This window comes from Moschus berezovskii, chromosome 19 (genome assembly GCF_049115385.1).
Source record: "Moschus berezovskii isolate FMDL1 chromosome 19, NW_MosBer_1.0, whole genome shotgun sequence".
In the NCBI taxonomy this organism is placed as follows: domain Eukaryota; kingdom Metazoa; phylum Chordata; class Mammalia; order Artiodactyla; family Moschidae; genus Moschus; species Moschus berezovskii.
In genome coordinates this window covers 15,437,222-15,509,310 of record NC_142478.1, presented here as the reverse complement: position 1 = coordinate 15,509,310, position 72,089 = coordinate 15,437,222, and the positions used below count along the sequence as shown (strand labels likewise).

The following is a 72,089-nucleotide window of genomic DNA, read 5'->3' as shown; positions in this document are numbered from 1 at the left end:
CCAATAAGTTGAGAGACAAGTTGTTGGGGGCAAGAATAATGACATTATTCAGAAAGCCAGCCGACCAAGAAGATGGTGGGCTAGTGTCCCAAAGCATCGTCTTGCCCAGGTTTGGATGCTAATATTTTTCCTAGAGCAAAGAGAGGGAAGTGAGGAGGTAAAGTAGACAAGGTGAGGTTGTTTAGTCACTAAGTCGTGTCTTAATGTTGTCTAAGCTATAGGCAACATCCCTTTAGGGATTGCATGCATGCTTAGTCACTAAGTCATTCTTTGTGACCCCATGGACCCTAACCCTCCAGGCTCCTTCTGTCCAGGGGATTTCTTAGGCGAGAATACTGGAGTGGGTTGCCATTTCCTTCTCTAGGGCATCTTCCCAACCCAGGGATCAAACCCACATCTCCTGCATTGTCAGGCAGGTTCTTTACTGCTGAGCCACCTGGGAAGCCCCATTTCGTGATTAACTTCTAGAAAAAGCAATAGCATACAAAGGTTAAAGTAAAAGAAAGGGATCCAATATGGAGTCAGATTTGTTCTTCCCCATTACACTCCCAGTGTAGCAGTTTCACAGTTCTTGTCCCTTTCACTTTGCCCTCAACTTCTCCTCCCAGCCTTGTAACCTGAACCTCTGTTTGTACAATACCAAGGCTGAAGCATTCACGCTGTGTTCCTGAACCTCTGTTTGTACAATACCAAGGCTGAAGCATTCACGCTGTGTTCCTGTGATTTGCCCACAGGTTGATTCCACATGTTCCAAGCCAGTAAACAGTGTTGACTGTCATTACTAGGTAAATAGAAGGAAATGGCAACCCACTCCAGTGTTCTTGCCTGGAGAATCCCAGGGACGGGGGAGCCTGGTGGGCTTCCATCTATGGGGTCGCACAGAGTCGGACACGACTGAAGTGACTTAGCAGTAGCAGCAGCAGCAGCAGCAGTATCCATCTAGAGCCAAGTCCTGAGCATTGTCGCAAGATTGCCCAGCCTCCTCAATGGCTCCAACATCACAACCATGCCCCTCAATGGAAAATGTTTCTATGGTTAAGTTCAAATGGAGTCTCCTCCTCTGTGCTCTATCATGTAGCCAAAATAACATTTAATTTTAGTTTGCTTTTTACTTAGACATACTTTTTTTTTGATTATCAAAATTTTGTACTTTTAAAAATTTGTATTGGAGTATAGTTGGTTTACAATGATATGTTAATTTCAGGTGTACAGCAAAGTGAATCAGTTATACATACACATATCTCTCTTCTTTTTCAGATTGTTTTCCCATAGAAGTTAATACAGGAAAATTGAATCTAGTTCCCTGTGCTACACAGTAGTGGACTATGACTTTCTGATGATGGGAATTTTTTTCTTGTAGTTTTTGATTCTTTTTCTTCTCTTTTCTTTTGCCTACGTGGGATGAGGTTTTTGATGTGTCAGCTTATCTAGTCTAGAGTTGATATTCAAACTCTAATCAACGTGTTGCTCTGAAGAGATTTTGTAATTAAAGGCCCCAGTCAGTTGATTCTAAGTAAGGGGGATTAGAGTGGATGGGGTGAAGTTTCTCTCAGAGAAAAGGAAGACATTTCTCTGGACCTGTGGACAACAGCTTCAGCCTGTGCCCATGGTTTCAAGCCTACCATGATGTTTTCTTCCTGACAGCCTGGCCTATGGGCTTGAGACTTGTGTAGCCAACCCCACCATCAAGTAAGTCAATCCCTTTGTAATCTATCCATCCATCCTTTAATCTATCAATCTTCTATCATCTCTAACTGCTTCTGCTTTTCTCTTTGAACCCTGCTGTTCTTTTATCACAATTTCAAGATTTACCAGTGTTTTATCATACTGTTCAGTCCACCAAATCCCCCCATTTTCTGGAGCTGTTCCCCGCACCTCCAATCCACGTACATCATTCTCTAGCCCCAACAGACAGCCACTTTCTCAGGACTTACCTTCACTCCTCTCCCAAGTTGAACTTATGTTTCCTGGATTCATATCATCCTGTCTATTGGTTTACTTCCTCATTGTGTTGGCGTTCAACCAAAAGTTCTTTCCTTTATATAAAAAAAAAGAAGGTATATTTTGAGAAAATGTTTCACATTTTTCTCTCCCTGTTGCTGGACAGTTTGGTACAGAATTCCAGGTTGAAAATGACTCCCCCCACAAAACCTTTGAAAGCACTGATAAGAGTTTTTCTTTGCTCTCTAGGATTGCTGGTGAGAAACCCGTACCAGCAGATTATCAATCTGTTTTTAGATGACCTGTTATCTTTCACCACTGGAAGCTTTTAGCTTTGTCATGCTAAATTCAAATGATAGTTCTCATTGTTATTAAAATTATTCCACCAATTTTGCTAAGCATCAGTTCAGTTCAGTCGCTCAGTCGTGTCCGACTCTTTGCGACCCCATGAATCACAGCACGCCAGGCCTCCCTGTCCTAAGCATACCCTGTTCACTAGAACCTGTGAATATGTTATCTTACAAGACAAAAGGGACTTGGCAGATGTGACTAAGTTAAATATCTTGAAATGGAGAGATTATTTGATGGTCCCAATGTAATCACAAAAGTTCTTATGAGGGAAAGAGGGAGGCTAGGGAGTCAGAATTAGAGAAGGAGATGAGACAGTGGAAGCAGAGGTGGGCACCATCCGTCTTGTTGAGGGCCTGAATATGTTAAAAAGGCAGAGCAAGGTTTGAGCTGAGAAATCCACCAGCGCCTGCTTTTGGATACTGGCACTCCTGGTTCTCAGATCTTCAGATTGGGACCAATTATACTACCAACTTTCCTGGTTCTCCATCTTGCAGATAACAGATCAAGGGATTTCTTGAACCTCATAATGCATGAGCCCACTTCTATTATATATAATAAGAATACGTATATGCATATATATATATAGAAAGAGAGAAATACGGATATATAATTACATGTATATATGTTAACTCAGCATTAATTTTTTCCATCATTAGCAGAAATGTTCACCACTCATTCAATAAATAATTAAGCATCAATTTTGTGCAGTATAATATAATAAGATCTATTTTGGACTGGATGCTTGGGATATAAAGTTGAGCAAAAGTAGATATATTTTCTGTTCTCATAGAGTTTACAGTCTTGAGATCACACAAGCAAATGTAATAAGATCTATTTTGGACTGGAGGCTTGGGATATAAAGGTGAGCAAAAGTAGATATATTTTCTGCTCTCATAGAGTTTACAGTCTTGAGATCACACAAGCAAATGTAAAATGACATCTGTGGTGAGTGCTTCACAGGAGTGGCACAATAATCTATGACCAAATGCAGGCTTGCTGACCAAGTCTGAGAGGTAAGTGAAGATTTCTGTAAGGAAATGACTCGTGAGTAGCATAATTTTCAGTAAATGCCATTTTATATTTTATAAACATATATATATATGTTATTATTGCATATATAGATTTCACCAAACATATAGCATGAAAGATGATAGAGTAGAAGTGTAAAGTGTTTAGCATAGGGTGTGGGGAGACCCGGGAGGCCTGAAGTCTCTGTGTCAGCTTTGCCAGCAGATGGCTGTATAGCCTAGGGCAGTTCAACTTAGCTTCCCTGGACAGGAGTTTTCAGCTATACAGTGAAAGAGTTGGATAAAATGATCTGTTAGGTCATTTCCAGATCTAAAAGTCTGTCAAAATTTGTATATTTTCATTAAAAGTCTTGTATCTCTTAAGTGTTTTGATTTAAGAAATAATTCTACTCAGGTCATATAGAATTTCCTAAGGAAAGATCATTTGTTCAAGAAATATTTTGGGGGTACTTGTCTAATTGTGTGTGCATGAATATGTGTGTGGTGTGTATGTGTGTGTGTAGAGAGAGGGGAAAATGTGTAAGATCAGTCATTTTAAGTGAAAATATAAATATATTTCTATGTTGACAAATACATATTTTTTGTTTGTTTCTGGGAGATGCATTGACTGAAGAACAGGATTTCAATCAACAATTACTTTTTGGAGCATTAATTAAGTATTCCTTTGGGACTTTTTATATGAATCCTGACTTTGTTTTCTATTGTAAAATTTCTTAAATGTTAGCATGCAACAATGTTAACACCTGCTCTGAAAATATTATTGGAAACTGGTTGAACAGTGCATGTATGCATGTGTGTGTGTGTGTGTGTGTGTGTGTAGTTCATTTATTGGTAACAAAAGCCCTCTTGGGGGGAAACACAAGATCTGTTTTCTAATTTCATATAAATATACTTAGAAATGGCTGCATGATTTGGAAAATTCAAAGGGAAAGTTATATGTAATAAAAAAAAAACTAAAATAGATTTTAGAATTAGACTAGCTCTGTTTCTTGAAGTGAGTGATCTTTAATATTTTTTTATCAGTTTGTACTTATTCTGGTATGTGATTAGAGATGTTTCTGCTTTAGAAACAGTAATATAATCCAAGTGAATCAATTGCCCATATTTTTTAAAAATAAAGACATACACTTCCATTTTTTATTTAATTTAATGTCAAAATATCCTGTTCATAATTTTAATTTCTACTTTGGGCTTCAAATTGCAGGGAACTTGTTCTTTCACCACTGAAGCAGTCCTTCTCACCAAGGACAGCGTGGGAACCCAGCTGAGCACAGGAAGCGTGAGTCTGCCATGATTTCTTTGGGTACTGTTGAGTCAGTGAGGAAAAAGGAAACATACCTGACAAGGGGAGGAGCCCCACTGGGGTCCCTGAAAACAGTCAAGAGAGAAGTGGCTCATTGCACCGACACATTCTTTCCTTCCTGAGAAACCGAGGCTCGCCGGCGGAATGCCGCCCTCAACCCCTTTTGATCTCGGAGGGCCTTTGAAACGCGCACATGATTACACGTAGGCTTGGGGGCCGGTGCAAACGCTTAGGTCGCATCACCTTTGGGGAAGGGCTGGTGTCCTTTTTCCACAGACCTCAATTCAAGAGCCGAATTCCTTTCCTGGAAAAAGTTTTGTATTTTTCCCATTTTCCATAATGAAGTCTGTGTTTCAGTCTCTAACTACCATTTATAGTCTGGCCTGCACAATGAGATGACTATTGATGCATAAATAAATACATGGGAACCACTAACAGGTGTCTCTAGAAACTAAGGTCCCTTTCCACGATTCATCTGAGAACTAGAGTATAGGCAAAAATAGTAACACACATAACCTTGATCAGCTGTGGGTGTAGCCAAAGAGCCAAAATGCAGCTGTGGGGGGATTAGGCCACATGGGCTAAATCCTTTCTTTATAGTTGCATTGAAGTGCAAGACAGAAGAGATCAAATAAATGAAGGCATTTACATATTTCCTAAAACTACAAAGTCTGTGCCAATAGTTCAGAAATGCATTTTATGTCTATGCATATAGATTTGTAAATACGGAATTTTTCAAGGTTAAAAATTATACCAGTCACTCCTAAAGGAAATGTATCCTGATTATTCATTGGAAGAACTGATGCTGAAGCTGAAGCTCCAATACTTTGGCCATCTGATGAGAAGAGCCGACTCATTGGAAAAGACCCTGATGCTGGGAAAGATTGAGGGCAAGAGAAGGGGTGTCAGAGGATGAGATGGTTGGATGGCATCACTGACTCAATGGATATGAGTCTGAGCAAACTCCAGGAGATAGTGAAGGACAGGGAAGCCTGGCATGCTACAGTTCACGGGGTCTCAAAGAGTCAGACATGAACAACAAAAATTATACTCTGGATGCATATTTGTTGCAATGGGAAGAAGTTTGTGGTAGACTGTTAATTTAAAAATCAGATTTTTTTAAATGTGTACTGAATGGTCTTTTTGTAGTGTATATATTTGTAATAAAAAGAGAGCTGAATTGATAGCTAGTAGTTGATAACAATGATTGCCCCTCAGTTCAGGTGCTCAGTCATGTCCGACTCTTTGCCACCCCATGGACTACAGCACTCCAGGCTTCTCTGTCCATCACCAACTCTCGGAGCTTACTCAGACTCATGTCCATCGAGTTGGTGATGCCATCCAACCATCTTATCCTCTGTCGTCCCCTTCTCCTCCTGCCCTCAATCTTTCCCAGCATCAGGCTCTTTTCAAATGAATCAGCTCTTCTTATCAGGTGGCCAAAGTATTGGAGTTTCAGCATCAGTCCTTCCAATGAATATTCAGGACTGATTTCCTTTAGGACTGACTAGTTTGATCTCCCTGCAGTCCAAGGGACTCTCAAGAGTCTTCTCCAACACCACTGTTCAAAAGCATCAATTCTTCGATGCTCAGCTTTCTCTATGGTCCAACTCTCACAACCATACACAACAACTGGAAAAACCATAACCTTGACTAGACGGACCTTTGCTGGCAAAGTAATGTCTCTGCTTTTTAATATGCTGTCTAGGTTGGTCATAGCTTTTCTTCCAAGAAGCAAGCATCTTTTAATTTCATGACTACAGTCACCATCTGCAGTGATTCTTGAGCCCAAGAAAATAAAGTCTGATTACCCCTAGATAGGTGTTTTATTTAGTCTTTTTTGCTGATCTGTGTTTTGCAATTTTTCTTCAATAAGATTGCATTGCTTTTTCTAATAAGAAAAAACAATGAATATTACTTTAAGCATATTATATCACAAAAAGCATAAAGATCATTTGAGAGCAACTGAGCCACTGATAGATAACCTGCAGTGATCATATAAGACATGAGTGAGAAGCAAAGAAATAGCAGTATAAATGATTTTCTTAATTCTGAGACTAATTCCAGCGTGTGGGTTTTGCCCTCATCACCAAGAATTTCTCTGACACCAGCTGGGTGTACTGCAATTTAACTCATTTCTGACACTTACCTACCAAGAACCCCACAGGTTAAGGGCTCAGTTCCTCAAGACTGACTCTCACCCCAACATACACACACACACACACGCAAACACATCACAGACACACACATACCACACACAACTGCAAGTCTGTTTGTGCCCTGTGCTTCTTATTGACCAGCTATGTGGAGAATCCGGTGACCCCCTCTTTGGATTCAATTAATTTGCTAAAGTAAGTCACAGCACTCAGAGAAACATATTACTTACCACATTACCAGTTTATTATAAACAGGTGTAACTCAGGAACTGCCAGAAGGAGGAGATGCCCAGGACAAGATACAGGGAAAGGACACAGCTTCTATGCCCTCTGAGAGCGCCACTGTCCCCAAATCTCTGCATATTCACCAAGGAAGCTCTGAACATCATCATTCTGAGGCCTCTTTACATAGGCATGTGTGCGTGCTTAATCGCTCAGTCGTGTCTGACTCTTTTCAACCCCATGGACTGTATCCTGCCAGACTTCTTTGTCCATGGGATTCTCCAGCAAGAATACTGGAATGGGTTGCCATTTCCTTCTCCAGGGGATCTTCCTGACCCAGGGATCTAACCTGGGTCTCCCACATTGCAAGCAGATTTTTTACCATCTGAACCACCAGGGAAGCCCCATCACATAGGCATGGTTGATTAAATCATTGGTTTTTGACAACTGATTCAATTTCCAGTCCCTTTCCCCTCCCCAGAAGTCAAGGGATGGGCCTGAAAGAATGATATACTGCCATTTGAAGCAACATGGATGGACCCAGAGAATATTATGCTTAGTGAACTGAACTGAAAAGGTACAAACTACTATATACAAAATAGATAAATATATACTGTATAGCACAGGGAATTATACCCATTATCTTATAACCTATAATGGAATATAATTTGCAAAAATATTGAATCATTATGCTATCCACCCAAAACTAACATAATATTGTCAATCAACTATATTTTAGTTTTAAAAAAGATGCCTTTATCATTCTTATCAGTTAGAAAATATGAAGAGTTTTAAGAGTTCTGTGTCAGAAATGGAGGGGAAAGCTGAATAAACACTTCTTATCACAGCATCACAATTCCTTAGGGCCAATCTCCCCCAGGGTGTGCTCCTCAGAACACATGTGCCACAAAACACTCTGTACAAAGTACAAAGGAGGTCAACTTTAAGACCTACTACAGTATCAGCAACATTTAAGAAAGGACTAACTTAAACTATTGGGTATAAGACAGGTTCATTGATGTATTGCACAATATGGAGAATAGAGCTAATACTTTGTAATAAGTGTACATGGAAAGTAACCTTTAAAACTTGTATTAAAATAGTTTTAAATAAAAAGAAAGGACTAACTTTTATTGGGTCTTCCCCAGTGGCTCAGCTGTAAAGAATCCTCCTGCAATGCAGGAGATGTGGGTTCGATCCCTATGCCCTGAAGATCCCCTGAAGGAGGGCATGGCAACCCACTCCAGTATTATTCTTGCCTGGAGAATCCCATGAACAGAGGAGCCTGGCGGGCTACAGTCCATGGGGCTGCACAGAGTCGGACACAACTAAAGCGACTTAGCTTGCACTCACACTCTTATATTGATTCAAAAAACACTCTGGAAAGTTCTGCAGTGGAGAACCTGCAGCAACTACTACTTATTGGATCAAAGATACCTTTTCTCATAAAACCCTTATTAGCATTCCATGGCTCACTTTAGGAGCCTGTCTTCCGGTTAAAGCCAAGGAGATGCTCCTCTTTAAGTCCCAAAGGCCTCTTGTTTCAATTACTGCAATTGCCTAAAGAAGAATTTCTGTAGCCAAAGGTTTTCAGTTGAACATGCCTAAATGAGTTAAAGTGCAAAGTAAGGGACTCCCCTGGCAGTCCAGCCCATTTGCTACAAGGTACAGCCAAAAGTAAAATAGAAATTTAAATAACATTATGAGGTGCGAGATAAATACAACTGCCAAACAAAGAGCAATCAGTGTCCTTCTGTTGCCTGACACTGAACAGAATTCTCCTTGCTGAGAAAGACACCAAACATTTAATTTCTCTTCAGATTCTAGAGGAGAGTGGATTCTCCACAGCAAACTAAGAGGGGCTCAACTTTCACCTCCAGCCATCATTCTTCAAGACCTCCTCCTGGCTTTGGCCAATCTGTTCTCATTTCCTTTATTCTGTAGAAATTGATGTTTCAAAAGGATGTGATGAGAATTTCCAGAGCTGGCTTCCAGTGTACCCAGGCGCTTGTTGGGTGTTTGGCTGACATAAGACTAACCATGTGGGGTATATGTTAAAATTAATTTTTGTTGCAGTTCTAAAATAGTAATAAAATATCATTTTTCACTGTGGTAAAATATATATAGCATAATATTTACCATTTTAACCATTTTTGAGTGTAACAGTTCAGTGGCATTAAGTATATTCATATTGTTATGCAGTTATCATCACCATCCATCTCTAGAAATTTTGATCACCCCAGACAGATACCCGTGCCTGCATCTGTACCCATAAGACACTAACTCCCCACTTCCCTCCTCCCACCCCCGCACCCCTAGTAACTTTTAGTTTACTTTTGGTCTCTGCAAATTATTCTTATACTTCGTATAAACAGAATCATTAATATTTGTCCTTCTGTATCTGGCTTATTTCACTTTGCATAATATCTGCAAGGTTCATCTGAAATAAAATAGTTTTCTATGAATAATAATAATTATTACTTTATACCAGTGAAAGGCACAATACTGTTCATAATCTTTCACCAAGATTTCTTTAACCCACCAAAAGAGGGAGCGCTAGAGGCACACATCCGGTCAGATTCTTTTTTTTTTTGGCCATACCAGGAGGTTTGAATGGTATCAGTTCCCCCACCAGGGACTGAACCTGGGCCATGGCAATGAAAGCTCAGAATTCTAATCACTAGCCCACCAGGGAACTCCCCAGATTTTTTTCTTACTCTATCTCAACTGAAATAGAAAATCCTAACAGGACTCCGGGGGTTGGTGATGGACAGGGAGGCCTGGCGTGCTGTGATTCATGGGGTCGCGGAGAGTCGGACACGACTGAGCGACTGAACTGAACTGAACTGAACTGAACCATAATTACTGGTCATCAGAATTAGTAAAATTGTTCATGACCTCTGATACTCCTAAATCTACATCTCAAACATATACCCAGAAAGTATATATTCTGGTTTCTCTCTCAGCAGTAAGTCAGTTGTTAGGATAAAAAAAATAATTTTTTAATTTTAGGATAAGAAAAAGTTTAGGGTTAAAAAAATTCCCACACATAATATCCGGAATGTACTCTGTTGCAAATTCAGTGTTCTGGGGAGGGGAATGACAAGAGGACGGTAAATGGAGTAGGTCTCCACTTTGATTTCATTTAGCTCTGGAAAGTGTTTCTCCATTTTTCAGGATGGCATTTGCACTAGTTTCTTTTACTTATCTTATTTTCAGGGATATGACATACAAGCACATCCCATAATGTCTTGAATTTCTCCAATGAATGAAAAAAATCACATGTTAAAATCAAACTTAAGATAGTTATACCATAATCTAATCCTTTTGAGAAACCCTGATGGCCACAATATTTTATATGATAGAAATGTATACTCTGATATGATAGACTGAGGCTGTTAAAAAATAGAATATATCTTTGAAATATGCTACTTGAAAAAACTACTTTTAAAAAAATGGCATTACTAGTGTCATGGAGAAATGCTTTTATCTCATCCCTGATTTTAAAAGCTTGTTTAAATACTTTCATCTCAATAAACAGTTTACTTCAGTGTGGAAAAGAAGGCTTGTACTTACTGCCAATTTCTTCACAAAGCATGCTTAAAAGATAAATGCTCGGTGACCACAGTTTAAATGTATCAACTACTTTCACCAACTATGTTCTGTAGATGAAGCAAGGGATAAGAACACAACCATTTTATCCAAATAAGTAAACATTTCCTTCTTGAATTCATAACCAATGCTGGCAGTATCTTTCCAGCTTACATCATGGCTCACAAAATAATTGCCAACTACATGAAAAGTCTCTAGCGTCGGGGTGGAGCAATGAACTAACCAGTAGGTCACTGAGCACTTCCCTTTCATTTATTTCTGCACATTTCTGCCAAGCATTGATTGATACTCTGCACATCTTTGATTCTTTCCAAATGTAAGCCAAGTGTCTGCCAGAAAGCGCTCATGACAGATATGGCCCTTCTATGCTGAATGGCATTAATATTATATGATGTACCACAGTCCACTCGGATTATGAAATTCCCAGTGGCTAATTAAAGTTTCTTCCTGAGCATGGTAATTATCATTAGCCTTATAGTTGGATTTGTAAACTTTTCAGCAGTATGTAACTCCTATGTTTTTTGTTTGTTTGTATGTTTAGTTTTGTTTAGTGTTCAATTTTGATGAATGTTTCTTTAGCTTTGGTCTCTTCTCCACCTTTAAATGACAAAAATTTATCAATTTCATATTAGAAAGCATTATTTTGTGCTTGTTCAGGAAAAACTCAATTGGTTTATCAGAAAGGTCACGATACTTTGAAAGCAATGCAAAAGCCCCTGTGGCTTCTTGCCATTCTTTAACAAAGTTTTGTAACAGACAATGCAATAGAAACTAGAGGCAAATTGATTGCTGGTCTGATAAAATCCAATTTTCACATATTCATCAAGATTCACTTGTTCTAACATATGTGGCCTCACATTTGCTGTTTGCATTGGACTCCTGTTCACTGTTTACATTTATACCACTGTGGTTCTATTTATATTACCATTTTCATCACTACCTTCATGTTTTACTTAACTACCTCTAAGCATGTGATTTCTTTCTGTGACTTGCCTATCATAACACACAATTAAAAATGTAGAATTATATGTAAATAGCATTTAAATATATAAAACCTAATAGGGCAGAAGTGAACCATTAACAGGTGAACTAGTTGAGATAAACATTTTCAGAACATAGTGATTATTAAGCATGCAACTAGATTCCTACCCAAATGATAAACTGATCTTAACGTTCAAACCTGCAAAATGAACAAGAACTCAAGTGTTCCCTTGCTCTTCCCTTCTGTAGCTAGCCTGGGAACACAGATGATCCACAGTCTGCCGATGATCAAGAATTCCCCCTGGGGTGGGATTTCAGGGTGTTGGGATGGCTGTCTGCCCTCCAGAATAGCTCATCCTCTAACTAACCTGATAGCTAAATTCCTCCAGTCATTAGTGATTCCTCCTAGGAGCAAGATAGATCTGGCTCACAAAATTCAAGGTGACTTTTATTAAATATCATGAAGCCCACAGCAGAAAGGTGGTTTATAAATACAGGCAATATATGAAACAGACACAGTCCCTGGAGCTTATGATTCAGACCTTAAATAAACACATATAAATTGCAAACTACTGATTATGGTAAGTGCTGAAGGAAAAGAAGGACGAAAGAGAGAATCATAAAGTGGCAGGTGGGGGAGGGAAGATCTAATTTAAATGGATGGGTCGAGGGCAAGTGCTATGTGAATTATTCTCTTTGAGATCTTCAAAAAGCAGAATAATCAGTGGGTACTATATATATGTACATTCTTTTTTCTGATTACATTTGTGTAGTATAGGAACACAAGAGACAGCATCCTTTGTCCTTTCAGTTATTATTATTCTTATCATTGTTGCTTTTAGTGTTTGCTACGTTCTAGGCACTGTTCTGGGCTCTGGTGTAGAGTTGTGGATGGAACAGACAAGATTTCTGTTCTCATGCAGCTTAAAGTTGAGATGCTCCTCAGAATATGAAAAGAGAAGAATATAACTAAACTCTGGAGTAATCTGTTAATTAAAATATATATATATGGAACTTCCCTGGTGGCCCAGCACTTGGGACTTTGCTTTGCCATGCAGTGGGTGTGCGTTCGATGCCTGGTCAGAGAGCTAAGATCCCATATGCCTTGCAGGCAAAAAGCCAAAACAAAAAACAGAAATATTGTAACAAATTCTATAAAGACTTTAAAAATGGTCCACATAAAAATCTTAAACAAAAAAGCTTATAAAGCATCATTTCATCAATAATGCAATATCACCATGGGAATAAGAAATACGCCCTTGCCTGACAACACCTGGCTGTAACCTGCTGCTGCTGCTAAGTCACTTCAGTCGTGTCGGACTCTATGTGACCCTATAGATGGCAGCCCACCACGCTCCCCCGTCCCTGGGATTCTCCAGGCAAGAACACTGGAGTGGGTTGCCATTTCCTTCTCCAATGTGTGAAAGCAAAAAGTGAAAGTGAAGTCACTTAGTCGTGTCCGACCCTTAGCGACCCCACAGACTGCAGCCTACCAGGCTCCTCCATCCATGGGATTTTCTAAGCAAGGGTACTGGGGTGGCTTGCCATTGCCTTCTCCGGGCTGTAACCTGACTGCATGTTAAATCATACATTGAAAAGAAGCATATATCAGTCAAAACTAGAGAATAGCAATGTTGAAGAAAAAACCCCCAGAATGGAGCTGCTGTATCAGGTTGTATAGATCAATGACACCAACCATTAATATCATCTTACTCTTGTGATTGACATTTGGACTCAAATGGAAATTGGTCTATAGAGAGAATTGTTGACAAGTCTATGTTACATTTTTATAACTGATCAATAAATTGGCATTCTGGTCAATCTGTAGAAGTATGTTTAACCTGAATGTTTACAAGAGAGATCATCCATCGAGTCTGCAAGGCCTAGTACCTGCCCGTCAGGGTGGCCCCAGGCTTTCTCCCTGAGACCACTGGCTTTAAGGTAAGTTCTCTTTGTGATCAGCAGTTTGCATTAATCAATAATCATGAGATATTTGGAAGCTACCTCATCAACTATCCCTAGTGAGGAAAATAATGATTTGGGATGTGAGGTAGGAAATGGTTATTTCAAGGTTTATAATAAACCATTTTCAACAAAATTGTGTGATATTCCCAAGAACTGTCGAATAGACTAGAAAATGAAGGAGCAATTGAACCCACAATTTTTGATCCTTTTATAAGTGTGGTTGCCTGCACTTATCAGTAGGAAGACAGGCTAACACAACCAATGGAGTGCAGACATTTCTCATTTATCCCAACAAGCTGAAATAGTACATAAGATCAAAAAGGAAGCTTTCAGCAGTTCAGTCTTGTCTCCTTTTTCTGTGAAACTGAAAAGAACCAAAGTAAGCACATTTGAATTTGGCATAAATGGGGCTAAGAATATTTATCGTAGACAGTTGAATATTAGTCATGAGATCAAAGCTGTTCCTTCCAAGTTTAGCAGAAAAACACTAAGAATTTGATAAATACTGAATTATGCTATGAGGCAACTGCTCATACTTTTAATATAATCTGCTTTTTATGAATTTCTTTCCTTCCACTTTAAAATTAAAGCCCATCACCAAATACAGTTTGAAAAATACTACATTGAATTGCTTTTCATCTCAGCTCAGGGAAGAGTTTTACTTGCTCTTATGCCATCATCTTTAGCAATTTTTCTCCTGAATAAGGGGAAAAAAGCTTGAGATTTCCAGAGAAATGTAGTGAAAAATAAGCTGCCTGGAGAATGATGTGGTCATGTCAGACATATCAAATATATTACTCTTCAGTTAATATATTTAAAGACATCAAATTAGATTATGGTAATTATTTTGAAAATTTGATTTTTCATTTTATGGAGCTTTCTATAAACTGGAGCTTATTTAAGCACCTGAAAACATTGGTCAGCTTTCTAAACTTTGAACATTAGGATCACTTGGCTGGGACACAGGTGGATGGTGGAGGGGGTGGGGAAGGGTCAATTTTTAAATGACTAATACCTTATTCCCACCCCCGAGAATCAAGCCCCCGAACCGATCATAATCTGCCATCAAAATTAATAACTACTATTCTAAAAAAGAATTGTGGTAACATAGCCATCAAAATTCTTGAAATTCAAAAGGCATTTAAGTTTAGGTTAGGTTGCCAGATAAAATAAGGAATGCTTATTTAAATTTGAATTTCAGAGAAATGACAAATACAAATACTGCAAAGGCACCCTATGTTTTTATTACCTACGTTTTGTTTAGGGAACAGCCCTAAATTAGGTTCTTTTTTAATGTTTTTTTTTTGCTTAAAAATTCTTTGGAATAAAGTTGTTTACCTACTCTTGGAGCTGCTTAGAAACAGACTTCTTTGATTTAAAACAAAACGAATATCTTGTGATATCGCTTATATGTGGAATCTAAAAATTGGTACAAATAAACCTATTTACAAAGCATAAATAGAGTCACAGATGTAGGAAACAAACTTATGGTTCCAAAGGGGAAAGACAGGGGTGGGGATAAACTGGGAGATTAGGATCGACATATACACACTGCTATATATAAAATAGGTAACTAATGAGAACCTGCTTTACAGCACAGGGAACTCTACTCAGTACCCTGTAATGACCTATATGAGAACAGAATCTGACAAAGAGTGGATATGTGTCTCTGTGTAACAGATTCACTTTGCTGAATAGCAGAACACGTTGGAAGTCCACTATACTCCAACAAAAATTAATTAAAAAATGAAAAACTAAACAAAAACTGGGTAAAGGTGTTAGATGTATTCCTTTCCTAGATCCTAAACCTGTTCATCTCCTCTTAACACTTCCCAGTTCTCGCTTGGTTGTGTCTTGACTTGTGTCCAGGGTTTATAGTTGTCCTTAGCAGGGAGGGGCAGGGAGAGGCAAAGCTACACCATCTTGTTGAGATCCCAAAGCAAAGTACATCTCTGCTATCATGATTAGAAGTTACGTTTCACTCAGAAAAGTAAAAGAAGTGCTCTTTGTAGATTAAGTGAAAACATTAAGAAACTGGGAGATAGCTGCTGCTAACATTACGTATTCCTTTAAAGCCTGCGTGCGTGTGTGCTAAATTGCTTCTGTCGTGTCCGACTCTTTGTGACCCTATGGACTTTAGCCCTCCAGGCTCCTTTGTCCATGGGATTCTCCAGGCAAGAATACTGGAGTGGGTTGCCATGCCCTCCTCCAGGGGACCTTCCCTACCTAGGGATGGAACCTGTATCCCTTACATCTCCTGCATTGGCAGGAAGGTTCATTTCCACTAATGCCACCTGGGAAGCCTCTACTTCTTTCCAACTTCTAAATAAATACATTAGATAGATGTAGACCTAGGAACCAGTACTGGGAGATTTGATAACTGAGGCAGAAAACTCTCAGATCTGCTGTCTTCTCTGTTTTCTACTATATATCTCAGAGGAGAAGCAGTGGCCATCTCAGCTTCACATACTTGCTCACTGTTTCTTCCCTGCCTAATTATCCAGTTCTCCCTAGACTATTGATTATGTAACTTTTCTCATTTATTTGTGTTGCTGTCTTTCCTATTTACAAATTTTTGTTCATATTGTGAACCAGGTATTTTTTTTATTGTGCCTTGTAAGTAATTTTGCTGTTATAAAGAAAAGTTCTTAATGTCTATCAATTTGTTTTATTTTCCCGTGGTCATGTATGGATGTGAGAGTTGGACTGTGAAGAAAGCTGATCGCGGAAGAATTGATGCTTTTGAACTGTGGTGTTGGAGAAGACTCTTGAGAGTCCCTTATACTGCAAGGAGATCCAACCAGTCCATTCTAAAGGAGATCAATCCTGGATGTTCATTGGAGGGACTGATGCTAAAGCTGAAACTGCAATACTTTGGCCACCTCATGCGACGAGTTGACTCACTGGAAAAGACTCTGATGCTGGGAAAGGTTGGGGCGGGAGGAGAAGGGGACGACGGAGAATGAGATGGCTGGATGGCATCAGCGACTCTCTGGACATGAGTTTGAGTGAACTCCGGGAGTTGGTGATGGACAGGGAGGCCTGGCGTGCTGTGATTCAAGGGGTCGCGGTTAGTCGGACACGACTGAGCGACTGAACTGAACTGAACTGAAGTTAAGTTTTTATGAAAGAAGCTTGTCAAACTTACCAACTGCTACCCCTTGTTTGGTGAGACTTTATTCCATCTCTAGAATCTCATCCTAGTGAGTGGAAGTGTTTTGACACCAGGAAATAGGAGACCAATCAAGGGATTTGGGTCCCTTTTGTGTGTGTGTTTGTGTGCTCAGTTGTGTCCGACTCTTTGTAACCCCGTGGGTTGTAACCCACCAGGCTCCTCTGTCCATGGAATTTTTCAGGCAAGAATACCAGAATGGGTTGCCATTTCCTCTTCCAGGGGATCTTCCCCACCCAGGAATCGAACCCATGTCTCTTTCATCTCTTGCATTTGCAGGCGGATTCTTTACCGCTAAGCTACCTGGGAAGCCTTTTATTCCTCATCAGATACTATCAAGTACATTCAAACAGTCCTCATCTCGCTTCCAGCCCTCTTGTGAAGGAACAGTTTATTGGGACCACTGCCTTACTCCTTACAAAATGGGGGCGTGCAGACCCCTGTTACTACCTCCTCTGGGTCAGAACCTGTGTGCTCAAGGTATCCTTCAGTCGCAAGATATTTACCAGTGATACATGTTCTGTGGTGATTTCCAAAAACCTAACTTTAACCTCATTAAGGCTAACTTGTATACCTACACACATTCTCCTGTATATTTCAAATTATCTCTAGATTACTTATAATATCTAATACAATGTAAATGCTATATAAATAATTGCATGGCAAGTTCAAGTTTTACTTTTTGAAACTTTCTGGAGTGTTTTTTTCCCAAATATTTTTGACCTGATAGTGGCTGAATCCAAGAATTGGGAACCCATATGGAGAGTATGGAGAGCAGACTGTACTGACTTTTAAAAAATCACTTTTCTACTTTTTTCCCTTAGTCTTCCCACTCAAGTATTGATAATATCCATAAATACTATTGTTTTTTTTCACTTCATAGAAATGGAATCATATAAAGTATTTTATATCTAGATTCTTTCACTAAATATTATGTTTTTGTGATCCATCAGTGTTGATCTGAAGCATTCTTATGCTTACAACTTTACAGAAACAGTTTTTATTTCCCACCCCTGCTCTGCTCCAAACCAAGGCAACCGACTTGTGTGCGTATGGCTGAGTCCCTTCACTGTTCACCTGAAACTATAACAACATTGTTAATTGGCTATATACCCCGGTACAAAATGTTTTTGGTGTTAAAGAGAAAATTTAAAAAAAAAGAAGTTGGGTATGTTCATCGCCAGTTCATCCTTCTTTTGGTGTCTTGGCTTTAAGGAGGGATCTCCTCTTAGATCTTCACCTTGGGTAGACAGTGGGCTTTCATTTCTGTTTTTCACACTCTTCAAAACTACTAAAGTCAACATTTGCCTGGTTTAGGAAATGTTCTTAGGGCAAAAGCAGTTCAAGTGCTTTGCTAATATTTCTGGGGTCCCTTCACTATTTAGATTTTGGCCTGGAAATTCACCACTTTAAATTGCTCTTCCCTCCAGCTGGGAGAGTTGGTCTAAGCAATATAGCCTTCCATACTATGGGAAATGGAGGTCTTTTATAATAAAAAATTATGTTCAATCTGTATTTGTATCCCCATTTTCATTCCAAATACATTAATGTGTGCTTATATGTGTGCATTTCTTAATCAGAATTTCCTAGTGCATTTTTGTATTATTTTTTTCCTCCAGAGATATAACTTGACTCACAGCTCTAATATTTTTTATTTCCTAATTCTTTAATTTCTGCTTTTATCCTTATTTCCCTTCTCATTTTTTTTTAATTCTCTAACTTATTCAGTGGAACACTTAGTTCATTTACCGTTAGGCTTTCTTTTTTGAATATTGAAAAATTTTAAATAATGAATTTGTTTTTGAGTTTATCTTTGTATGCATCCCATTAGTTTTATTATTTCATATCCTTCTTGTGTAAAGGGTCTATAATTGTAGTTTTGATTTCCTTTATGGTCTAAGGCTTATTTGGTATGCTTTCCTTCCTCAATTTCCAAAGGACTGTTTTTTTCATCCTAGTTTGACCACTTATTATTAAATTCAGATGTATTTTACTATTTTTAGAGACTGTGACCTTTTCAGTTTCAGATTTTTAAAAAGTTTACTGAATTTTTTGTGGCTTAATATATTATCATATATATTTTTATACATATAACATATATATGTTCATATTTAACATAATATGTCTTTTATATTTATTATATATTTAACATATATTTTATAGATCCTTGTCAAAAAGAAGTAATGATACACTGGGTCTAACATTCAGGATACACATAACATAGATTAGATAGATAGATACACAGATACTAATTTTTAAAATGATACTCATCTGAGGAGATTTTTTTCCTACTTGATTTGTCAAGTCATTAATTCAAACGACAGGTAGAAAATATAAATCTTCTTAGGGATAATATGCTCAAGCCTATACCCTTCTAAATTTGAAGACATTTTCCTTTACATTAGGGGTGTCCCTGGTAGCTCAGCTGGTAAAGAATCCACCGGCAATGCATGAGACCCTGGTTGAATTCCTGGGTTGGGAAGATCCGCTGGAGAAGGGATAAGCTACCCACTCCAGTATTCTTGGGCTTCACTGGTGGCTCAGCTGATAAAGAATCCGCCTGCAATGCGGGAGACCTGGGTTTGATCCCTAGGTTGGGAAGATCCCCTGGAGAAGGGAAAGGCTACACACTCCAGTATTCTGGCCTGGAGAATTCTGTTGGACACAGCTGAGCAACTTTCCTATACATTACTTTAGAAAACTTAATATTTTCACTAACTAGTGATACTGAAAAGAGTAAAGCACATGACTATTGTCTGTTAAGTTTTTATTCCCTGTACCTCTTTCAAACTAAATGTATACCAACTGTACCACAGTCGAATACATATCAACCATGGTCTTTATATATCTTGTCTCTCCAATAAATAACATGACGACTGTGTTTTTTCTTCATGCCTTGGACGATCACTTGGACAATCCATTTTTTCCTAGTAACCATATATTTAGGGGAGAAAATGAGCAAGAATGGTATCTCTAACTAATATTTTGACTTTGGAAAGTCCCTCCCTCTCTCTTTACTTCTTCCTTAATCATTATATTGATAAAGTATAGGTGAAGGCAATGGCAACCCACTCCAGTACTCTCGCCTGGAAAATCCCTTGGATGGAGGAGCCTGGTGGGCTGCAGTCCTGGGGTCGCGAAGAGTCGGACATGACTGAGCGACTTCACTTTCCCTTTTCCTTTCATGCATTGGAGAAGGAAATGGCAACCCACTCCAAAATTCTTGCCTGGAGAATCCCAGCGACGGGGGAGCCTGGTGAGTTGCTGTCTATGGGGTCGCAGAGTCGGACACGACTGAAGCGACATAGCAGCAGCAGCAGGAATAAAATAGGAATTTAATAGGAATGAAATGACTTCTCATAGAAAATTTGAAAATAGTATCTGCAATATTAAAAAGCAGAAAAAAATGGTATGCAACTTCATCACTCCAAGGCAACAACTATTAACTAGTCTTCCTTGTTTCCTTCTATTTTTTTTTTCAAGAATTGTTTTTACACAATTGAGATCAATTTTTTGTCCTGACTTTTCTAGTATTTATTATTTTTTATATCACAGGCATTTTCCATTATTTAAAAGTTCTCCATCAAACTTATGTTTAAATACTTCAATAACATTCCACTATTTACTAAATATTTGCTTAATGATAGAGTATCATTTTTAATATCTTTGTATCATAACATTTTGATGAATTTCTTCTTTTTTTTTTTCCTCCAGTAATACAGTAATACCTGAAATTTCAGGTGCATCAGAAGCATCTGCAGAGCCCCTTGTCCGGAGTTTCTGAGTCAGTAAGTCCAGAGCAGGCCAAAGAATTTACATTTCTAATAACTTCAGGTCATGCTGATGGTGCCAGAACCACAGTCTGAGCCTCATGGGATCACTGTAGCAAATAGAATGTGCAAGGATTTGCTTCAGTAAATTTCTGAGAAGCAATGCTTCTTCCTTCCACAGTGGGTTGTATCTCTGACATGGCAGGGGGAAAATTGTAATGCTTATTATTCCTATTAGAAAAGGAAGTAGTGGTGTCTATTTAAAGGTTCTCTTAAAGTCTTTTAGTCACCGGCTTTTGCTAACCCATTTGCATTTGCTGTGGAATCTTACTGGAACATTCATCCATTTGATCCTGGAGCTCCATCACTGTACAGCTTGTCTCTTTCTTTGTTATTTTTTTTGGTAGGTCACCTGCTCTCATTTAATTCATTTCCTTTGGTGTTTTCCTTCCTGTGGGAAGTCTCTGACATCTGTCCCACATACTTCTCTATGAATACAAAGGCTCATCTTTTATCTTTTTATTTTTAACTTTTATGAGTCAATTACTCTTAACCTTTTTATAGTTGTGCTTTTTTCATGCCACATGTTTTAAAAAGACACTCTAGATTGTAATTCTTTATGGCTGCTTTTTTTTTTAAAAATGTTATTTTTTAACACCTTTAATTACGTTCTGTTGACATTTATATTTAGGTCTGAGTCTAATGTCAAATACTAGAAACACATGGCTTCTCACTTCATTGGCACCATCATGTGGTGAATTTGTGTATCACATTGGAAAATCTGCTGTATATAGTGATCATCATATGATCACATCCTTATGATGAACTTAGAGAGGTCATCATAAGCTGGGGGATCTACAGTAATCCCATTACCTTAGTAAATAGCAAAATGGGAGCTAATAAACATCAACCATTAAGCATGTGGACACTGAGGTCAAGGACATGAACTCAAACCCTGGCTCAAACCACTTATAATAAATACTATGACCATGGGTACCGGGTTAATCTCCTTGAGCCTCCACTTTCTGCAGAGCATGGGGGTACCAGTAGCATCTATCTCGCAGGGATGTGAGAGGAGCAGTTAACATTATGATAATAGTTCACAAAGGTCATTAAATAGTTTAATAATATTAGCTATCATTGTGTTGTGTGCTTAGTCATGTCCGACTCTTTGCAACCCCATGGACTGTAGCCTGCCAGGCTCCTCTGTCCATGGGGATTCTCCAGGCAAGAATACTGGAGTGGGTTGCCATGCCCTCCTCCAGGGAGTCTTCCCAACCCAGGGATTGAACCCAGGTCTTCCACACTGCAGGCGGATTCTTTACCATCTGAGCCACCAGGGACGCCCATTAGCTATCATTAGCTGTTAACAAACCCTCATGTTTGGTTTTCCCTTTATATTCTAACTCAATAGAAAGAGTATCAGGAAAGAATAGTTCCCCTCACTTTTTAGAAAATTATACCACAATGGTGTATTTTTAGAATGATAAGAAGTAGCTTGAAAGGGACTTCCCTGGTGGTCCAGTGGCTAAGACTCAGTTCTTCTAATGAGGGGAGCCTGGGTTCGATCCCTGGTCAGGAGACTAGATCCCATATGCCACAACTAATGATCCTGCATGTTGCAACAAAGACGGAAGATCCTGTATGCAGTGACTGAGACCCAGTGCAGCCAAAGAAAGAAAGAAAGAGAAGCTGATTGTGGATAATTATATTTTTTTAAAGTAGCATGAGGTTAAAAACTGCAAAAGGTAGATACTGAAAAAATATTTAAAATTTAAAAAAAAATTTTTTAAGAGGAAGGAGACTCCTGGAAAAAAATGTCTTAACTCTACTTACAAAGTGAAGTTTGAAAAGCGTCTGGCTAAATTAACTATAATTTGCAGTCAAAAGAAATAATTATCAAGGGAGCAACTGACATTGTCTTCAAGGGTGGGAAAAAAACTTTCAAATATTAAGAACGATTTATAGCCCCAACTCTTTCCAAAGGTCTAGTAAAGAGAAATGTTTACGTTCATAAATCCTTGAGAAAAATACACTTTAGGACAAATCTAGGTGTTGGAAATTTTTCTATTAAAAATGAATTTTAATTATTTGATTAGAAAAACAGGATGAAAAAGCTACTTAAGATCAGTGAAAATAAAGCATGTGAGGCATTCCCTGCCCCCTTAAAACCATACATCATGACTGAGTGGAATCGGGGATCTTGCCGGAACCAGTCGTCCACGCAGTTTCCAACTGTGGTTTCCTCAGATAGTTAGCATCATTCAATAAGTTTTTGTTACACCATTATGCAAATGTACTCCATGTTCATTATCTTTCTACTTATTAAATTCATCAAAAGCCTTCCAGGACCAGATTTTTTGTTTTGTCAGCTACACAGTCTTGTTCCCACATTCTTCATCAGCATTTTCAGACTGTGAGGGAAACAAAACAAGAAATGGGAACGATTTCATGAATTTTAAACATGCTGTAACTCTGTTTCAGTGCAATATTCCAAGGTATAACAGCTGTCTGCCACTGCTCCCAGCATACCCAGTCTCAGGGTGGTGCCAAGTTGGTTGGAATGGGGATTAACATGTCCATAATCAATTCTTATGTCTTTCAACTGGTTGTGCAGAGCAGAAAAATGTCTTCTGTGTCAACCTGAACTTCTGTGGCAAGCAGTCTAGAAAATCTATGCCTTTGATTATTGAAATTTGGGGATTTTCCAGAAACCCCTCTATTATTGACCGCTATTTTAATTTCGCTGTGGCCAGAGAGCAAATTTTGCATGAGTTGAATCCATATAAATGAGTTGAGATGTATTTTTGCCTGGAGCATGGTCTGCCTTGGTATATGTTCTGTGTGCACGAACGTGGTACATATCTCCATTTACCTAGATCTTCTTTCATTTCAGCGATGCTTTGTAGTTTCAGAGTAGAGTTCTCACCTTTCATTGACTTTGTTCCTAGGTATTTATAATACTATTATAAATGGTACCTTTAAAATTTTCATTTTCGAATTGCTGCTTGCTATTATATAGAAATATTGATTTTTTTATATACTGATCTTTTACCCTATGAGCTCACTAATTTCAGTGATTAATTCTAGTAGATTCCAAAGATAATCTACACGGGCAATTTGTTAATTTAAAGACAATTACTTAATCTATTAATCGAAAGGCAATTAATAGTTTAAGAATTAGACTTTCTTGTAGACCACTGTGAAGAGGCAGTTTTATTACTCTTTTCAAATCTTTATACCTTCTCTTATTTTAGTTATTTTTCATCTATTGTACCATCTAGACCTCTGATACACAGCCAAGTAGAAGTGGTAAGAGCAGACAGTCTCACCATCTTTCTCATGGAACTGACTAATTGACCACTAAACATGATAGCAGCTGTTGGTCTTACAGTACCTAAACATGTCTTCATAACATAAACTCAGTTCTAATTTTTAGTTTTGTGATTGTTTTTGTCATCAATTGGAAACATATCAAATTGTTTTTTCTGGATTCATTGAGATATCACAGAATTTTTTCTCTTTTATTAATATTGTTAATTGCTTGATTAAATGTTAGGCCAACCTTGCATTCTTGGAAAAACTCCAGTTGACCATTGTATCTTTTTCTACATTGCGGTGTCCAATTTACTAGTATTTTGAATAAGATTTTCGCACTTATGTTTATAGATGTGATGGTGGTCTGTGATTATTTTCTTCTAATGTTCACTAGATATTTCTATCAGGCTTATCCAGTTATTATAACATTTATTAGTGGTATTTTCTCCTCTCTTTTCTCAGAGAGTTTATGCAAGATTGACATTATGTGCTCTTTAAATGTTGAGAGAATTTACCAGTGAAGTCACCTGGGCCTGGAGTTTTCTTTGTAAAGTGGTTTTTGGTCATGAATTCAGACTCTGTAGTAAATGTACACCGATTTTCTATTTCTTCCTGGTTTTGGTAGATTTTGTTTTCCAAGGAATTTGTTCTAAGTTAATTTTTTCTAAGTTATCAAGTCTTATTGATCTAAATTTGTTTGTAATATTCTCCTTTTAAGATTTGAATTAGAATTTTTGACCTCAGTACTACTGATAGAAACAGTGACAGACTTTATTTTCTTGGGTTTCAGCATTACAGTAGATGGTGACTGCAGCCATGAAATTAAAAGACGCTTGCTCCTTGGAAGAAAAGCTATGACAAAACAAGACAGCATATTAAAAAGCAGAGATATCACTCTGTGAACAAAGATCCATATAGAAAGCTATGGTTTTTCCAGTAGTCACATACAGACTTGAGAGTCAGGCCATAAAGAAGGCTGAGAGCTGAAGAACTGATGCCTTTGAACTGTGGTGTTGGAAGACTCTTGAGAGTCCCTTGGATTGCAAGGAGATCGAACCAGTCCATTCTAAAGGAAATCAACTTTGAATATTCATTAGAAGGACTGATGCTGCAGCTCCAATACTTTGGCCATCTGTTGCGAATAGCCGACTCATTGGAAAAGACCCTGATGATGGGAAAGATTGAGGGCAGGAGAAGGGAACGACAGAGAATGAGATGGTTGGATGCCATCACCAACTCAATGGACATGAGTTGGAGCAAACTTGGAAAGATAGTGAAAGACAGGGAAGGTGGAGTGCTGTAGTCCATGGGGTCAGATACGACTGAGCCACTGAACAACTATTGATATTTGGGGCAAGAAAACTCTAGTGGGAGACTGTTCTATATGTTGCAGAATGTTTAGCAGTATCCCCGAGGGATGCTGATAGTGTGAAAACCAAAAATGTCTCTCAGTTCAAGACACTGCCAAATGTTCCTTGGGGACCAACAGCTCTGGTTGAAATCAGTGTTTTAACGTCTCTAGGATTTTTAGTGATCTTTCACTCCATGCACTGGTAATTTGTCTCTTTATCTTTTAATTTTGTTAGGAGCTTTGTATGGTGTACTAAACAGAGCAGGCTCTGACCCAGATTTGGCCCATGGATCATTTTACTGACCTTGACTTAGAACATTAACTCTTTTGTAATGGTGGTGATTGGTGGTTTAGTCGCTAAGTTGCCTGACTCTTTGTGACCCCATGGACTGTAGCCCACCAGGCTCCTCTGTCCATGGGAATTTTCCAAGCAAGAATACTGAAGCGGGTTGCCATTTCCCTTCTCCAGGGAATATAATTTTTCCCTCTAAGAATACTTTATCTGTCTCATAAATTTCAAAATGCTATGTGGTGTTGATGGATATTAGCCAATTAATGGCTATGGAGAGTACATAGATAACATATGGGCATTATTATTCCAACAAAACTGCTTACAAATGTATTTTCGATTCTATGAGAGACAAGCAAGGAACGATATTAATATAACAATATAACACAATTTAATCACTTAGATATACTCTCACAACTAGTTGATATAAATTCCTATAATTTGGCAATATTGTTTTTGCTTTTCTAGCTAAGAGAATCCAGTCTGCAACATCCAAGAATGTTTACCAGGATGAGAAAACAATGATTTTATAGCAACTTATTGAGTACTGATTTGCTGCCACCTGCTGGGAGGCAGATATGGGTTTCCAGCATCCTTAAAAGGTGAGAATGATGACCTTAGAAGTTGTAAAATTTTGCTTATCCCATAAAATGAAACATAATATATGAATCTTTAGGCTTGGAAGAAGTCAATAACTCTAGGATAAATTAACTACATGTAAGGAAAATACGATGTGTATAAAAATGAAGGTATTATTTTCCATTTAAGAGAAATTAGATGGCATATTTACATTTACCATGAAATGATATACAATAGTTCCTGAAAACGGTGAGCTCCTCAGGTACTGATTGTGGATTTGTGTAAAAGTAATTTCCTGGTGGCTCAGAGGTTAAAGCGTCTGCCTCCAATACGGGAGACCCGGGTTCGATCCCTGGGTCGGGAAGATCCCCTGGAGAAGGAAATGGTAACCCACTCCAGTATTCTTGCCTGGAGAATCCCATGGACGGAGAAGCCTGGTAGGCTGCAGTCCACGGGGTCGCAAAGAGTCCGAAACGACTGAGCGACGGAACGGAACGGAATTAATCACTTGACTGGGGCTTATGGAGAAACTTAAGATCTGAAGAACCACTGCTAAATGAAGATTATAAAAAATAAAACTAAGTCTAATGGTAACATTGATTGTGATAGGCAGCAGAGTAATAGCCCCTCAAAGCCATCCATGCCCTAATTCTCGGTGCCTAGAGGGTGAAGCCTTGAGCCCGGGGAGCAGAACCAAGAGCCACAGAGGATAATTCCCGGGTCTCGAAACTTAATGGAGACTGCCGGATTGGATTTTGTAATTGTTGGGGCTTGTGACTCCTTCCTTCCATTTTCTCCCTTTTTGGAAGGTAATGGTTATCGCTGCTCTCCTGGGCCTCCGCTGCGTTATTCTGAGAGCGGAGAACTTGTTCTGTAGTTGCACAGGTCTACAATGGAAAGGGGCTTTTGCCCCAGCATGGATTATACTCACTTATACCTTAGATGTAGATGATATTGGGAATTTTTGAGATTAAGATGAGATGCTGTAATGGGTTGAAAATCTGGGGGACTTAAAGAGGGGGTGAATCGATCTTGCATGTGAATGGACATGAATCTTTGGGAGCCAGAGGATGGACTGGGACAAGCAGAACAGCCCCTCCCAGAGATGTTCACACTCCAATCACCAGAATCTGTGAATAAATCACCTTATGAGGAAAAATGACTTTGTAGATATGATCAAGGTTAAGAACCCTGAGATGGAGAGATGATCTGGGTGGGCCTAATTTGATCACCCAAATCTTTAAAGTTCTTTGACCAGTGAAATCTTTGACTAGCTTTGAAGATGGAAGAAAGAGGCCAAAGCCAGGGGATGTTAGGGGCCTCTAGAATCAGGGAAGATCAAAGCAGCAGCTTCTCCCTAGAGCCTCCAGAAAGGAAGCAGTCAGCTGATACCTTGATCTCACCCCCAGAGAGACCTGTATTGGACTTTAGACCTGCAGAATGTTCATATACTTGTGTTCTTTGAAAGCACCAAGTTTATGGTAATTATCTTACAACAGCAATAGAAAATGAATCCAGGAATAGCAGCTAACATGCTATGCTCTTGCACTACAGCTCTGCATCCATCGAACTCTTAAGAAAGGGAGCTAAAGCTCATCTGAAATTATATTACAAAGTCGGGCCTTGGGTACCTCTCTGACGTCATCTCCCTCTTGCTTCGATTACCCCCTCACTCTAGTCTCCTTATTACGCTTTAACTATGCCAAGCGAGCCATTCCGTTTTTAGTATGTGCTTTCCTTACATAGCCACAGCTCACCCCTCACCTTCTCGGGTCTCTTCTCAAACGTCACCTTCTCAGCAAGGTCTTCTTTTTCACCCTGTATATGTTCACACTTACCTAATTAATTATTCTATCAGTTCAGTTCAGTCGCTCAGTCGTGTCCGACTCTCCGTGACCCCATGAATCATAGCACGCCAGGCCTCCCTGTCCATCACCAACTCCCAGAGTTCATCCAAACTCATGTCCATAGAGTCGGTGATGCCATTCAGCCATATCATTCTCTGTCGTCCCCTTCTCCTCCCACCCCCAACCTTTCCCAGCATCAGAGTCTTTTCCAGTGAATCAACTCGTCGCATGAGGTGGCCAAAGTATTGCAGTTTCAGCTTTAGCATCAGTCCCTCCAATGAACACCCAGGACTGATCTCCTCTAGAATGGACTGGTTGGATCTCCTTGGAGTCCAAGGGACTCTCAAGAGTCTTCTCCAACACCACAGTTCAAAAGCATCAATTCTTCGGCGATCAGCTTTCTTCACAGTCCAACTCTCACATCCATACATGACCACGGGAAAAACCATAGCCTTGACTAGACGGACCTTAGTTGGCAAAGTAATGTCTCTGCTTTTTAATATACTATCTAGGTTGGACATAACTTTCCTTCCAAGGAGTAAGTGTCTTTTAATTTCCTGGCTGCAATCAGCATCTGCAGTGATTTTGGAGACCAAAAAAATAAAATCTGACACTGTCTCCACTGTTTTTCCATCTATTTCCCATGAAGTGATGGGACCAGATGCCATGATCTTTGTTTTCTGAATGCTGAGCTTCAAGCCAACCTTTTCACGCTCCTCTTTCACTTTCATCAAGAGGCTTTTGAGTTCCTCTTCACTTTCTGCCATAAGGGTGGTGTCATCTGCATATCTGAGGTTATTGATATTTCTCCCGGCAATCTTGATTCCAGCTTGTGCTTCTTCCAGCCCAGCATTCCTCATGATGTACTCTGCATATAAGTTAAATAAGCAGGGTGACAATATACAGCCTTGACGTACTCCTTTTCCTATTTGGAACCAGTCTGTTGTTCCATGTACAGTTCTGACTGTTGCTTCCTGACCTGCATACAGGTTTCTCAAGAGGCAGGTCAGGTGGTCTGGGATTCCCATCTCTTTCAGAATGTTCCACAGTTTATTGTGATCCACACAGTCAAAGGCTTTGGCATAGTCAATAAAGCAGAAATAGATGGTTTTCTGGAACTCTCTCGCTTTCTCCATGATCCAGCGGATGTTGGCAATTTGATCTCTGGTGCCTCTGCCTTTTCTAAAACCTGCTTGAACATCTGGAAGTTCACGGTTCACATATTGCTGAAGCCTGGCTTGGAGAATTTTGAGCATGACTTTACTAGCGTGTGAGATGAGTGCAATTGTGTGGTAGTTTGAGCATTCTTTGGCATTGCCTTTCTTTGGGATTGGAATGAAGACTGATCTTTTCCAGTCCTGTGGCCACTGCTGAGTTTTCCAAATTTGCTGGCATATTGAGTGCAGCACTTTCACAGCATCATCTTTCAAGATTTGAAATAGCTCAACTGGAATTCCATCACCTCCACTAGCTTTGTTTGTAGTGATGATTTCTAAGGCCCACTTGACTTCACATTCCAAGATGTCTGGCTCTAGGTCAGTGATCACGTTATCGTGACTATCTTGGTCATGAAGATCTTTTTTGTACAGTTCTTCTGTGTATTCTTGCCACCTCTTCTTAATATCTTCTGCTTCTGTTAGGTCCATACCATTTCTGTCCTTTATTGAGCCCATCTTTGCGTGAAATGTTCCCTTGGAATCTCTAATTTTCTTGAAGAGATCTCTTGTTTTTCCTATTCTGTTGTTTTCCTCTATTTCTTTGCATTGATCGCTGAGGAAGGCTTTCTTATCTCTCCTTGCTATTCTTTGGAACTCTGCATTCAGATGCTTATATCTTTTCTTTTCTCCTTTGCTTTTCGCTTCTCTTCTTTTCACAGCTATTTGTAAGGCCTCCTCAGACAGCCATTTTGCTTTTTTGCATTTCTTTTCCATGGGGATGGTCTTGGTCCCTGTCTCCTGTACAATGTCACAAACCTCCATCCAGAGTTCATCAGGCACTCTATCTATCAGATCTAGTCCCTTAAATCTATTTCTCACTTCCACTGTATAATCATAAGGGATTTGATTTAGGTCATATCTGAATGGTCTAGTGGTTTTCCCTACTTTCTTCAATTTTAGTCTGAATTTGGCAATAAGGAGTTCATGATCTGAGCCACAGTCAGCTCCTGGTCTTGTTTTCGCTAACTGTATACAGCTTCTCCATCTTTGGCTGCAAAGTATATAATCAATCTGATTTCAGTGTTGACCATCTGGTGATGTCCATGTGTAGAGTCTTCTCTTGTGTTGTTGGAAGAGGGTGTTTGCTATGACCAGTGCATTCTCTTGACAAAACTCTATTAACCTTTGCCCTGCTTCATTCCGTGCTCCAAGGCCAAATTTGCCTGTTACTCCAGGTGTTTCTTGACTTCCTACTTTTGCATTCCAGTCCCCTAGAATGAAAAGGACATCATTTTTGGGTGTTAGTTCTAAAAGGTCTTGTAGGTCTTCATAGAACCATTCAACTTTGGCTTCTTCAGCGTTACTGGTTGGGGCATAGGCCTGGATTACTGTCATATTGAATGGTTTGCCTTGGAAACGAACAGAAATCATTCTGTCATTTTTAAGATTGCATCCAAGTACTGCATTTCGGACTCTTTTGTTGACCATGATTGCTACTCCATTTCTTCTAAGGGATTCCTGCCCACAGTAGTAAATATAATGGTCATCTGAGTTAAATTCACCCATTCCAGTTCATTTTAGTTCACCGATTCCTAGAATGTCTATGTTCATTCTTGCCATCTCCTGTTTGACCACTTCCAATTTGCCTTGATTCATGGACCTAACATTCCAGGTTCCTATGCAATATTGCTCTTTACAGCACCGGACCTTGCTTCTATCACAGGTCACATCCACAGCTGGGTATTGGTTTTGCTTTTGCTCCATCCCTTCATTCCTTCTATAGTTATTTCTCCACTGAGCTCCAGTAGCATACTGGGTACCTACCAACCTGGGGAATTCCTCATTCAGTATCCTATCATTTTGCCCTTTGTTACTGTTCACGGGGTTCTCAAGGCAAGTATACCGAAGTGGTTTGCCATTCCCTTCTCCAGTGGACCACATTCGGCTGTGGTCCATGTGATCAGATGGACTAGTTTCCTGTGATTATGATTTCAGTGTGTCTGCCCTCTGATGTCCCCTCGCAATACCTACCGTCTTATTTGGGTTTATTCTATAATACATAGCAATTACAATCATTTTATTTGTGTTGGAAAGTTTATTGTTTTTTTTTTCTTGCTCCCTAAATATAAACTTTATGTGAGTAGGGGCTTTATCTATATTGATGACAGTTGTATCTTCAGACCCTAATATAGTGCCTGGCACATAGTAGTCACTCAATAAATATTTGTAGGCATAGAGGAACATTTTAAAAACTATTGACAGATTACAAGAATTCATTTATGCTAAAATTCTAATGCAGAATACACGGCATAAAGCAGGGCAGATAATACACATTAACATTGCTTTCGTTGGCAATTAATGGACCTCAGTGTAGAGATGCAGTATCATGCCTTGAAGAATGAGATTATTTCTCAAATGACTTCCTATATGTAGTTCTTAAATATGGTACACTTTTCTCAAGGTCAGATTATAAGAAAACTAGTATATAAATGAGGGCTTCCCTGGTAGTTCAGCTGGTAAAGAATCCACCTGCAATGCAGGAGATTCTGGTTCAGTTCCTGGGTTGAGAAGATACCCTGGAGAAGGGATGGGCTACCCACTCCAGTATTCTTGGGCTTCCCTGGTGGCTCAGAAGGTCCGCCTGCAGTGCAGGAGATGTGGGTTCGATCCCTGGGATGGGAAGATTCCCTGGAGGAGGGAGGGCATGGCAACCCACTCCAGTATTCTTGCCTGGAGAATCCCCATGGACAAAGGAGCCTGCAGGCTACAGTCCATGGGGTGGCAAAGAGTCAGACACGACTGAGCAACTAAGCACAGCACAGTATATAAATGAATTTTGCCTTTTCTTATAAATAAGCATAACCAATGCATTTGTAAAAGGTAAGTGCTAGCTACATTTTTTCCCAACTTTTTGTGTTAAAAAAAAATTCAAACCTATAGAAAATTTGAAAGAAAGAACCACAATAATTAACATAATGCCGTATTTTCTCTCAGGGCTTCCCTGGTGGCTCAGATGGTACACAATCTGCCTGCAATTCGGGAGACAGGAGTTTGATCCCTGGGTTGGGAAGGTCCCCTGGAGGAGGAAATGGCAACCCACTCCAGTATTCTTGCCTGGAGAATTCCACGGACAGAGGAGCCTGGCGGGCTAGTGACTAAAGAAATCCATATTCCTATCCAAATCACAGTTGCCCACTAATGCAGACAAGTATTTCTGTCTTGCTTGTCTTTCATGATACTGACATTATTGAAAAGTCCAAACAAATTACATTCTGAATTAAACTGTTTCTTCACAGATTCGAGCTGTGTTTCTAAATGTTAGAACATTAGAACAGATTCTAAATGTTCTGATAAGAATGCTACACCACTGTACTTCCAATAATTTGTGTTTTACTAAGTATTGATGCTAGAGTTTTTTTTCCATGAAGCAATTATTAACTTTTTGCAAAGTAGTAATGTTCCATGGAATATGCTTCAGGGAACACTTAGATAAGGGGGAAAAAAAAGTGAAATGCATTAAAATGTTTTAGAGTTTGAAGTGAAAAAGCAGGTAAGGATTAAAAATCATTTTAAAATTACAAACTTCATTTCCTTATGCAAACTGAGCTTTCATAAAGTTTTCCAAAACCCACCACAAAACACTGTTCTAATGGCCAGCGCCTGGCTTAAAGTAAGAAGCTTCTCCCAAATTCTATCGTTATTTTATTCAGTGTGTTCAGGAGCTAAGATCTAAAACCAGATCTGACTGCTTACATGTTCTTTCCATCAGCCCCTCTCCCTTAGCCTTCAGTTCTAGTTTCTGTAATTGATTTTTCTTGGATCTACAATTACTCTGGGATAAAAGCGGCTGTCTTTTAGTCTCAATAAGAATAATAGAGATAAGGAAGACTTAACTCATTTTTTGTTGTTCCATATTCAGTAAGAATCAATATCAAGTAACAGAGGAAGGTCTAATCCCTCCCACAGACATGCAATTATGCAAATCATATTCGGGGCCTGGGGTCTCGGCTCCAGACACTTATTATAATATTATAATTAGGAACCTATTTACGACTATTTTTATTCGCTGTAATTTGATCCCTGCTATTGCCTAAAGATTGTCTTTACTACATTACACCAAACATATGGGAGATACCAGTATTTCCTAAGAGTCCTAGAACTCAAGCTCAGGTTTTACTACTCTTCCTCGTGAAAGTGAAAAGTCAAAGTCACTCAAGGACTGACTATACAGCCCATGGAATTCTCCAGGCCAGAATACTAGAGTGGGTAGCCTTTCCTTTCTCCAGGGGATCTTTCCAACCCAGGGATCAAACCCAGGTCTTCTGCATTGCTGGCGGATTCTTTACCAGCTAAGTCACAAGGGAAGCTCAGTGGTAAAGACCTACCTGGCAACGGCAGAAACCAGAAGGAAACCAGAGAGAGAAACCACACCAGAAGGCAGAAACCAGGAGGAGGGCAGCGAAGATCCCCTGGAGAAGGGAACGATAGCCCACTCCAGTATTCTTGCCTGGGAAATCCCATGGACAGAGGAGCCTGACAGGCTACGGTCCATGGGGTCCCAGAGTCCACCACGATTTAGCTACTAAACAATAACAACAACAAAGGACCTAACAGGTTTCCAAAAACCTTAGTTACATTCTGACTCGCAGTGAGGTCACAAACATTAAGCATGTTCGTTTTCATCCCCATTTTAGGCGAGAGCCTTCCCTCTTCGGGCGACTTTCCGGCGGCAGTGAGCGTGGGTCCTTGGATTTGGTACAAATTAGGAAATAGATGGCTCAGAGGTTAAAGCGTCTGCCTCCAATGCGGGAGACCCGGGTTCGATCCCTGGGTCAGGAAGATCCCCTGGAGCAGGAAACGGTAACCCACTCCAGTATTCTTGCCTGGAGAATCCCATGGACGGAGAAGCCTGGTAGGCTACAGTCCTGCTGCTGCTGCTGCTAAGTCACTTCAGTCGTGTCCGACTCTGTGTGACCCCATAGACGGAAGCCCACCAGGCTCCCCCGTCCCTGGGATTCTCCAGGCAAGAACACTGGAGTGGGTTGCCATTTCCTTCTCCAATGTGTGAAAGTGAAGTCACTCGGTCATGTCTGACTCGTAGCGACCCCACGGACTGCAGCCTACCAGGCTCCTCCATCCATGGGATTTTCTAGGCAAGAGTACTGGAGTGGCCTGCCATTGCCTTCTCCGAGGCTACAGTCCACGGGGTCGCAAAGAGTCGGACACGACCGAGCGACGGAACGGAACGGAAGGAAATAGAGCAGCAGGAAATAGTAATCAGTAAAATGGGTAACTTTTAAGAGAAAAGACTGCGAGCCCTTCAGCTGTTACAAACCACGCCATGCTTTAAAAACTCGAGTTGTATTTCAACTGAACACTGAGCATTTACTCCCACAGGTTGGAAATTGTTTGCCGAGTTTTAGTTCCCTTAATTTCACCAGATTATCAAACAACCCATGTCTCACCCTCCACCCATATAGTTATTTAATTAGAGGATAATTGCTTTACAATATTGTCTTGGCCTCTGCCATACATCAACATGAATCAGCCATCAGATCAGTTCAGTTGCTCAGTTGTGTCCGACTCTTTGCAACCCCATGAATCACAGCACGCCAGGCCTCCCTGTCCATCACCAACTCCCGGAGTTCACTCAAACTCATGTCCACAGAGTCGGTGATGCCATCCAGCCATCTCATTCTCCGTCGTCCCCTTCTCCTCCCGCCTCCAACCTTTCCCAGCATCAGAGTCTTTTCCAGTGAGTCAACTCGTCGCATGAGGTGGCCAAAGTATTGCAGTTTCAGCTTTAGCATCAGTCCCTCCAATGAACATCCAGGATTGATCTCCTCTAGAATGGACTGGTTGGATCTCCTTGCAGTATAAGGGACTCTATAGGTATATATATATATATGAATACACATATATATATCGGGGAACATATGTACACCCATATACTTTTAAGCTTCCAGGAAGCGTTAGGAGAAGGTCTGCGGCTGGGACCGCCGCTGGCTGCGCGGATCCGGACCGGGCTCGAGCTCCATCTCCCCGGCTTCGCGAAGCGCCGAGGCCAGGAGAGGAAGCACTTTACTCTCCGCCTTTGGAGCCGATGTGAACCTAGAGGAGGGCAAAATCTATCCGTAAAGACCGTCCCACCGCCCTTCTCTGCTGCACTTCTCAGACAGATGTCCGGCGCCCGCGGATCGCCCCGCGGACCTCCCCACCCTCGAGAACACCGCCAGGCCTTCAGGCTCTCTGGACCGCCGTCACACGCAGGAATCTCGCGGGCACGCCCGCCGGGGCCCAGGCCACGCCCGCCGGGACCCAGGCCACGCCCCACGCCACCGCCCAGCCCCGGGTCGCCGCCCGGGCCCGACACCCGGCAGTGGGCGCTGCGCCTGCGCGCGGGAGGGCGCGGGGCGGGGCGACGGGCCCGCCGGAAGGGGCGGGGCAGGGGGCGCTGCGCTTCTGCGGCCGCGGGCGGGTGAGTGCGGGGCGAGGGTTGCGCGCAGCGTCCGGATGGGGGCCAGGCTCGTGGCTCAGGCCGCCGGGGGCTCAGCTCTGCGTCTGGGGCGCCCCCTGGAGAATTCGGGGAAGGGAAAGGAAGAGGAGACCGATTGAGTCCAATGATGATGGGGGTGCGGGAACGTGTGAACGAGCAAGCGTCGGCGAAATGGATTCACAGGGAAGGTTGGTTGGTTTTCTCCTTAAAAAGGAGATGCTCTGTGAACAGCGTGCTACATTTTTCATTATTACTGACAAGCTTGTGAATTTACCGTTTTGCCGCAGTAAGACAGTTTTCATAAGGTGGCTCGTACTTTGCCGCTGGCAAATGGTTAACCAGACGGTGGCCTGTACAAAGGCACTGTAGTTCAGTGTAGCAACTACCCAAGAGGGAGGTTAAGCCTCGTCTCTAACGGAATAAAAATCAGCAAATAAAAATAGGGCTTAGACTGGAAGTCACCGACAGCATCAAGGTTCGGTGAAATACTGTGCTGGGCGTGCGCTAGGTCTCTTCCAGCAGACATACTGTGTTCAAATAATTTGTGTTTATCGTTATGAAAGATAAATGCAAATTGTTATTATGAAAGACAAGCTAAGCCAAAATGGCATGAAAATTTTTAATTACCTTGAGAGTTGTGCCCTAATATACTTTGGAAAGCAAACACTACTATAGCTTTTCCAGATTGGTAGAAAATCAGGAGTTTCCCAAAAGCCTGTGTACATTTCTACTTGTTTGGGGGTCTATAATGTCCAGAATATTATTTTGTATAGTGAAAACCCATATCGTTTTGTGTTCAAGGTAATGAAAACCAGGACAGTTCAGTTCCTTTAAGGGCTGTATTCTATTAGGAGAGCCAAAAAAAAAAAAAAAAAAACCCATAAAAAGTTGCATAAGAAATGTAAGTTACGGTTTGAGATATTTGAAGATGTCTAAAAACCTATATTTGGCATGCAAAGAGCTGGTGAGTGCTGGAAACGTGCCCCTCCGCTGATTGTTGCCATGTGGGAATGTGGGTCCCTCATGCACAGGTTTGACTTTCCCCATCACAGGCCAAAAATCTCTATCTTTGTAATATTTCTTGATTTTTATTGTTATTGGCAACCAATCTGTTAGGCACTCACATACCCTCTATGGGCCAGGAACAACCAATTTGTGACATCTGGAGATTATCACCTGAGTACTCAGAAATAATTGGAATTAAGAGAGGAAAAAGTTCCTAGAAACTGTCAGGAAGGGATTTAAGAAAACAGTGGGATTTAAGCTGGGTTGAAAAGGAGAGGTGTCATGGAGGAGAAGAATGTAACCAGTGACGACTTCTCCGTTGATCTAGTGGTTAGGACTCTGCATTCCCAATGTAGGGGTCCCCGGGTTCAATCCCTTGGTGGGGCAACTAAGATCTCACAACTAAAGATTCTGCATGCTGCAGAATAAATGTGAAGCATTTATAAATATTTAAAGAAAGAAAGAAAAGAGTGTAACCAGTGAATAAAATCTCAGTTGGGAAAGTGAATAGCAGGTTTGGAAGATCGTATACAGTAAACTCTCCTTAGACGTCTGAGAAGGCAAGTACGGTAAATGGAGGAAAACTGGTTTGGGAGACCCTTCAATACTAGACTAGACTTTATCCTCAGGCACTGGTTCTCAAATTTGAGTTTACATCATAATCACCTGGCAGGTTTGTGAGAGAGTGGCAGGCATGGCCCCCACCTCCAGAGTTCTTGCTTCAGAAGTTCTGGGGTGGGGCTTGAAAATTTCCCTCTTATCCATTCTCAGTTGTTGCTGTTGGTCTGGGGACCACACTGAGAAATACTGTCCTAGCATGGGGGAAACTATTGGAGGAATTTGAGGTGGATTAGTAAGGAGATTGGAAAAGGCAATGGCACCCCACTCCAGTGCTCTTGCCTGGAAAATCCCATGGACAGAGGAGCCTGGTGGGCTGCAGTCCATGGGGTCTGAGAGTCAGACACGACCGAGCGACTTCACTTTCACTTTTTACTTTCTGCATTGGAGAAGGAAATGGCAACCCACTCCAGTGTTCTTGCCTGGAGAATCCCAGGGACAGAGGAGCCTGGTGGGCTGCCGTCTGTGGGGTCACAGAGTTGGACATGACTGAAATGACAGCAGCAGCAGCAAGGTTCAGTATAAGTCTTGCTGTGTCGTCCAAGATGGAGGATTGGGGAAGGGAGGAAAGAGAGAAGAAAAGAAGGTTCCTTACAATTGGTTAACACCTGTTGGTGCCAGGCTCTCTCATGCACACAATTTCATTTCATAGTCTGACTCTGATGTGTAAGTCTTAATATTTTCATATGGAAAGTAGTAGAGATTGCCCAGGTCCTATAGCTAGTCTCAGAGCCCCTTAAGACTAGTTCAGATTTGAACTAGGGTAATAGCAATGGAAATGAATCAGAACATTGGCTGGTGATAGAATTTAGAAAATCGAGACGTCCCCTGAAGATTGAAACCTTTAAGTAGGAGTTGGGAAATCAGTCCTAACTGGAAGAGTGATAAAAGGTGAAGTGGACAGAGAACTTTTGAATACTCCCTGCCTGAGTTCAGTGCATGTTCTGTATGACTCTTCTATAACAATGACCTAGTTAAAAGTTGCTTATTTAAAAAGCCATTCTGTTCTACCCAGATTTTCTGAAAATTATTTGAAAAGGAGAAAGTAAAGCCTCCAATGGGGGTGGTGGTGGTGGTTTAGTTGCTCAGTCATGTCCAACTTGCAACCCCATGGACTGAGCCCTCCAGGCTCCTCTGTCCATGGAATTCTCCAGGCAAGAATACTGGAGTGGGTTGCCATTTCTTTCTCCAGGAGATCTTCCCAACCCGGGGATCGAACCTGGGTCTCCTTCATGGGGGTGGTGGGAGATGGTAAACAGATGGATGGTATCTGACAGCCTAGCTTCATGTTAAAAGTAATTAGCATGGAGAAATGGAAACACATGGTGTAACGCCACTTTGCCTGTATGAACTGTTGTGCCGCAGACACTGACCTAATGTATTGATTTTGGAAATCCTCTCTGCTTTTTCTTGCCAGAGTAGTTATTGAAATTAAGAATATTCATTGGATCAATTTCAAGACAAATATTCCAAGTCAGACTGGCTGCTGGCGAACAAATTTTTAATGAAGGGAAACATCCATATATTAAAATCAGACCTTAAGAAGGAAGTCCTAAAAATATGTTTATACAGTGAAATCTAGAAAAATGTAAGTTTTCAAACATCAATCAACTGAGTAATCAACATAATGGAGTTATACATACAAAATTATAGCATACATTCATTCATTTATTCTGTGACTGATAAACTATGTTGTGGATCCAGTGATAACTCAGCCTAGGAAGACTGCATTTTTTAAAAAATTGTCACAAAATGATGTGATCAGCATTGTAATGCTGATTTCAAGAGTTAGAAATGGTGACTGAAGGAGTGTAGAAAGGAGGCCACAGAAATTTTTTTAGAGGAGACCCTTTTAAGTTGATCTTGAAGGCTGAGGAGGAATTTGTGAGGTGATTAAGGCATTCCAATTAGAAGGGACATCAAGGACAATGGCCACGATGTATAAAAGACTGTGAGTTTTTCTGGGACCTTCGTGCAGATCAGGATAGTTATAGCAATATGATAAGAGTGGAGGAGGGGGATGAATTCATTTGGAAAGGTGGATAAGAGCACTCATAAAGAAGATGAAACTTATTTAATGACTGTCCTGGCTGGACTGTAAACTTCATGTTAGGAGCCATGTTGGATCCACGTACCAATGTCTGCTAAGGCCTTAACAGAGCACCTAGCATATGGTAGACTCTCAGTAAATAGTTGCTCAATGAGTGAATAGCTAAATCACAGGGGGAGAAAAAATTTAACAAATAATACACAAGAAACTTCTAAAGTTTTTTAGGTGGAGTAATATAGTCAGTTTTACATTTTATGAGGATAAGTGGTAGTATGGAAGATGAATTAATAATGGCCATAGTTAGCAGTCATTCTAATGGGTGTGGGGTGGTATCTCATTGTAGTTTTAAATTGCATTGTCTTTATGATTGATGATGATAAATATCTTTTCATGTGCTTATTGATCATTTGTATATCTTCTTGGAGAACTGCCTGTTGAAGCCCTTGGCACGTTTTTGATTTGGGTTGTTTCTGTTGTTGAGTTTCAGAAGTTCTTTATATATTCTGGATATTAATCTCGTGTCGGGTATATGATTTGCAAGTATTGTCTCCCACCCTGTGGGTTGCTTTTTACTCTATTGACATGGTCTTTTGATGCACAAATTTTTTAAATTTCCATAAAGGCAAGTTTGTTAAAAAATACTGGCCATAGCAATGGCTATAATAGGTTGTGCCCATCGGTAGATTGCAATCTTCATTTTAAGAAAAATTTGAAAAGTATTAGCATATAGCACATGTAATAGGGATAAAAAATGTTTTGTGAAAAAAAAAATGTTTTGTGAAGCTTGTTTCAGGTACATGTCTGTGTGTTGACTGGCGTAAGTGTGTTTCTTTCTATGAACTTCTATCAGAGTTTGAAAGCCATTATAGCAGAGAAATCTGGGCATGATGGTAAGAGAATGGAATGGATGTAAAAGATATTTAGAGGAAAACAAGTGTGAAACCACGCACCTTAAAATTCTGCTGTCCATGTGAACCCTCTTGTAGGAGGGGATGTACTTACCCAGTCTCTTTCAGTATTTTTGCCTATTTGGTGCTTTCATTATATATTAATAAGTAGACTTTCTGGTTTATTAGAAATAGTGGTGCTTTGAGGTATCTTATTGAGTGTTGTAAGTGCTACAAAATTTCTTTTTATTTTCCTGGTGCTCAGTGTAAAATTGTAGGATGAAACCATACTCAGGAATTGTGAAAATTCATTGAAACAGTTTGATTATTGGCCAGGTTCTTTGATTTCTTTCCCTAAGAAAACAGGAAAAGGTGCTTAGATACATGAGCAGGTGGGAAGTCCTTCTCCCTGTTGTTGCTTAGTTGCTAAGTCATGTCGGACTGTTCTGCAACCCCGTGGACTGTAGCCTGCCAGGCTTCTCTGTCCATGGGATTTCCAAGGCAAGAATGCTGGAGTGGGTTGCCGTTTCCTCTTCAGGGGATCTTTCTGGACCAGGATTGAACCCAGGTCTCCTGCGTTGGCAGGCAGGTTCTTTACCGCTGAGCCACCTGGGCCTGCATGATTTTGCCATTCTAGTAGACTTAGCCTATTCTGTCTGTGACATGTACATACAGGCAGGAAGGTGCTCATAGAAGGCTGAGTCATATTGGCGCTTTTTAAAAACTGAGCAAGAGCCTTTATTGTGGTTTATTTATGTATTCTTATTTTTTGATTGCACTTCATCTTCATTTCCTGGAGAAGGAAATGACAACCCACTCCAGTACTCTTGCCTGGAGAATCCCACGGATGGAGGAGCCTGGTTGGCTACAGTCTATGGGGTCTCAAAGAGTTGGACACGACAGCGACTTCACTTTCACTTCACTTTCATCTTCCATTGCTGCGTGCGGGCTTTTTCCAGTTGCCGTGATCAGGGGCTGCTCTTCATTGCGCACAGGCTTCTCGTTGCAGAGCACAGGCTCTGTGGATTGCAGGCTTTGGTAGTAATGGCACACGGGCTTTATCTGTTCCAAGGCATGTGGAATCTTTCGGACTAGAGATCGTTGAACCCATGTCCCTTGCATTGGCAGGCAGATTCTTAACCACTGGACCAGTAAAAAGGGAAACCCTCTATATTGGCTTTTAAAAAGTTTATGGACTTCTTTGAAATCCGGTTGGTTCTGTGAAATTAATGAGTTTAAGTCTATTATGCATTTAGTTATCAAGTGGAATTGTTCTGTGTAGAACAAGAAAATATTAAAAATTTTAGAAACTTGGTCTATTGTTTCACCTCATACATTATTAGGATCTCCTACTGATAAGGTTTGAGCAGAAAATGTAAGTTAAATTTTCCTTTTGGCCTAAGCAAAAGAGAGAGAGAGAAAGGAACAACGCAAAGATAAACAGCCTTTGCCATAACCAAAGATGATTATTTGGTGTTCCCTTCATGTGACATGACACCTCTCCTCTTTTTATATAAGAATCTAGAGTTGATACTCTATAGATCTGGCTCAATGAAATCTTTAGTTTCCCCAGATTCTGCCACTAGTGGTGAGGTGTTGGTCAGCCAGCCTCGCCTTACAAGCTTCACCTGTGAAATGAACTCTCGCCTGCTCTTCTGAGGCTTAGCAGAGGGAATGCATGCTCAATAGCTCACACATCATCAACATTCAGTAAAAGGTAGCAGCTGCTGTTGCTATGCCTTTCAGAAGGTCCAGAGGGTTTGGAGCACCAAGAAAATCAGCCCTCAGGGAGAGATTTGAAAGTATAAAATTCTAGAATTATATACACGTAGATAGCTTCCTAATTTTGGCAAAGAATGAATGACCTAAAATGTTATCCTCTTCCTGGTTCTTTCTTTTCATTTAAAGACCTTTTCAAATTTCTGTTGGCATGAAAGGGCAGGGAACTTTACAACCCAAAATTGTGATAAATCCTACAATATAAGCCATAAGCTTGTCAGATAGTTGACATGGATCTTCTGAGAAAAACTACACATAAATTGTTGTAAGAAATCACTATTCTGAAGGTTACAGCAAAATCTATATTCTATTGATACTTACTGTTGTTCAGTCACAAGTTGTGTCTGACTCTTTGCCACCCCGTAAACTGCAGCACATCAGGCTTCCCTGTCCTTCACTTCTCCTGGAGTTTGCTCAAACTCATGTCCATTGAGTCAGTGATGCCATCCAACCATCTCATCCTCTGTTGCCCCCTTCTCCTCCTGCCTTCAGTCTTTCCCAGCATCAGGGTCATAGTGAGTCGACTCTTGGTATCAGGTGGCCAAGAACTGGAGCTTCAGCTTCAGCACCAGTCCTTCCAATGAACACCCAGGACTAATCTCCTTTTGGATGGACTGGTTGGATCTCCTTGCAGTCCAAGGGACTCTCAAGAGTCTTCTTCAGCACCACAGTTCAAAAGCATCAATTCTTCGGCGATCAGCTTTCTTTATAGTCCAACTCTCACATCCATTCATGACTACTGGAAAAACCATGGCATTCACTAGATGGACCTTTGTTGGCAAAGTAGTGTCTTTGCTTTTTAATAAGCTGTCTAGATTGGTCATAACTTTTCTTCCAAGGAGCAAACATCTTTTAATTTCATGGCTGCAGTCACCATCTGCAGTGATTTTGGAGCCCCCCCAAAATAAAGTCTGTCACTGTTCCCATCGTTTCCCCATCTTTTTGCCATGAAGTGATGGAACCAGATGCCGTGATCTTAGTTTTCTGAATGTTGAGTTTTAAGTGAACTTTTTCAATTTCCTCTTTCACTTTCATCAAGAGGCTCTTTAGTTAGTCTTTGCTTTCTGCCATGAGGGTGGTGTCATCTGCATATCTGAGGTTATTGATATTTTTCCCAGCAGTCTTGATTCCAGCTTGTGCTTCTTCCAGCCCAGTGTTCCTCATGATGTACTCTGCATATAAGTTAAATAAGCAGGGTGACAATATACAGCCTTGACTTACTCCTTTTCCTATTTGGAACCAGTCAGTTGTTCCATGTCCAGTTCTGACTGTTGCTTCCTGACCTGCATACAGAGTTCTCAAGAGGCAGGTCAGGTGGTCTGGTATTCCCATCTCTAAGAATTTTCCACAGTTTATTGTGATCCACACAGTCAAAGGCTTTGGCATAGTCAATGAAGCAGAAATAGATGGTTTTCTGGAACTCTCTTGCTTTCTCCATGATCCAGCAGATGTTGGCAATTTGATCTCTGGTTCCTCTGCCTTTTCTAACACCAGCTTGAACATCTGGAAGTTCACGGTTCACGTATTGCTGAAGCCTGGCATGGAGAATATTAACCATTACTTTACTAGTGTATGAGATGAGTGCAATTGTGCGGTAGTTTGAGCATTCTTTGGCATTGCCTTTCTTTGGGATTGCAATGAAGGCTGACCTTTTCCAGTTCTGTAGCCACTGCTGAGTTTTCCAAATTTGCTGGCATATTGAGTGCAGCACTAACATGCAAAGAGGGTCTTGAATCTGGCTTCTCTTTTCCATCCCTTAATCCCTTGCCTCAGTCCAGGTCCCCATCCTCTCTTTCGGGTCTTTGCTAGGTGGGCTGTATACTACCAGGGTCTGATCACTGTTGACTTCTGTCCACTGTTCCTAGTGTTATCTCCTAAAAACCAAAGTTGATTAGGTCAGTTAGCTCCCCAAAGATCTCTTCTGTAGTTTCTCCTCCACCAACAAGACAAAATCTGCTTCCTGGGTCTCAATTTCTATCGTGATCCTGTCTCATTTTCAATCACTAGTTCCATATAATGGGTTGGCCAAGAAGGTCATTCATGTCTTCCCGTAACAGCTTGAAAAACCCAAACAAACTTTTTGGCCAACACAATATATATGTGCTTACTCCTTGGAAGGAAAGTTATGACCAACCTAGACAGCATATTAAAAAGCAGAGACATTACTTCTCCTACCAAGGTCCGTCTAGTCAAGGCTATGGTTTTTCCTGTGGTCATGTATGGATGTGAGTTGGACTATAAAGAAAGCTGAGCGCCGAAGAATTGATGCTTTTGAACTGTAGTGTTGAAGACTCTTGAGAGTCCCTTGTACTGCAAGGAGATCCAGCCAGTCCATCCTAAAGGAGATCACATTGTCACCACCATCAAAAACATTATCATCACTGTTATTCTTGTAACCTGGCATGGGACATGGACGGTAGTACTGCTCAGAAAATCACCTTGCCTGTGCATGTCCAGTTTGGTGGTAGTGACAGTGGTGTGGATAAGAAGTGTGTTTAACACGGTCTCGGAGAGAGCTTCCAAAATAGAACCCCTCTTAACTTTTTTTTGTTTTAAATGTCTCTTTGTGTATTTCTGTGAAGGGTAGTAGTGGATGTTTTGAAATTGTCTTTTGGATACATTTTTACACATTTTAAATTTATACTTTTAGAATAGGACTAATAGAAAAATGATGAGCAGTTATAGTTCTAACAATAAAAAAAATCTTAAAATGTTTCTTTTTTTCTCCTAATAAAACTGTTATTTAGTTAAAATTAATTTTCTGCTAGCCTTGGAATCTAATTTAGAGAGGTATTTTAGAGTGATAAAGTAATTTATTTCATTGTGCTACATGGTACTTGAAAACCAAAAATTTCAAATAATCATCAATGCAGACTTAAGTATTATATGTCATTTGCATGACATAATTTTTACTAAAGTTTTATAAATTGGGATCTCAATAATAAAAGCTAATGAAGTTTATTAAGCTAATAAAGTTTATTAAGCTCTTACTCTGTGCTAGGCACTGTCCCCAGCTGTTTATATGAATTCAACTCATTTTGTTCTCACAGCTTTCCTAGTCCTTGATCTGTTCTCTTAACTCAGGAGGAAGCTGAGGCACAGAGTGGTTAAGTAACTTGCCCGAGGTCGTTACTGCTTAAGACCAGAGATGCCGAGTGGCCACGGCCCATAACCTCTGCATTCTCCTGACTCTCGGTGGACCCTGTCAGCCTTCATTGTCTAATACGGTCTGAAGCAGAATATCAGTAAATCTAAGTAAAACACCCTTGTCCAGTTCCATCGTTGTTCCAACTTTAGTGTTCTTACCCACAGAGGTTCTAATTCTTGGGGCTGGGGTATGTGGTTTTAATAAGTACCCAAGTGGTTCTTTCCATACTTTGAGATACACTGGATCAGGTTCCAGAGAGCCCGCAGTTTGTTTCCCACAAAGGCTTGTGGTGGTTTGTGTGGAATGTTAGGCCCTTCTTGGCGTCTGTGTTCCAGGTGAGTCTGTTGAATACGCGCTGTGCTCCGTCACTCAGTCGTGTCCCACTCTTTGCGACCCCATGGACTGTAGCCCATCAGGCTTCTCTGTCCATGGGATTCTCCAGGCACGAGCACTGGAGTGGGCTGCCATGCCCTCCTCCAGAGGATCTTCCCAACCCAGTGATTGAATCCACATCTCCTGCGTTGTAGGTGGATCCTTTATCGTCTCAGCCTCCAGGGAAGCCTCAATACTGGAGTGGGTAGCCTGTCCCTTCTCCAGGGGATCTTCCCAACCCAAGAATCAAACCAGGGTCTCCTGCAGTGCAGGTGGGTTCTTTACCAGCTGAGCTACCAGGGAAGCCCATTGAATACGTATATGGATCTAAACTTATGCCTCAACGCCTGTATTACTAGGCACTTTCCTTTTGTGGAGATGAATAAAAAAGGGATTTTTTTTTAACCTATTGAATGAGTTTCAAAGTAGGGTATATTCAATCTGAGGAAATTGTTATGATAAATAAAAGGTTTGTAGACAGAAGAAAATAACCATTATATAAAGTTTCTATCCTAATGGGTTGTGTTTTTGCGGGGGAGGGGGCCGGTTTGGTTTTTGTTTAAAAGAAAATTTTAATGTGCTGTGCACTTCACAGCAGAGCAACAGTTTCGTGGTTTGGGTTACTCTGAATATTAACTCTGGACAAGGTGGGAGTCTTCGCTCTTAAGTTTGGGAAGAAACTTTATGCCTCTGTACTATTAAAATCCCTGTTTCTGTGTGTTTTGGATTCTAGGGAGGACACTAAGCTTGCCGCTTCACCACTTTAATATTTTAGTTGGATGTTGAACTGGCGAAATATGTTTTTTTTCCCTCTCTTAGGGAGTCACAAATCACATTGAACCAAAAACCGTCCAGCATTTTCTTCAACTGCAAGCACAATGTATATTCCCATGCTGCTCCAGCGTCCTCGCCAGCACTTCCTAAAAGGCCTTTGGAGGGCACCTTTCCGACGTTACCGCTTCATCTTTCACCTAAGTCCTCACCTCAGGTCTGGAATCCCGTGTGCTCAGCTGCTCAGTTCTCCTGGATTCCGTTGTGCAGAATGGATGCTGCCATCGAATGGTTTACCAAGAAAATTATGTCTGCAGACAACCTTAGAGGAACACTCAAAAGGACTTTCTGATAAAGAGCAGAGACTTGTGGATAAGCTCTATGCTGGCTTAATCCAAGGCCAAAGGGCCTGTTTAGCGGAGGCCATAACTCTGGTAGAATCAACACACAGCAGGAAAAAGGAGTTGGCCCAGGTGCTTCTTCAGAAAATATTAGCCCACCACAGAGAACAAGAACAGTTAAATAAAGGAAAACCACTAGCATTTCGAGTGGGTCAGTCTTTTTTTTTTTTTTCAGTACATATTTTTCAAAATTCTCTCTCTCCTTTTAAAATTAGTCTAAATAGCTTATGATTTAAAGGGGATTTTTTTTTCTTGTGTAAGTTTGGAATGAATTTTAGAGGCCTTTTCTTTGCAAACATTAGTCTTGTTTTGTTGGTGTGGAGGGGAAATGCCATGACCATTTGAACCAAGGCTCTGTATTTTAAGAGAATAATATGAGATTTCTATTTTAGCAGAGACCTTGCTGTGGACTTCCCTAGTGGCTCAGATGGTAAAACGTCTGCCTCCAATACGGGAGACCCACATTCGATGCCTGGGTTGGGAAGATTCCCTGGGGAAGGGAATGGGAACCCACTCCAGTATTCTTGCCTGGAGAAATCCATGGACAGAGGAGCCTGGCGGGCTATGGTCCATGGGGTCTCAAAGAGTTGGACACGATGAACAACTAACACTTTCTTTGCTGTGGCTTCCAGAGTAGAAGCAGGTGTAGGAAGAAGTGTCCACTGGTTTCCTCCCTTCTCTCAGCAGGATTTCTGCTTAATAGTCTAAAGTGAATTCCTTGTGGTTGTGGTTATATCAACCATAATTGTCCTTATCACATTTCAAAATTCTGCTGCTTAGGTGTTTCATTAGTCTTTCTCTAGGCCAGTTTCACTTCTGGCAGATACTTTTTTTATTAGAGTTCTGGAAATGACTTGGCTCTTAGCACAGTCATCTCAATACCCAAATGTATTTTAAAGGAGACTCCATGTTCATATACTGTCTAAAGTGTTCACTTGACTTCGTGAACAGTTGACCTGTTTCTGTAATTGCAAATAAGCTTGTTATATTTTCAAAATTGTGGATTCTAGAACAACGTAGATGTGTTTGACCAGAAGGAATTAAGCAGATCGGTTTTGGGTAGGAAGCGTGCTTTTCATGATGGCAAACAGTGATTCCAACCAACCCTCCCATTTAAAACAACTCGAAGTGGTGGACAAAGTGCAGAACGTTTTTGAGGAGTGAGTAAATGCACTTAAAAATGGATTGGCGTTACATTATACTCATATCTCAGTTTATTTGCAGTACAGAGCCTAAAACCTCCTAGATTTTGGGAGTAATGGGGCCTGAATACTTTAAAGATAATTTCAAAAAGAGCTCACCAGCTGCTATTGTACTAGTCCACGTTTTTCCTACATCTTATTCTTCTGCCCTCACTGAGAGGTGTCTCTTTTTGAAGGTATTACACTGGACGTTAATAATCATTATGTATTGTAGACAGATAAAATAGCAAACTCCCATAGAGAAGTTCCAGTTATGATTAAGTGTTTACTTATTGGCTGTAGAGAATCTTTGAAGAGAAAATGTCCAGAAATACCGAGAGTGAACGAGCAACTCACCCATACACATAACTGTTGTTGAGTCGTGTCTGACTCTTTGCAACCCCATGGACGCCAGGCTTCCCCGTCCTTCACTATCTCCCTGGAGTCTGCTCAAACTCATGTCCATTGGATCGGTGATGCCATCCAACCATCTTATCCTCTGTCAGCCCTTTCTCCTCCTGCTCTAAATCTTTCCCAGTATCAGGGTCTTTTCTGATGAGCTGGCTCTTTGCATCAGGTGGCCAGAGTATTGGAACTTCAGCATTAGTCCTTCCAGTGAGTATTCAGGGTTGATTTCCCTTAGGATTGACTGGTTTGATCTCCTTGCTGTCCGAGGGACCTCTCAAGAGTCTTCTCCAGCACCACAGTTTGAAAGCATCAATTCTTCTATCAGGACCTTTGTTGGCAAAGTAATGTCTCTGCTTTTTAATACGCTGTCTAAGCTTGTTATAGCTTTTCTTCCAAGGAACAAACATCTTTAATTTCATGGAGATTTACAGCACTCTTCTGGTTCTTCCATCTTGATCTTATGAGGCTAGATAAACCTGGGTCTTTGTTGCAGTTGTTTTATCACCAGCATAAATTAAAGCAACAAATGTTTATTCAGCACCCATTAAGACAGAGACCTGCCCTGAAAATTATGGTATGGAGCCAAGCATACCATATGCCATACATACTTTTGAGTGTAGTTACAATTAAGTCCTTATGTTTTGTAGTTTTTATTGAACATAGTTATATATCTCTCTTGACACCATGTGCTGTTCTAAACATATTGCAAAATTAACTCATCTAATCCTCACAGTAACCTGAAGGTGCTCTTACATCCATTTTATGGCAGAGTATACTCAGCGTACACAATGATTAAGTGACTTGCCCAAGATTACACGTCTCATAAGAGGCAGGGCTAGAAACAGTGGCCAACTGACTGCAGGGTCTGTGTTTTCACCTTCTGTGCTCTGTGGACCCTCCAAATAGGGGAATTCCTGTCTTAATATAATTTTTTCCCCAGGATTCAGTTTATATTATTTGAGTTATGGGTGAGATGAAAAATTATCTTTCATAAATAGGAAGTTAGTTTCTCAGTTACTGGGAATTTCTGGTGTAAAGATTTGTTTTTCAAATGGGAACATGGTGTTGGGGTGGGTGGAATAATTCCTGATCGTGGTGAGAGGTGGGCAGATATTGTAGAAATTGAGCACAGTAACGACATAGGAAATTAAATCGGCCCCCAAAGATCAACATAGTAAAAAAAATCACATTTAGTAATTTTTACAAGTGAATCTGGTGAACATATGGAACTCAGAATCATTTCCTCTGTGTATCCCTATTACTGAGGGAGTAGATAAATAGGTAGATTTTCATTTACTGCTTTAGGAAATGTTAAACTGAGTTAATGGTGGTTTTAATAAACTAGGAGAAATAGAAGGTAGCCTATATTTTAGTCTAATAAAACTTAAATTGTGCTGATTTCATTTATTTCATTAAATTACAAACTCCACCATAGGATTGTCTGGGCCTCCTGGTGCTGGAAAATCAACCTTTATAGAATATTTTGGAAAAATGCTCACTGAGAGAGGACACAAATTATCTGTGCTGGCTGTGGACCCTTCTTCCTGTACTAGTGGTGGTGAGTGTCACAGGTTCTTTATAAACTGCAGAGCAGGGGCGTGGACCCTTGTGCTAGTGGTGGTGAGTATCACTGGCTTCTTTGTAAATTGCAGAGCAGGGGCTCCTGGGGCCAGCTCTCTGTTACAGTTTAGGGGCAAATTGAACCAGATTTGAGTTTGGTCTCAGTGAAGGTAGAGAGTTCAGGGGGCAAAGTGGAGACTGAGGGAGATGCTGTGGGTCATTGGGTTCTCCAGAGGAGGTTAGCTTCCAGGTCACCCAGGAGTGAGCTGGGTACTTAGAGAACTAGGAGAACAAGTGCCAGAAGTTGCAGATAATCAAAAGCAAATGTCAGTGCTTTGTCTGTCACACCTGGGGCTCAGCCCGTTTTCCCTCCTGTTAGCTTTCCTGCCTGCATCAACCCCTACGAAGTACAGAAAATGACGTCTCACTCGCTAGTTTCCTCATATTGTTGTAACTTCTCTTAAGCTTAAAGAAAAAAATCGTCATGTTCTATCTAACCTGTCACCTGTTTCTACCTCTTGTTCAGTTAAGCAGAAAGCGCTTAGGAGGACCGTGTGATATACTGCGGTTCTCCACGGCACTTAGCCCAGTGCGTTGCACATGGTGCTCTGCAGTTACTCACTGATTTGAGGTCACGCAGTCACTCAAAGCTTAATTTGCAGCTCATCAGAGATGAAGTGGATAAACTTAGTTCCCCAAAGGATCATTTAAGGGAAACATAAAGCATGCTATATAAACACTCAGGAAAGCTTTTTCTTCCCTCCTCTTTATGATTTAAGCATCTCACGTGGCAGTTACTCATTTAACAAGTATGTTAGCACATACAGCGAGACCCTGTGCAGAGAGGGTGCTGTGTTGTTTAATGGTGAGTAAGACACAGTCCTCCTGGCCTTGTGGAACTTTATATCTTGTGAGGAAAATGGGCGCACATGGGCCATTACAGGGTACTGCGTGTTGTGAAGGGGGAAATTCAGCGTGCTTTGTGGAAGGGTGGTTTCATAACCTGTGGGTTTAATGCTAAAAAAATAAAGATATCATCATCATATTCTAGGGGCTTTAGATCAGCAGAGAGGTGGATAGCAATTCCTCTTACCACCCATTGAGAAATTTAGCTGATAACAGTCACAGTTTTTGATTCACTGTAATGAAAAGGTTAACCATAAAATAAAATTTATACTTGCAAAGTTCAAGATTAAATCCATTCAGTGCATTATCTTTTTTTATAGTCTTAGAACTTTGTTAAAGGTAAGTACCAGCAGGTGTAAAGTACTAAGGTGTAAAGAATTTATTTACAGTGGCCTTTATTTCCATATAGGCTCTAAGACTTTATCCTCACCTTCATAAATACTCTAGCATACTTGGAATAGCAAAAGAAAACATCAGCTTGAGATGAAAGTAGCAGAAATGGTGACATAAGATAATCTGATTGGGACTTCCCTGGTGGTCCAGTGGTGAAGACTCTGCTCTTTCATTTCCAGGGACACGGGTTCAATCCCTGGTTGGGGATCCGAGATCTCAGATGCTGCGTAGTGTGGCCAAAAAAGTAAATAAATAAAAATTTTTAAATAAATGTCTTTTTTAAAAAAAGTCTAATGAAAGCTGCATAGCTATGTGGTTCTTGACTTTTCTCAAACCAAAAATGATCCCCTTTTCAGGTGAAAATACATACTTTGAAAGAAAAAACTACATAAGGATAAACAGGACACTCCAGTCTTACCTTATGATTGCAACAGTACATAAACATTTGAAAATAGCATTCTGTTGTCAATCCTTATTGTGTTTTGGATTCACAGGCCCCCTGCAGTGGAAGTTTGGAGACCTCCCTAAGGGCCTACAGTCAGCAGTTTTGGATTTACCGACAGACAGCTATATGGGACAGTAATTTCATAAATGTTTAGTTTGGCATGTAGGGAATCTATCGGATAATAATTTAAAGTGTAGCTTTGGCAGATTGTTGACTTAAACGGAGATGATTTCCCCCAGAAAATTACTTTAGAACAACACTTTATGTACAGTAAATATAGTTGAGCTCTGTCATAGGTATATGCTCTAGAATTAGAACCTAAGAGAATTTGAAATTGGACTCATCAGGGAAAAGATCATCTCTTTAAGGAACTCCTCAGTATTTAGCATCTGCCTTGGAAAAGTCAGCTCTTAAGCTGAAATTAAAATTCAGGTTAGCACAGCACCCTCTTCAAATGTTATTATGTGCTTAGTTGTGTCCGACTTTTTGTGACCCCATGGACAGTAGCCCACCAGGCTCCTCTGTCCATGGAATTCTCCAGGCAAGGGTACTAGAGTCGGTTGCCATTACCTTCGCCAGGAGATCTTCCTGACCCAGGCATCTAACTCGGGAAATATTACTATGTGACTAACAAAAAGAAGATACAAGGAAATCTCACTTGTTCTAGAGCTTTCAGTCTTCTAGAATTTGCAGGTACCGATGTTTGCCAAAATAACTGCAGTAAGCCCTGAAACAGCACCGGTTCTATTCCATACGTACTGCATTAATTGCTTACCGTGAACAAGCATGAGGTGTACGGAATCTGTAAGACATGATCCTACAGACAACGAACACAGGTTAAAGCAGAGTTCCTCTTTAAATGGCCCTCTGTGTTGTGGGCAATTGTCCTGCACACTGGAGGATGTTTGGCGGTATCCTTGGTTTCTACCTGCCAGATGCCACGAACACCCAGCCCCCCAGGTGTGACAAGTACATGCATTTCTAGATACTGATAAACATAAGCACAACAGTGAAAAAACCACCCCAGCTGAACTGGAAAATTGCTTTGGGGATTAGTAGAAGCTGAATTGGATAAACAATTAGGCGGCAATCTCAGGGCCTCCAATGCAGGGCTGAAGAATCTAGATTTGAACCGCCAGTCAGTGAGCCATTTGAGGGGCTGGAAACGTTAAACAGATTAATCTGGTATCATTACAATACACTGTGTTGGAAAAAAGTTTAGTAGTATGAGATATAGTTTGAGGTTTTGGGAGAAATGTCCGAAAGCATTTCCCCTAAGAATTGGCTGATTGATCATTGGCCCTTATAGGTGATTTATGATTATAAAATGTAACTGTGTGTTTCAGGATCACTCTTAGGTGATAAGACCCGAATGACTGAGTTATCTAGAGATATGAATGCATACATCAGGCCATCTCCTACTAGAGGCACTTTAGGAGGTGTGACGAGAACCACAAATGAAGCTATTCTTCTGTGCGAAGGAGGCGGATATGACATCATTCTTGTTGAAACTGTGGGTGAGTATGTTTCTTACTTCATAACAATAAAGTACTACTATAATGGACGTTCTGTAGAGATGAGTGACGACTAATTTCATTTTGTTCATTCAGCAGATACTTACTAAAGAGATAATATAAGCTATCTCAGGCTCTGTCGGAGATGAGTGTGTAGACTATAATCCTTTGTTGTGATTGTTCAGTCACCAAGTTGTGTCCAACTCTTCGCAACCCTATGGACTGTAGCATGCCAGACTCCTCTGTCTTCCACTGTCTCCCATACTTTGCTCAAACTCACGTCCGTTGAGTCGGTGGTGCTATCTAACCGTCTCATCCTCTGCCACCTTCAGTCTTTCCCAGCATCAGGGTCTTTTCCAGTGAGTCGGCTCTTCGCATCAGGTGGCTCAAGTATTAGAGATTCAGCTTTAGCATCAGTCCTTCCGATGAATATTCAGGGTTGATGTCCTTTAGGATTGATTGGTTTGATCTCCTTGCAGTCCAAGGGACTCTTCAAGAGGCTTCTCCAGCACCACAATTCAAAAGCATCAGTTCTTTGGCACTCAGTCTTCTGTATGGTCCAACTCCCAGCATCCATACAGGACTACTGAAAAAACCATAGCTTTGACTATGCGGACCTTTGTCGGCAAAGTGATGTCTCTGCTTTTTAATACACTTGTCTAGGTTTGTCACAGCTTTCCTTTCAAGGAGCAAGTGTCTTTTAATTTCATGGCTGCAGTCACCATCCGCAGTGATTTTGGAGCCCGAGAAAAGAAAATCTGTCAGTGCTTCCACTTTCCCCCCTATTTACCTGAAGTGATGGGACCGGATTCCATGGTCTTAGTTTTTTGATTGTTGAGTTTCAAGCCAAGTTTTTCACTTTCTGTTTTCACCCTCATTAAGAGGCTCTTTAGTTCGTCTTCACTTTCTGCCACTAGAATGGTATCATCTGCATATCTGAAGTTGTTGATATTTCTCCCGGCAATCTTGATTCCTGCTTGAGATTCATCCAGTCTGGCAAAGGATAAGCCTTATGTCTGGGTAGTGATGACACGAGGTGGTATTCTGTGCCAGAGGAGAACTGTCAGCATTAGGATGACCTGTGGAAACGCTACTTTACACCCAGTTTGGGAATTCCATGGTGGTCCAGTGGTTAGGACTCAGCGCCTTCACATCCATGGCCCTGTTTGAGTCGCTGGTCAGGGAACTAAAATCCCAGAAGCCTTGTGGCATGGCCAAAAAAACCCCAACCAACCAAACAAAAAACGTAACACCCCATTTTCTTAAAGCAGTCATATGTCTACAGTATGTTTTCATTAAGAAAACTAATGTCCTTGGGCAGATCATGCTTTATTTTATCTTTATATCCCTAGGACATAGTTGTACCCAGTGAATATACTGAAAAGGAAACACTGAGAACCTCGCATTCCTATGGAGAGGCAGTCTGTTGTATTACTGTGTGATCAGTGTTTGTGACACAACCTCACTTAGATTTAGGGGATCGGGGAAGACTTTGGGGACGAGGTGACAGATGAACTCAGTTTTAAAGGGAGAATTAGAGTTAAGCAACAGAGGAGCTAAAGGGCCTTCCACTGAGACTCAGAGCAGTGATTGCACGTAGCCCAGTTGGGGGGCACTGCAGTTTGGGAAACAGGAAGGAAGCTGCATGAGGGCATTGAGGGGCATTGCTTTTCCTCAACCGCAAGGAGGAAGTAGCTGGTGTTGGAGCCCATGACCCTCTGGAGGCGCCTGTCCACACCGTTGAGGGATTTCTCTGGGAGAGACTCAGACAGTAGGACTGATCCATGGTGGGGTTTGCAGGGCTAGTAGAAGGATGAGAAGGCAAGAAAGCTGCCGTGTTGACAGGCCTGGTCTAAGAATCAAGTGCTCCGGCTGTTCACCCACAGAAGGGAAGCCGAGAAAGCATTGTGAGCGAGGAGAAAGCACAGGTCTCCACGTTCCCTGAGCCGGTGGCAACGGGGGCGGGGCGAGGTGGGGCGGAGAACAGCTTCGCTCATCAGGTGAGGCAGTGGCGGCGTTTAACACATTGTTCAGAGGTGGGTGTTTAAAGTGGGATCAGGTTGAGTCTGTGATGCTGAGTGATTGCTGAACTGCAATGGAAGTGATGGTTAAGGTAGTTGAGAAAGTCAGATTTTTGTGGATGTTTTAGTAGACAGTTGTGACTTAAAATTGCAGGTGTGGGACAGTCGGAGTTTGCTGTCGCAGACATGGTTGACATGTTCATTTTACTACTGCCACCAGCAGGAGGAGATGAATTACAGGTAATTATTTTGACTTTTTCACCACCCCTCCCCCAAACACAAAGTATGCATCTCTGAAAGTACAAGTTCCCAATGTTGTGGTTTTTTGTCAATTAAGTTGATATTAGTGTAGGGGAAGAAATATCATTCACATTGACTAAAATAACTGAGGCAGGCAAAGTCTCCATATGTTTTTTCCTGACTTACAGTTGTAGAACTTATGACCTTGAGCTAATCAGACAGCTTAGACTTTCCTCCCTGAAACATGCAAGTGTGCCAGTTTAAGAGTCGCTCCAGCCGAGAGGCCATGTTCCATGGTTGTTTATGCTATAGTCGGTTGAAATACTGCGCATAAGAGATTCCTTTGCTTTTAAACTGGGATCCCACTAATATAGTTTGTGTATTATAGAATAGAGTTCTTCCTCTGGCCTGCAGTGCGTGTCTGGAGTTGACTCCCTGAGTTAGCACAGCCTTCACGGAGTGGGGGCCCCACCCTTCACAAGACTGGCTTCACTCCAGACTCCAGCAGCCAGCCTGGGGTTCCCAGGCCCCCATGCCTCTGACTGGCCGCAGAGTGGGGGTTTGCACTGCCCCTCGGGTTCAGTAGTTCACTGGAAGGATTCCCAGACCTCAGGAAAGCACTGTGTCACCAGTTAGTTTCACTATAAAGGAGACAAATCAAGAGCAGCCAAATGAAGAGACACAGAGAGACAGGTCTGGAGGGGTCAGAACCTCGAAGGTTCTGTGTCCTCAGGACACGGTTGCCTCTTGGCACACTCACGTGTATCACCAGCCAGGCAGTTCTCCTGAGCTTCAGTGCCTGTCATTTTTGTGGGGTTTTATTATGGAGGCGTGATTGATCAAATTGCCATCCACATGATGAAACTCAGTCTGCAACCCCCACCCCCCAGGGGCCATCAGACTGCTGTCACGCGGCTCAAAGCCCCTGCCTCCTAATCATGTGGGTGACTTTCTGGTGTGGTCAGCCCCCATTCTGAGTGATCTCTTTGACTAAACTCAGATACCGTCCTGGGCACTCACTGTGAAAAATGGAATCGCTCCTATCACTCAGGAGACAAGGCTCTAGAAGTTACCTCCCAGGAACCTCGGACAAAGTCCAGTTGCTGCTGCTGCTGTTGTTCAGTTGCTGAGTCACGCCCTGCTCTGTATGACCCCGTGGACTGTAGCCCACCAGGCTCCTCCGTCCTCCACTAAGTTCTTTATTATACAACACCTCACTTTCAGTTGAAAAATTCTGAAAAACTAGTGACATCAGACTCTGGTTGCTGTAGTTTAGAAACATTAGTAGAATTTAATCATTGAAAGTTATGTTTTTAAAATGCTTGAAAAGGAATTTTAATCTTAGCATAATATTCATTTTCCACATAAGGTTTGGCCTTAGGATTTTTCTAGTGTTTTCATGCAATGTAATTTAAATCGAGAGATTGAGACATTTTTAGCCATCAGGTTATTTTTTCCTCAGATGCAAAAAGAAAAAAAAAAATGCTGCATCTATTTAAGGGAAACTTCAAAGACTTTGTTTCTGGAAATGCATATGTTAGTGACAGGGTGTTTTCTTCTTTAGAAGCACCTGAATGATGATGATTTTGCTTTCTGCAGGGTGAGCTCTGGGAGAGGTGGAATCCATCATGAGACCGTGTGAACTGTCTCCTGTCACTCAGTCACATTGTGTCTGAATGATACATTTACTCTAATTCTGAATGTATTCCAGCATGTTGGTCTCCAAGTTTGAAAGAGATATTACAAATGACTTTCATAATCCTGAGACTCGATGCTTTTGAGTAAATTCCATCAAATAATTGTGATTCCTAGTAGAAGGTGCAGAGAAAAAGTTATAGTATTTGACTTTCAAAACCCTAGCGTGAACTGGTGTCCCATTGTTCTCTAGCATTAAATATTTGGGATAAGTCACTTTCCTCTCTTTTTCTCACGAGGGCATCAAAAGAGGAATAGTGGAGATGGCAGATCTGGTGGCTATCACCAAATCCGACGGAGACTTGATCGTACCAGCTCGAAGGATACAAGCAGAGTATGTGAGCGCGTTGAAATTACTGCGCAGGCGTTCAGGAGTCTGGAGACCGAAGGTTAGCTTGCATTCCATTCTGCGTTTTCCTCCCCGAGTAGACCGTGCACATCAGAAGAGAGGATGCCAGTCCCAGGCCAGACAGATAATCAGTCTTTGCTTGACTGTGAGAGCACAGTTTCAAAAAGTGTGACAAAGCCAGAGCCCGTAGTTGTGATTTTAAGTACAGTCCGTCAACCACCAGATGTCAAAAACTGGATGTGAGGTGATAGATTGCTTAACGCTGGGCTCGAGCTGTTTGGAAGTGATGGCATATCCATTCTGAAAAGATCCACCCTTAAGATTATGGCACAATTAACGACTTGATTATCTATATTAGAGTTTGAGTAAGAGAAGTCTTTTGATAATGGTAACTTTCCTTCCCATTATGTTTGTTGGGTGATGTTTTTAATAAGGAAAAAAAAAATCCAGTAGGAAGTGATGCAGTGATGTTGATGGGGACACTATCTGTAGAAGGACATCATGTTATTCAAGAATAAGCTGTCATCACTATAGTGAGAACGATGGTGACGTCTCTTGCCATTGGCTCCCAGCATGTTGTCTTTTTTGCTGTGTCTGGAGCCACCTTGTCTGTGTGGGCACTAATGCTCAGTTCATAGCACCTGCTGAATCAGGCAATTTGACGGAACAGTGCTGTGTTCTCAACTCGGCTTCACAGTATGGCACCCAGGCCTCAGGGAGACCTACATAGCATTGCCCGTCTCATCCCAGTGACCCTCCCTCATTTCACCTCTGTGACCTTTAAAGACCATGCAAGCAATCCTTGGTCAAAATAAACCTCTGAGCTAAAATCTTGACCTAGCATCCGTGTCTGATTTCTGCTTTGCACTTAGTAATCTTACTAAGTTATCTTAGTATATTTCTCAGCGTATTTACTTTGACACAGTGATAAAAGATCTCATTTTTGTCACTTACCTCTTTCCATAGACTGTAAATATTAATTGGCAAATGCCAGCGTCCCCACAAAAGGGTTTTCTATCATTGTGTGTACAATGATTCTGGTTCTTCCCTTTTCAACAGGTAATTCGTATTTCTGCCCGAAGTGGAGAGGGGATCACTGAAATGTGGGATAAAATGAGAGAATTCCAGGAGGTGATGCTCGTCAGTGGGGAGCTGGCCGCCAAGCGACAGAAACAGCAGAAGGTCTGGATGTGGAACCTCATTCAGGAGAGCATGATAGAGCATTTCAGGACCCACCCTGCAGTCCAGGAACAGATTCCTCTTCTGGAAAAGAGGGTTCTCAGTGGGGCCCTGTCCCCAGGACTAGCAGCAGACCTGTTGTTGAAAGCTTTTAAAAGCAGACACTAATGAAGTGCATCCTACGCAGTGATTTTAATATATCTTTTAATAAAGTATTTTAATATTAAAAGTCACCTGTGTGCTTGTCTTTCCAGTAATTCTCTCGTGGTGCCCCTCAGCCTCCTTATTTGTGAATTGTGCTTGAAAAGTTGAAGAGCATTAGATACAGATGTCAAAGATCAGGCGGTCAGCAGCATTTGCAAGGTACATGTATGTTTCTCAGCCCCACTTCTTGCTATTCTTGTACCCTGACACGGTGGCCTGTAGGATGGTGTCTTCTCAGCAGTCACAAACAGAGACGCTGAGGACAGAAAAAGATCATGTACCTTAAAATGCTTTCTTTGGTTCTCTGTTCTCTGAGTTTCCAGAGAAAATGTAAGCCAGAGTGACTGCATTTTTGAAGTCTTCCTTGAAGCTAGAATCATATACACTGGGTTTCTAAGAGCTGGGAATCATGACATTTAGCATACCAGACTATTCTAGGAATCTCTGCAGCGGCCGTGTACATGAGTAGCACAGCAGTTAGAATGCATAGGGATGTGAACATAACTTTAAAGTCTGTTTGTCTAGACTTGAGGATCCCCCATGGTAGGTAGGAGAGCCCAAGGGAACTGGAGAAATCAGCTACAAGTAATGTGGGTCCAGTAATCCCCAGGAGTCAAGAGTACCTTGTGAAAAGGCCCAAGTGAGGTCAAAACGATTGAAGGGTTATTCAGTTTGAATGTTATCAGAGTTTTTGCTTCTCTTCCTTCTTGGCCATTTGACTTCATATTAACATCTTAAAAATCTACTTGATTCTTGATGATGAGGAAAAAGTTTTGTCCTCTGGAGGAAGCATGGCACAGTGATTAAGACCTTGGGTTCTGGTATTGGGAGTGGTGAGTTTAAACCTAGATCAGTTACTGACCTTGTCAGTTTGGACAGATAACCTACTTTTCTTTTTATTATTTTTATTGGAATATAATTGCTTTACAGTGTCGTGTTAGTTTCTGCTGTACAGCAAAGTGAATCAGCCATACATACACACACCTACTATTCTGAGTTTCCTAGTTTCTTCCCTGGTAAACTTGGTGGCTCAGATGGTAAAGAACCTGCCTGCAATGCAGGAGATCCAAATTTGATGCCTGGGTTGGGAAGATCCCCTGGAGAAGGGAATGGCTACCCAGTCTAGAATTCTCCCCTAGAGAATTCCATGGACAGAGGAGCCTGGTGAGCTGTAGTCCGTGAAGTGGCAGAGTCGGACACGACTGAGCAGCTAACACACAAAATGGAATTGACATGGTAACTTTATAGGGTTGGTGAGGATAAATGAGCTCATAGGAAAATCATTTTGCTGTCGTGATGATGCACTGGAAATGCTCAAAGTCTGCTTGATATTATCATTCTGTTAAAGTTACAGGATGACTCTGTGCAGACCTTATAAAAGTTCAGTTTTTTCCCATGGTCTTCTTACCACCATCATACTCTTACGATATTTTATGATAGTCTTTAAAGTACCTGCTCTAGTTAATTCTTTGAATATATTTTATAGTATATGATGGTAGTTATGACTATGTACATTTAACTAGAATTATTTCTAACCGTAAAATTTCTCCATCATTACTATTTTAGCAAACATTGTTTTACATTGTTTTTTTTAAGGTTAGTGTTATTGGCATACCTACCTGATATTTTTGGATTAGGAGAAAATTGAAAAGGTCACACAGTCAATTTACCTAACTTTAAAAAGGACTACTGTCAGACCAGCCTATCAGATGAAAAACTGTTTCTAGAATCTTCCAGAGAAGGAATTCCGTAATTTCCCTTAGTAAGTAAGCTGTTAAAGGGAATAACAACCCTGTCATTTGTTGCCCAATGGAAGCAACACTCGGGCACAGACACGCTGTGTTACAGACAAGGCAGAGAAAGGTGGCATTTGTGAGTCCTAAATTTCTCTATGCATTTATTTCTCAGCTTGAACTGCTTTTATATGTTATATATACAGCCATAAAAAGCATTAGAAAACCTTCCCTGTGTTTCTTGTGTGGTTTTTATACAACTGGCCATGATATAGAGACCAATTTCCAAGGTTCACATTTCTGTTATTTGCTATACTAGAAGCTGTCTAATATAGTGAAGTATATATATATACTGTATAATATAGTAAAATATTTGTGGCCTTTAAAAATAATTCATGTTCCCTTTTATTAAGTTCAAAAATGCCATCACTCCTCCCCACCTCTGATTTTAGCATCCTGGACCCCTGATCTGGTCAAAAACACAGGTTTTGACTTAGATACCCAGAGTGAAGTCTCAGCTCTGTCATTAAACCATCTATATGATTGGAGGCAAGTTATTAACTACTCTGCATGCACCAACCTCCTCATCTGTAAAATCAGGGCAAGAACAGCTACTTTATGGGCTTAGGTAACTCAGTGGTAAAGAATCCACCAGCCAATACAAGGGACACAGGAGACGTGGGTTCGATCCCTGGGTCTGGAAGATCCCCTGGAGGAGGAAATGGCAACCCACTCCAGTATTCTTGCCTGAGAAATAAATCCCAATGGACAGAGGAGCCTGGCGGGCTACAGTCGGTGGGGTCACAAAGAGTCAAACACGACTGAGCACACACACATGCATAGCTACTTTATAGAGTTGTTGGAATAATTAAAATGAGATACTGTGTTTAAATTGCTTGGCACTCGGTAATTAGTGTGTGCTACCTGCTAGATCACTTCAGTCCTGTCCGACTGTAGTCGCCAGGCCCCTCTGTTCCTCGGATTCTCCAGGCAGGAAGACTGGAGTGAGTTACTGTGCCCTCCTCCAGGGGATCCTCTTGACCCAGGGATTGAACCTTTGTCTCTCTTTTTTTTTTTTTAAATAAATCAGTATTTTTATTTTTATTTTTTTTTTGTTTTTTTCATATTTTATTTTATTTTATTTTTTATATCTAAAAAAGAATTTTATTAAAAAAGCACAAATGCAAAGAAATGAACAGAGGAAAATTTATGCGTCGAACCTGGACTGGTCACTTATGATAATATGCATGCTACAATTCCATTCTCTCCAATCATTCCACCTTCACCCTCTCCCACAGAGTCCCAAAGACTGTTCTAAATGCCTATGTCTCTTTTGTAGTCTCTTATACAGGGTTCAGGTTACCATTTTTCTAAATTCCATATATATGCGTTAATATACGGTATTGATGTTCTTCTTTCTGGCTTACTTCACTCTGTATAATTGGCTCCAATTTCATCCACCTCATTAAAACTGATTCAAATGCATTCTTTTTGATGGCTGAGAAATACTCCATTGTGTATATGTACCAAAGCTTTCTTATCCATTCATCTGCAGATGGACATCTAGGTTGCTTCCATGTCCTGGCTATTATAAACAGTGCTGCAATGAACATTGGAGTACATGTGTCTCTTTCAATTCTGGTTTCCTCGGTGTGTATGCCCAGGAGTGCGATCGCTGGATCATATGGCAGTTCTATTTCCAGTTTTCTGAGGAATCTCCACACTGTTCTCCATAGTGGCTGTACTAGTTTGCATTCCCACCAACAGTGAAAGAGGGTTCCCTTCTCTCCACACCCTCTCCAGCACTTATTGCATGTAGACTTTTGGATAGCAGCCATTCTGACTGGTGTGAAATGGTATCTCATTGTGGTTTTGATTTGCATTTCTCTGATGATGAGGGATGTTGAGCATTTTTTCATGTGTTTATTAGCCATCTTTATGTCTTCTTTGGAGAAATGTCTGTTTAGTTCTTTGGCCCATTTTTTGATTGGGTCACTTAGTTTTCTGGAATTGAGCTGCAGGAGCTGCTTGTATAATTTGGAGATTAATCCTTTATCAGTTGCTTCATTTGCTATTATTGTCTCCCATTCTGAAGGTTGTCTTCTCACCTTGCTTAGAGTTTCCTTTGCTGTGCAGAAGCTTTTGATTTTAATTAGGTCCCATTTGTTTATTTTTGCTTTTATTTCCAATATTCTGGGAGGTGGGTCTTGGAGGATCCTGCTGTGATTTATGTCGGAGAGTGTTTTGCCTACGTTCTCCTCTAGGAGTTTTATAGTTTCTGGTCTTACATTTAGATCTTTAATCCATTTTGAGTTTATTTTGGTGTATGGTGTTAGGAAGTGTTCTAGTTTCATTCTTTTACAAGTGGCTGACCAGTTTTCCCAGCACCACTTGTTAAAGAGACTGTCTTTTCTCCATTTTATATTCTTGCCTCCTTTGTCGAAGATAAGGTGTCCATAGGAGCGTGGGTTTATCTCTGGACTTTCTATTTTGTTCCATTGATCTATATTTCTGTCTTTATGCCAGTACCATACTGTCTTGATGACTGTGGCTTTGTAATAGAGCCTGAAGTCCGGCAGGTTAATTCCCCCAGTTCCATTCTTCTTCCTCGATTGCTTTGGCTATTCGAGGTTTTTTGTATTTCCATACAAATTGTGAGATTATTTGTTCTAGTTCTGTGAAAAATATTGTTGGTAGCTTGATAGGGATTGCATTGAATGTATAAATTACTTTGGGTAGTATACTCATTTTTACAATATTTATTCTTCCAATCCACGAACACGGTATATTTCTCCATCTATTCATGTCCTCTTTGATTACTTTCACTAGTGTTTTATAGTTTTCTATGTACAAGTCTTTTGTTTCCTTAGGTAGATATATTCCTAAGTATTTAATTGTTTTCATTGCAACAGTGAATGGAATAGTTTCCTTAATTTCTCTTTCTATTTTCTCATTATTAGTGTATAGGAATGCAAGGGATTTCTGTGTGTTGATTTTATATCCTGCAACTTTGCTGTAATCATTGATTAGCTCTAGTAGTTTTCTGGTAGAGTCTTTAGGGTTTTCTGTGTAGAGGATCATGTCATCAGCGAACAGTGAAAGCTTTACTTCTTCTTTTCCAATTTGTATTCCTTTTATGTCTTTTTCTGCTCTGATTGCTGTGGCCAAAACTTCCAGAACTATGTTGAATAGTAGTGGTGAGAGTGGGCACCCTTGTCTTGTTCCTGACTTTAGGGGAAATGCTTTCAGTTTTTCACCATTGAGGATAATGTTTGCTGTGGGTTTGTCATATATAGCTTTTATTATGTTGAGGTATGTCCCTTCAATTCCCACTTTCTGGAGAGTTTTTATCAAAAATGGATGTTGAATTTTGTCGAAGGCTTTCTCTGCATCTATTGAGATAATCATATGATTTTTATTTTTCAGTTTGTTAATGTGGTGTATTACGTTGATTGATTTGCGTATATTGAAGAATCCTTGCATTCCTGGGATAAAGCCCACTTGGTCATGATGTATGATCTTCTTAATGTGTTGTTGGATTCTGATTGCTAGAATTTTGTTAAGGATTTTTGCATCTATGTTCATCAGTGATATTGGCCTATAGTTAAACTCATTCTATGAGGCCACCATCACCCTAATCCCAAAACCTGGAACCTTTGTCTCTTAAGTCTCCTGCATTGGCAGGCAAGTTCTTTACCATTAGCAACACCTGGGAAGCCCACAGTAATTGGTAGGTGGTGTTGGAGATGTTACAGTTGTTACAGATGTTACAGTTGACACTCTGTTTTACAAAACAGATTCACATCATCTAATTTTAGTTTGGCCAAACTACTTAATCTCACTGTGCCTCAGTTAATGAATGGGATTGATAACAGTATTCACCCTTTCAATTGTTGAAAGGACTGTCTTGGAACTTCTCTGGTGGTTCAGTGGCTGAGACTCTGCACTCCCAATGCAGGGGGCTCAGGTTTGATCCCTGGTCAAGGAACTAGATCTCTCATGCCACAGTTAAGAGTTTGCGTATGCAGCAATGAAGACCTGATTGCCAGATAAACAACTATTAAAAAGGAGAGAAAGGACTGTGTTAGTTAATACACATGGAGTACCTGGACACAGTAAGTGCTACGTAAATATTTAACAATGGAGACTTGCTACCTCTTAGGGTTGTTGTAAGAATTAAATGAGCTCATCTCTATCTCAAACGGATAATTCTTTTCTGGAAAACAAACAAACAAACAAACCTGACTTCACTTTTGTCAAAATCAAAATTATCATTAATTTCTGTAGACAGGTAAAAATGTGCTGTGTTCCAAACTGGGCTTCAAAATTGACAGACATTTTGCTAAAACAATACCAAATTTCATTAAAATGTCTGGACTTTCTTGTAGAGGTAGAGCTGTAGTTAACAGTGGCTGCCACAATACAACCTAGCAGGAAGTTTTCTCCGTAATCCCTAGGCTGGCTGTTTACCTCTTTCCCTAAGCCTTTGTCCCTATTACCCAGTATACGCTGGAGACAAAAGCTCATGAACAGTGTACATGTGGTCCTCAATGTATATGTAATCCAGTCTTTAATGCAGAAAATAACAGGAAGAATCAGTGAAAACAATTCTAACGTTGCACTCATCCAGTAGATTGTCACCATAGAAGTCACAATGTCACTGCCGAGAACTCGTCAACCGCAAGGACTTTGAGATCCATGCAGATGGTGGAGCCTGAGAAATCCACATGGGGCTTCATAAACACAAATGCTTTCCAAGCAGCCTTTCTGAAACTCCTTATAAAGTCTAAGTCTCCTCATCTAGGGATACATCTTGAGGTTCAGCGTGGCTCATAGTGTATTAGAATACTCACTAAATGTCACCATTGTTATTCAGGTAAGACAGAAAATGATGAACAAGTTGTAATTTTCCTTGAAAAAGAACCATCAGAATGAAACTGTAGACTATTTGGTTTTCTTTCCTTCATTGTGGGCTACTAATTACTTCCAATTACTAATTACATTGTAGGTTACTTCATTTTGGTTACTAAATTTAACACCCATGTGACATGAATATATGTTGATAATTATGCCCTGTGACATTTTTAGAAGTTCAGTATTTGGGGTCATCAGGGGCATGTTTGAAAATAGAGTATTGGAACAGCACAAAAGCAGTTATATAATATTGGATGCTTTTTTTTTCCAAGAAAAAAATTCAACTTCATCATGTGAAATGTAGATGATCCTATTGTGAATCAAAGTACATGAATATTTACCTGAAAGTTTGAGGCACAGAGGTAACCTGGAGGCTGTTAACTTTGCTGAGGCACCTCAGCTTCTTGAAAGAATGAGATGTGGGTACATCCAAGTCAATAAACTGTTCCACTCTCAGCAAGTCCAAATGCTTCATCTCAATTAATGCTGCTGTTAACTCACACAGAGGCAATTATGCAGCCTTGTTCTCAAAGCCCTGTACCATCCACCTGGCCAATCTGAGTTGTGGTTGCTGCTGCTGCTAAGTCACTTCAGTCGTGTCTGACTCGGTGTGACCCCATAGACGGCCTCCTACCAGGCTCCCCCATCCCTAAGATTCTCCAGGCAAGAACACTGGAGTAGGTTACCATTCTCTTCTCCAGGCGATCTTCCTGACCCAGGGACTGAACCTGGGGCTTCTGCGTTGCAGACAGATTCTTTACCGTCTGAGCCACCAGGGAAGCCCTTACTTCAGTGTCAAATCTTACATGTCAAACCCAGGATCGACACCCTCTTCTTATGAGTAAAGTTGAAGTTGCTTAACACCTGAATTTTGATGACTCAGAATTCCATCACATCCGGCAGGACTATGGTCCCCTCAAGTATTTTGGAAGTCCTAGAGATTCCTCACTGATTCACAAACAAGCTCAGCTCTCAGGTGCAGCTTACTCCCACAGGCTTCTGTTGGGCTCCACTATTTTAGCTGGGGCTCTTCCTGTAGGAGAATGCCGCCTGCTTAAATGTTCCTAAACTGTGAAGCTCATAAGTTGCCAAGATAGTGCTGTGTTCCCAGAGCATAGGATCCTTGCCTCTCCTCTCACGGGGACTGGTCCATCCGGCTGGGGTCAGGACCCACTACCATAGCAACTCCCATTGCCCTTAGCTCTCCTGTCTCTTCCCCAGCACACAAGCACACAATCTCTGCAGAAAACTTCCCCCACACCAGCCCCCTTTTCAAAATGTCTATCAGCTCCTGCAAGCATGGTGGGTAGTTGGCAATCTCTCCATGTCTGGAAGTATCACCTTCAGTTGAATCGTATCTCCCAGCTTCACATATACAGTATGTCCACTACGTACGAGGGAATTCAAGAGTGCATCTGTAAGTCCAGTTTGTTTCTAAGTCCAACAAAGTTAGCCTAGGTACCCAGCTAACAATCAGCAATATAGTACTGTACTGAAATAGGTTTATAGTACTTTTTACACAAATAATACATAAAAAGCAAACAAAAAAATAAAACTTTTAAATCTTATAGAACATAGAAAAGTACAGTAGTACAGAACAACAGCTGGCATACAGGGGCTGGCATTGAGTGAACAGGCAAGAGTTACTGGAGGAGGGAGAGGAGGTGAGAGATGATAGAGCTGAAGGATCGCCCCAGCAGCAAACGAAGGGCAAGCTCCAGTTGCACCCAGGCTTCCTGTTACGGCACAGGTTCTGTTTCCCTGTTGGAACCAGGTGCGTGTTCATGTCTTTGAAAGCTTGTAACTTGAAGGTTTATATGTAGGGGACTTACTGTATATGATTGCTAATTCTGTCAACAACCCTTTAAAGGTATCATGGCACCTTTTTACAGAAAAAAAAATGAGCAATAGGAATATTAAGAAATTTATCTAAATTCACTATCCCTAAATGTAATACATTATATACATTAGATTTTAAAAATACTATTTTCCAGTTGCTCAAAGTATTTTATGAACCTCATTTCGTACTTTCTGTAAGATGGTTCAGATATTATCTTTATTCACGGATACCTCCGTTGTACAGAATGAGTAAGAGATTTGTACATAATTCAGATGGTAAGATCCTGCTTATGTTATCTTTAAGACCTTTCTTCACTATAACCTAATATATTTAACTCTTTTGGAGAATGGTGCCTCAAGTTATTTCTTTTCCAGTAGATTTTTCTGCTTGTGGTTGAAGATAATATTTTAGACATCAAAAACCAAGCCTCCCAAAATATAATATCAGCATCTGTATTAGCCAGCACTCTTGTCTAGAAATGACAGAAACCTATTAGCTTGGGTAAAAAAAGGAGTTTATTGGCTCACCTAATCATTCAGGGAGAGGAACAGGGGTACAGCGAGCTTCAGGGACACGAGCGATGCTGGGTTTCTCCATCTCTTCCTCTCTGCGTTTTGAGACCATTCTGTGGCTGCCTCCACCTCGCTGGAGAAATGGCAAGCAGCAGCACCCAGATCCAGAGGAAGGACCACCTTATCTCCAGAGATTCAATTCTGAGAATCTTGAGGAGGCACCAGGCCGGTCTGCCTGACAAGTCATATACATGTCTGTTTCCATGGCCAGTGGTGTGGGCTATTATAACTGATTGGAACTATTTGGGGCTGGATCTTCCTGCCAGTGCTGGAGTTGCTGGAGATGTGAGTTCGATTCCTGGGTTGGGAGGATCCCCTGGCAGAAGAAATGGCAACCTATTCCAGTATTCTTGCCTGGGAAATCCCATGGACAGGGGAATCTAGGAGGCTACAGTCCACGGGGCAGCAAAGAGTCAGACACAACTGAGCATGCGTGCACATTTGGGATTGGGGGAAGGCCCATTCTCCCAAGACACGTGAGTCATTAGTTGCAGAACAAAGTAGAATGCCAGGCAGACAGAAAAAATGTCTACTGAACATACTTTAATCTGTTTTGGAATAAGGTGAGATGTAAATAAATGTGATTGATGTATTATTATAAAGTGTGATCCTGCAGTGTTGCAGATGTGATTAGCCAAGACGAGGTGATATTGGAGTTGGATGGGCCCCCATCCAGTGTGACTGGTATCCTTACAAGAAGACAGACACACGGGGGCTAAGACACACAGAGTGAATGCCGGTGACAAGGTAGGCAGAGATTGGAGTGATGCAGCCACAAGCCAGAGGATGCTGGAGATGGCCGGGAAGCCACCGGCAGCTAGAAGAGGCAAGGAAGGATCCTCCTCTGTTTCAGAAAAGCCTGAGCCTTGCTGATACCTTGATTTCAGACTCATAGCCTGCAGACCTCAGACATTACATTTCTGTTTTTCAAAAACCACATTTATTTATTTACTTCTTTATTATGCCAGGTCTTAGTTGAGGCATACAGAACCTTTTGCTTGTGGCATGGAGGATCTAGTTCCCTGCCCAGGGATGGAACCTGGGCCCCCTGCATTGCGAGCATGGAGTCCTAGCCACTGGACCACCAGGCAAGTCCCCATTTCTGTTGTTTTAAGTCACTGAGTTTGTGGTACTTTCTTAAGGCAGCCCTAGCAAACTTATGTAATCATCAACTCCTGTCTGAGCCTAATTCAAAGAGGGAAAGTTCTGCAAAGATTTTACTGCACTCCACTATGGTTTTTCCCGTGGTCATGTATGGATGTGAGAGTTGGACTGTGAAGAAAGCTGATCACCGAAGAATTGATGCTTTTGAACTGTGGTGCTGGAGGACTCTTGAGAGTCCCTTGGACTGCAAGGAGATCCAACCAGTCCATTCTAGAGGAGATCAATCCTGGGTGTTCATTGGAAGGACTGATGCTAAAGCTGAAACTCCAATACTTTGGCCACCTCATGCGACGAGTTGACTCACTGGAAAAGACTCTGATGCTGGGAGGGATTGGGGGTGGGAGGAGAAGGGGATGACAGAGAATGAGATAACTGGATGGCATCACCAGCTCGATGGACATGAGTTTGAGTGAACTCCAGGAGTTGGTGATGGACAGGGAGGCCTGGCGTGCTGTGATTCATGGGGTCGCAAAGAGGCAGACACGACTGAGCGACTGAACTGAACTGAACTGAACTGAATCCCCCACTTCAAATAAGCACATAGTCTTGACCTCCCAGTTCTGCCTTCCCTCAATACCTTGAAAACCCATAAAATAAAAGGAACACAAGAGACTTCTGCCATTTCTCTTGTCAAGGTCCCAGGCTTCTGTTTACGTTCCACAGTTTCTACCATATCTTGGTATTGAACTCAGTATCTGGCTTTGACTATCCCAAAGGACAGTGTACAGCCTGGGAGGTGGGGACCCTGTGAGAGGAGTGGGAACATCACAGAGGTGTCTGAAAGCACTTAGCCAGGAGCAGTGGAAAAGCCACGGTGAAATGTCTAGCTGCTCTAGGCTGTCCTGCCAGGAAACGAGAGAGCATGAAACCCAGCAGAGAGTGCAGGAAGGCTGCAGTGTACTGCAGTGTTCTGCCCTCCTAAACTCACTTGGGTTCTATTGAAAGCTGTGTCATGTGCATGAAGCTTCTCTAGAATCAGGCCCTCTCATTTGACTTTGGATTGGCCAAGAAGTTTCTTTGGATTTTTTTTCATACCATCTTACGGAAAAACCCGAATGAAACTTTTGGCCAACCCAGTATTTGCAATATGAACATTTAACTCAAACTAGTTTTTCTCAAATAATCTGTTGGAGAGATAGAACATCTTAGATCAGCAACAAAAGGGACTTCACTGTATGTGGTTTGCCTATTTCCCAATATTTAGAAAGTTTGCCCCATTAAATTGGTATGGTGTTTGTTGCCTTTTAACACTGTTCTCTGCTTAAATTGTTCTGCATTAGTGAACAAATCCTAACCAGGGTGGCAGGAAAAATGCCACTGGTGTAACATACATCACTGTGTTGGTAGGAAGTAGGCTGTACGGTGCAAAATAATAGGTGGTGTTGCTCAATGGCTCAGAGTAGGTTCACAAGAATGTTTATTCAATGAGTGGATGAGTGAAGCTCATACACAGCCAGAGACAAAGCCCCATAGTGAACAGTCCTTACCAAGACTGGTACATCAAAGGGCACGAATGCATTGAATTAGTCCAGTTCCCCAGAGCACCCTAAACTTGCGTTTACTGGAACACCCAAAGTTCTGTAGCACAAAATACTGTTGAGTGTCTTTTGGTTCAAAGCATAACCTCAGAATTGCTAGCAGAGGCTTGTAAATACTTGTGCGCATTATAAACCTGTTGCTGTTCATCTTGTACACAAAGGAGGTGGGATGAAGTGTTAACCTTGATCGTTCCAGGGTAGCCTTTCCATAGGTCTTGTGCACGTCCCTAAACCTGTGGACCCCAGATCAGCACACAGTGCAATTAACAGGAAAAAGAGAGTAGAGCTTAGATTCCCATTTGACTAAGCCAACAACATAGCAAATAACCCCGCCTCAGTGAACAAAGAGAGAGTGAAGGGTCAGTTAAATCTTAAGAGAATTTCTCTTCTGGTCTTTGCTCACCAACAAACATGCATTAACTGATGATTTAACAACTTTATTTTGTGCCTTCCACCTACTCCCACCGCGATCTCCATGTAGGATTCAACTTGGTTAAAGCTGTGAGGAGTTTAATCACCTTTTATTTGTCTTCAAGCATTAAGCAACTAATCCACTAAGATCAATCCCCTTTTAAAAAATGTTGATTTATTTTTAATTGAAGGATAATTGCTTGGGGTCCATTATATACCTGATCTTTTTCTACTTCCCTATTCCCTCTTCCCCCACCAACACACACACACACACACACACACACACACAAGAACTGGAAGAGAAAAATAAATGTAAACTCAAGAGAGACCCTTTGCAGGATTAGGGAGATTGATTATATATGGATGTATTCCATTTGCCTTCATTTTTGTAGTATAACATGTTGACTCTGGTTGTGAGTTACATATATTCATTGCAAAACATTTAGAAAATAAAGAAAAGAATGTAAAATACAAAATCACATGTAATCCTGCTACTCAGATGTGATAAGTATTAACATTTGTGTATATAGCCCACTAGGCCTTTTCTTATATATACATATATATACATATACTTTTTATTAAACAAAATTTGGATCACAGTATCTACACATTGTAATCAATTTCAGTTTTCAAATGGTAAACATAACCAATAAATTTCAGGAAAGAAAAGGAAAAGATCCTTCCCTTTAGGCTTCTCTTCACTGATTTTGTCAATTTCTATTTCCTGTTCTTTTGTATTTTACCCTTCTTTTATTTCAGTCCAATTCTGGTTGCAACTTGCTCCTTGTTTCCTATGTCTTGTAGACCACCTACCACACAGTTTTTGATAAGTTACTAAAATTTCCAAATCACACAGTGGGTAAGTTTGAAGAAATTATTACAAGATCGAGGGCTGAAAATTAATATTATCATAACTGACAGACTCAAACAGTTATTAACTATAACATATTCCATATGCTCAGTCAGTTGCTGGCAGCGTTTATCCAAATATCAGAATTTGGCACTTTATGGGCAGGAGACAGATTCTTGTTGAGATGGAAGCTCAAGCTTCATATGGGTCTTTTTTCTCAAGAGAATCCTGCCTGCTTTGGGCCTTCCTATTACTTGGTTTCTTCCTGGGTTTCATTTTGGAATCATATGGGTTTCATCAGTAAGTTTCTGCCTGCCATATCTAGTCTATGGTGATGAAAATCAAAAAGTAGTGACCTGTGTGTGTTGAACTCCACACACTACTGTATGAACACACACATAAG

At 40.9% G+C, this 72,089-nt stretch overlaps 1 protein-coding gene across 5 annotated transcripts; it reads left to right on the top strand.

Moving 5' to 3' along the window:
* The first annotated feature begins 35,464 nt into the window (after nucleotides 1–35,464).
* MMAA (metabolism of cobalamin associated A) lies at nucleotides 35,465–58,670 on the top strand. 5 transcript variants are annotated; one of them, XM_055405124.2, is made up of 8 exons: nucleotides 35,584–35,726; nucleotides 45,553–45,669; nucleotides 46,217–46,720; nucleotides 49,594–49,716; nucleotides 52,809–52,979; nucleotides 55,152–55,237; nucleotides 57,172–57,321; nucleotides 58,341–58,670. In XM_055405124.2, the coding sequence occupies exons 3-8, from the start codon at nucleotides 46,276–46,278 to the stop codon at nucleotides 58,626–58,628; spliced, it is 1,263 nt and encodes a 420-aa protein (XP_055261099.1). In that variant the 5' UTR covers nucleotides 35,584–35,726; nucleotides 45,553–45,669; nucleotides 46,217–46,275; the 3' UTR covers nucleotides 58,629–58,670. The 5 variants fall into 5 exon arrangements, with proteins under 5 accessions (XP_055261100.1, XP_055261098.1, XP_055261103.1 ...); XM_088827998.1 differs by lacking the exon at nucleotides 45,553–45,669 and adding an exon at nucleotides 38,579–38,749; XM_055405125.2 differs by lacking the exons at nucleotides 35,584–35,726; nucleotides 45,553–45,669 and adding an exon at nucleotides 35,465–35,520.
* The last annotated feature ends 13,419 nt before the right edge of the window (nucleotides 58,671–72,089 follow it).

Coding starts and splice junctions, on each gene's coding strand:
- MMAA (XM_055405125.2), top strand. CDS start 46,276: ATGTATATTCCCATGCTGCTCCAGCGTCCTCGCCAGCACTTCCTAAAA. Junction 49,717..52,808: donor TTCTTCCTGTACTAGTGGTG/GTGAGTGTCACA, acceptor TGTGTGTTTCAG/GATCACTCTTAGGTGATAAG. Junction 52,980..55,151: donor CATTCTTGTTGAAACTGTGG/GTGAGTATGTTT, acceptor TTAAAATTGCAG/GTGTGGGACAGTCGGAGTTT.